The sequence below is a fragment of the Lycium ferocissimum genome, chromosome 10 (genome assembly GCF_029784015.1).
Source record: "Lycium ferocissimum isolate CSIRO_LF1 chromosome 10, AGI_CSIRO_Lferr_CH_V1, whole genome shotgun sequence".
In the NCBI taxonomy this organism is placed as follows: domain Eukaryota; kingdom Viridiplantae; phylum Streptophyta; class Magnoliopsida; order Solanales; family Solanaceae; genus Lycium; species Lycium ferocissimum.
In genome coordinates, this window is record NC_081351.1 from 39,207,495 (window position 1) to 39,279,583 (window position 72,089).

Sequence of the window (72,089 nt, forward strand, 5' to 3'; positions counted from 1 at the left end):
TGAAATTGTCCAAAAATCAACTGGATTGTCGAAAGCCATGACCCTAGAACTTTCTCTCATCTGATAAACCTTACAATCTTTGTCGAAATATTCTCAGTCACAAAAACATCCATCACAAATTGTTTACCTTTCGCCTTTTAGTTTAGTACAACAAACATCGTGATTTTCACTTTCTTGAATAGTTTCATTCAAATTTGAATTAGCTTAACACTAGAATCTAAGTCTCCGTGGGATCGATATCTGGACTTAACAGTCTATATTACTTGTACGACCATGTATACTTGCGTGTGCGTTTGGGAGCAACAAAATTGACCTTTTTATTATATAAAATTACATTCCATCCTGACAAAATTAGAATTACCATTGATATGTTTCTTTTTATTTTTAATACTTAAAACAATTTCATTCCTTATTGAGAAAACACTTTTCTTTTCCCATCAGAGGGATTAGTCGCCATATATATATATATATATATATATATATATATATATATATATATATATATACACACACAAAAATACAAATTGTAAAATGTAAATAATATTGGTTTGTTTAATCACAAATTTTCAAGTTCGCTGCGTCCTTGTAACGTGACATTAATAACCATGCTACAATATTAACTTATAAAAAGATATAATTTTACTATTTACTATGCACAAATTATGAAATTGTGTTACTCGCTATTTAATGTTGGAACTGTGCTTCACTTCGATATCTGTAAATTATTAAGTATTCCTCTTAAAGGATTTAATATTATTACTCAGTTATACATTTCACATAGATATTATGTTAAGGTTTAACACAATTTATCGCATGTCTCATCCTGAAATTATCAAAACTTCAAAAGACAAGGTGTACCTGAAGGAGCAAACTTCATTATTTTATGCACAAATTCTTAAATTGTACATATATACACTCCCGCCGTTTCATTTTAGTCGTCAAAGTTTCATTTTAGTTGTAAAGTTATTAAAATATCTGACTAAAAATACTTATTACTTTAAAGTAAAATATCTAACTAAAAATACTTATTAAATTTTCTCAATTATCATAATTAGCTTGAAAGTAAATAATAAGTATTAATAGAGTAAATCATATTATTAGAGTACACATTTATTAAAGAAAATCCTAAACTAATCAAAAATACGTAATTTATGATTTTTAAAGGACACACAAAAGGAAAAACAACAACAACAACAACAACAAGTTTTGAAGATAATCCCACCATGTGGGTCCGGGGAAAGAGAGGTACGCAGACCTAACCCCCACCTTGAAAGGTAAGGCGGTACATTTCGAAAGACCCCGCTCAAGAGAGGAGAAGAGAGGAAGACAAGAGGAAAACAAGACAAAAGGTCGATAAGGCCAAGCATATCGAAGACAATATGATAGCACGAATACCTAAAAGCGAGAAAGTCATGGTAGAACAAGCGGAAAGAAAGAAGCATTGAATACTATAGATAAATAAAATAATCAAAGTCCAACGTACCAACAAATATAAGCAGCAATCAAATGCATAAACCAAAAGGCAATAAACAAATGAGCAAAACTGCAACTACTATGGAGAAAGGGTAAGCCACCTAGCCTTCTATCCTAATCTGAGTCCTCCACAACCTCCTATCTAAGGTCATGTCCCTGTAGTCGGAACCGTGCCATATCCCGTCTAATCACCTCTCCCCAATACTTCTTCGGCCTCCCTTACCTCTCCCCGACACCATTCATAGCCAACCTCTCACACACCTCCGCACTGGAGCATCTATGTCTCTCCTCTTCACATGCCCAAACCATCTCAGCCTCGCTTCTCGCATCTTGTCCTCCACCGATGCCACTCCCACCTTGTCTCGGATATCTTCATTCCTAATTCTATCCCTCCTAGTGTGTCCACACATCCACCGCAGCATTCGCATTTCCGCGACTTTCATCTTCTGAATGTGACATTTCGACCGGCCAACACTCCGCTCCGTACAATAAAGTCGGTCTAACCACCACTTTGTAGAACTTGCCTTTAAGTTTTGGAGGCACTTTCTTATCACACAGCACTCCAGAGGCGAGTCTCCATTTCATCCATCCTGCACCAATACGATGTGAAACATCGTCGTCGATATCCCCATCCCCCTGTATAATAGACCCGAGATACTTGAAACTTTCTTTCTTTTGAATGGCCTGGGAACCAAGCCTCACTTCCTCATCAACCTCACACGGTACGCCATCGAACCCTCGCACTCCACGTATTCCGTCTTCGGTCCTACTCAATTTAAATCCTTTAGACTCCAACGTCCGCTCCGGCCCTCCCCTTATCGTTAACCCGTTGCGAGTCTCGTCAATCGGGACTATGTCATCGCGAACAACATACACCAAGGCACCTCCCCTTGTATTTGTCGCGTCAATTCATCTATCACCAAGGCGAATAGAAACGGGCAAGAGCCGATCCCCGACGCAACCCCATCGAACGGGGAGGTGCTCCGAGTCTCCTCCTACAGTCCTTACCCTGGTCTTGGCTCTATCATACATGTCCTTTATCGCTCTAATGTACACCATAGGTACACCTTTAGCCTCCAAGCATCTCCATAGGACCTCTCTTGGCACCTTGTCGTAGGCCTTTTCTAGGTCAATGAATACCATGTGCAAGTCCCTCTTCCGCTCCCTATACTGCTCCACCAATCTCCTTACAATATGAATGGCTTCTGTAGTCGAGCGCCCCGGCATGAATCCAAACTGGTTCTCTGAAATAGACACACCTCTCTCCTCACCCTCATTTCCACCACCCTTTCCCACACTTTCATAGTGTGACTTAGCGAACTGATACCTCTATAGTTGTTGTCATAGCCTTTGAATGTCTCCTTGTTCTCGTACACGGGAATCATTGTACTCCATCTCCATTCTTCCGCATCTTGCCGTCTTGAAAATGACATTAAACAATCCGGTCACCACTCCAAGCCTACCCTCGCCGCAATCTTCCAAAATTCTCTCCGGATCTCGTCGTCAGTCGGTCGCTCTTCCTCGCGCATCCACGAACGACAACTCCCTTAACCTCTCGACCTTTATACCCTACAATAACCAAAGTCGCGACGCCTATCGCAGTGCTCCAAGTCTCCCAACACAATGTCTCTCGTCCGCTCCTTCGTTCAAGAGTTCATGAAAGTATGACCGGCTATCTCTCGTCTAATGCAAGCCTCTCGTACCAACACTTGGCCATCCTCGTCCTTGATGTACTTCACTTGATCCAAGTCGCGTGCCTCTTCTCTCTCGCCGGCGAGCTTAAACAACTTCTTATCCCCACCTTCGTCCTCTACGGATTCCCGCATAAAGGCGTTCAAAGGCTGCCGTTTTAGCCGCCGACACCGCTAACTTCGCCTCCTTTCTCGCCATCTTATACTTTTCCCCCGTTCGTCCGCTTTCTTCATCATTTATGCCATCTACCACTTCTTCATATGCGCTTTTTTGCTTCTACCTTCCTTGAACTTCTCCATTCCACCACCAATTCGGTGCCCACCACGGCGGCCTCGTGAGACCCCCAATACCTCTCTAGTCGCTTCCCGAATCCGGTACTCGGTCGTCCTATCCCACATGCGCTCGCATCCCCCCCTACTATCCCACGCTCCCATAGCCATCAACTTCTCTCCCATCTCTAGGGCACAAGACGGAGTCAAACTCCCCCACCTAATCCCTGGCCGGTCATCCACAACCTTCTTCTTCTTCTTCCTTCTTATCTCCAAATCCATCGCCAATAGCTTATGTTGGGTCGTAAGATTCTCACTCGGTATGACCTTGCAGTCCTTACAGAGGCCTTTATCATCTTTTCTAAGAAGCAAGAAGTCTATTTGCGTCGCGACCACCGAGCTACGAAAGGTTACCAAGTGTTCCTCCTTCTTCGAAAAACACGAGTCAAGCTACCACCAATCCAAAGGCTTTTGCGAAATCTAGGAGTGAGACTCCTCCACCATTCCCCGTGTCCCGAAGCCAAATCCTCCATGCACCTCATCATGACCTAAAATATGGTTACTCTAAAATATTTATTGCTCTTTAAGATTTCAATCATATATTTTGGGTGGGTGAAAGTAAAGATTCGAATTCAGAATGCTGGGTGAAATGGGTGAAAGTAAAGATTCATTGGGACCCGTACCACAATCATATATACGAAAAAAGCTTTAACCTCGATGTTAGAATGTTCAATATTTTTAGTATTTAGATGTAAAAATTAGAAAATATAACTAATGATATATACCTTTAATAACAAAAGTTAAAAGTACTTCTCAACAATCTAGCCTTTTAACTATAGTTAAGATGCTTATTCAATCCCCAAAAAATAAAAAGATACTTGTTAAATTAAAACTTAAGTGTCTAAATAAAAAAGATGTAATAAAAATGGCATAATGTAGAAGAATCGGACGTATACACAGCCCATGGATCACTTATTATTAAAAGTAGAAGTGTATTACACAGAAGAAATGGATCACTTATTATTGAAAGTAGAAGTGTATTACACAGAAGAAAAAGAAAAGGATAATGAGCATCATTACATTTTATTTAATACGGTAGACACTTTATTATTTATATATATATAAACCAGTAGTAAAGGAAATTAGCAAGTCCTATAGCAGATGCAGCGATAATGACGAAGGCCATGGCAGCGTCCACCTTCAAATCTTTCTTCTAGGCATTTTTGGTTGCAATTGTTACCGGTTATACAAACCCCATGGAAGGTTCTGCTATGGTACTGGCATAGTTTTGCCTCTGTCTTTATTGGACCACCTATTTCTGCATAGATATTATATCACATATTAAAACATGAAAGGAAAAAAAAATTATATTTTCTGTCAAAATATTTAAAATAACAGTTTAATACATTAATAATGGTTAGGAAGTAAATGACCCCTAACAACTTGTTTAGATGGTTGTTAATAGTTTCATAATGTATCGTATAGTATTACATATTGGAAGCTGAAAACTACAAATTCCGCGTTAATGAAACTTTTCATAAGAATCTTTCTCAAAATTTCCAACTAATACTAATATTATTATTTCTGGTGTTTCTAGTTCAATTTTTCTTTTTACCGTTCCAATTAAAATTTGTATTTGGTAAATATTTGACGGAGACCAAAAGTGCTCACTTTTGAGCAAGTTAAAGGACAAAACTGTTCAATTGATAGTTGAAGGATTATTTTGAATCTATTACCAAAGATAAGAGACCATTTTTGTCATTTACTCTAGAAAAAATAATTTATTGTGAACTATGGGAATATATACCAACTGAAAAATCTTGATCTAGCGGCTCTATGGTTTCCACATAGAGTCTAATGCTTGCATATATAAACTAAAAGGGATAAGTAGTTGAGTCAATATGGAAGAAGGAAAAACCAATTATGTTCCGAAGAAAAAAAATAAATGGAATCTAATTAAATACTTATGCTAAAATGAATAAATATTACCATTTGTTGAGAGAAGAAGCACTAGGAAGAGAAGGACTGCAGTTGTAGGAAAAAGCTTCATTTTGAAAGAAGTCTAATAATAGTATTGTCGTTTTATACGAAAACTATATGAAAATGAAGGGGCAATTTATAGGGAACAAAAGGTGATGCTTACTATGTATAGGTGTAAGAATTATGAGACACCTGTCTCTCATGCCATGCAAATTCATGATGAACTAAAACTCTTGTCGATCGGTGGTCTTATCTAACATTTTCTTGAACGCATTTGTTTTTTTTTTTTTTTTTTAATATGTTTAATTGGTTATTTGGCTAGTGTTTGTGAATATTGTAGCTTTTGCTTGTGAAAGTTCTCTAAAGTACTAATAATAGTTTTTGTTGACTTAATTTGGACCTAAGTCCGACCTTTAATTCGATGGATTTGTCAATAAATATGTGTAGGAATTGAATTATCCGATTTTACTTTATTAACCTATAAATTTGTAATTTATAGATTATTTAATTTAATTATATGATTTTATTTGATTGACTTATAAATCCTTAACTAATAACCCATACAACCGATTTAACCAAATTCCAATTTAAACCAGTTAACCCAATTCTGGATTTAATCCATCTCATTAGATGGACTAAATTGAGAATTGGGTTATATGAGTTTTGAGTTAAAATTGAGAATTAGGTTAAATGAGTTTTAGGTTAAAATGGGAATTGCGTTAATGAAGTAAACTTGAGAATTGTGTTAAACGGATTAATGCAGTGAAATCAGGTAATTAAATTGAGATCAATTGGGTAAATGAGTTATGAGTAACGAGTTAATAAAGTGAAACCGGGTAATTAAATTGAGAATTGAGGGAATTCGTTAGATTTGACGGTAATAATGAAAATTTTGTCAATGATGGGGTTATTTGGTTGCATATAGTATAACAGAGGATGAATATGACTAGTATTTTAATATAAAGGGGTACATTTGGCTCTCTTCCCTTCATACATTATTTGAGCAACTCCAGCAACCCATTAAGTAGCATAACAAATATCTTCAAGGGATGTGGTTCTTTCATAGTATCTGTTTGTTAATCAATTTAAGATCAAATCAACAAATGATCAATGAAGTAGCAGAGTAAATTAAAAGCATAGCAAAAGAAAGTAAAAATACAAAATATACTCAAATGTTGTAACTCCCGGAATTGAATTGAGAGTTTCAATTGTAAGACATTTACAAAGCCAATGATATACACTGTAATTCTCTATATATACTCAAATGTCAAATGTATTGCTACAATAGTAAAGAATGGGCCTTCAAGCGAACAAAGTGTGTAAGAAAGATTGAATTTTGCTTAGTTGCTGCTCAAGCACGGAGCTCGCCAAGGAATTTTTCCGCTACAACCCTTAGGCAAGCTAATCAGTCTTGCTTTGCCAAAAAATCCCTCCTCGCTCTTCTATTTATTGATTTTTGGAGTAAATACTGCAGCTCAATAGAATTTCAAAGTTGATAGCAAACCAGATAATGAAGCCTGTCTTATATTAACATCCATTAGAATCTTTAACTTTTGGGTTGAATAGTGTTTCTCAATTAGTAGACCAGCAGTCTCCCAACACGCTAATAAAAGCTACTTAGAATAAGAAAATTCAGCATCCACAAAAGAAAAGGGAGTAACATGGTACTCTTAATTGATTAACAGAAACAAAAAACACATCACAGCTTGGAGTAAATTACATATGTTTGTGTATAGGTGCATTTACTTCCATGAAATCTCATCATGTCCCTTCAGGGACATCCGACTAAAAAGAAGAAAAAAAAAAAAACACAGACTGCCAATCAAAAAAAAAAAAAAAAAAAAAAGCTAAAAAGTACTCTCTTCTTTTTCCTTTATTCTGAAACAAATTGGTTACACTAATTTTGCTTACTCAAATGTCCTTATAACTCGATATTCAAGTTATAAAATGCTGATCCACCGAATACAATTGATCCATCAACAGTGGTTATGCATCAAATTTCTTAATATATGTTGCATGTCTATCAACAACAAGCTCAACCAATGGACACTCAACTTCAGCCCCTGCTCGAGTGCTGTCCCTGCGAACTGTGACTTTTTCCTGCTCAGTGACAACGATAACTTCCTCTTTACGTGTTGAAAGCTCGTTAGCTATCACCATATGCATCTTGTATTTTTTGAGGGCCATATCAGCCTTTGCTAAAAGGATATCTTTATCTGTTTCTAGCTGTCATATAGTAGATGTGGAAATCAGTAATGAAACCATATGATGAACTTCCTAACAAATGAAGCTGACATCCAACAGCAGAATTAGATGATAAAATCTGTCCAGAATTGCAGAAACAGGAATATCTCATCGAAAGAATGACGAGCATACTAAGTGCTTCATGGACAAGTAAAAAATTCAGAAATCATGTTTCGGCACATTGATTAAGACTCATTAACCTTATATTTTCCCAAACAAATGTTCAAATTATTCATCTAACTAAGCCTTCTAGTTTTGACTTTTAAGCATAAAAAGTTGCTAAGCAAGATTAGCCTTAGTAACTTTACAACACACTTGAGCAAATCATGTCCTCCCACCCCCAGCACCGCGCACACACACACACAAACCCCACAACCCACAATTAACCAACCTGGGAACCGCACCCGAAACAAGACTAATCCAATCCAAACCCAACAAAGACTCAATACCTCAATAGCAGAACCTGGTCAATGAAACCTTGCTTTTACCAATCACTCACGCGACATAAATAGACTCAAAATACATTGAGGAAGTACTCTGAATTTTGTACTGTATGATGTTATAAAATGTTTTACTCATTAGATTCCATAAGCACTGTGGGATTTCGCCACACTGTGGGATTTCGCTAGGTATGTTGTTGTTGTATTAGATTCCATAAGCACAGCTGGTTTGATATGAAAAGGCTTGCATTATATCGAAATATTCCTTAATGAGTTTCAACTCTTGTAACTTGTGAAAGAGGTACAATATTTAAATTTGAAAAAGTGAGTCGCATTAAAAACATCTTGGAAGTTCCATGAAGTAACATATGTCTGATTAGGCTGGATCACTTCAGGTTTTCAGTTCATGACAAGTGAAACTAAAAAAGCTATAATATACATATATATACACACACACACACACATACGCAGATGCGCACACACACCACACATACAAACACACATTTTTTTATGACGGCGGTGTTCAGGCCAACAAGTCACCAGTCAAACTTAACTGGATTCATATCAAGTGACCACTTCTTCACAAGTAGAACATTATGTTTAAGTACAGCATTACAAAATTCATAATTTTACCAAACCATACACTGATGATCACCAACCTTAAAAGATATGTGGAATGCCATCGGTGCCCACTCATTCCTAAGAACTGAGAGCATCTTTGGTACTTGGGCAAGTCGCATATCCAGAGGACCAGAAGCTGACTGGATCTTATGTAAATTCTGTGAAAAAAGAGGTAACACGAAAAAATAGCAGCAGATTTAGAGGAAACAGATCAGATACCTTTTTTTCTTTTATAAGTTGATTCAGACGACATGTTATATAACTACCATTTGCAATATAGAGAGAGGGAAATGAGAGACAAGAAAGAAGGACAAGAGTAATTCACGAAGCAGTAAAAAATGAGAAAGATAAATTCACGAACATAAAGTCAAAACAAATGCAAAAAATGAGAAAGATATATTCAAGAACATAAATGATTACCATGGTTTCCCACGGAACATAAAAATCAGAAACTGCAGCTGCAAGAAAGAAAATAGCCCTATGCCCAAGGTCCCTCAAAGACACAGAAACTAGCTGAAGAATCTGCCAGTAACAAAAATAACATTAATAAAAGCGGTACCAGCCTCCACAGAGCATACTAAAGATGTTCATCAGTTCATATGAAGCTTATTTAAAGCTGAATATAATTGGACATTGATTTTACAGTAAATGAGACTTCACTGATCTATTGAAACTAACCTGCAAATACTCGAAAATTGTCGTAAATTGAAGTTTCAACAGGATGCCCTCAGCAACTGCCTGCAATTATTAAATTCTTACAGTGACTCTTCAAATATTGAATAAGGATAACATTTAGAACAAAAAAATAGGAAGAAAATAAATAATCAGCAATAATCCGTACTGCACGATTTTCAGTAATGGCTCTCTTCACTGTTTCAGCATGCAATGCATCCACTAAAAAATAATGCAACAGAAAAATGGTCATTAGATTGGAAAGTGAAAATTGCTAAACAAATCAATTTAAATCAAAATATTCAGAACATGTAGGTAAAGATCTGCCCCAGTAAACTTAACCAGCACTGGGATGAAAACAGCATTGATATATGGGAAAAGGAGATCAAGCCAAACAATAATTAGATTTGTGAGCTCCACCAGATGATAAATATATTAAAAAGGGGACATGGAGCCTATTTCATCCCCAACGTGGGATCTCCTTCTTCTTTTTGCTTTTCCTTTATCTTATGACTCTCATAAGCTAACAGATACCTAGTAGAAGAATGACAAGTTGCATTAAGTAGCAAGTGAAGTTCTATATGTATTTAAATATATAGAACCTATAAGGCTATACCACAAGAATTGTGGTGGTGGAATGAATCCAGTTTGCTCAGATGGGGAACAGAGGTACCCTCTAGTGGACGAGGGTCAGCTCGAGTCTTGACACGTGGGCTTGCACGGAGGTGGTATTGCTACTATGGGACATGGGAGCTTGTGCATCGGTTTACTAAAATAACCTCAGCTCTCCCAGTTGATTCTACCCAAAAGGGGATGGGCCATGGAATAAAGCTATTACCTCACACCTCTCTTTCTATCTGTAGCTAGAGAGAGATAACTGTTTGACACAGGTGTCATGTTAAGTCCACACCAGTCGACGGCAATAATTGATTTCGTGTTACATAGGCCTCTAAAGTCTACGATAATAACAAGATTAATATTGCAAAAATGTAAATGTTAAGATGGATATATGGTCCTATATGACTGAACATGACAAGAAATGACCATAACAGATAGAGTGTGCAAGAAACATACACAGAGGATAAATAAGAGAAGGTTGTCTAGAATGATTTAACCAAGTCCTACTAAACCTTCAAGCACACTGGTCTGCGGCTGTAGTACTATGATGATGTAAGGTACTAAAAGAGACGATGTAAAGCTAAAATTACATGGAGGGAAGTTGTCTAAGCAGACTTTCAAATGTCTAGAAAGCATGAAGTTGGTTGATATGAATGTACCATGTGCAACATTACTGAGCATGCAATGTAGAACTACACACCTTTAATATTTGAATCATCAGCAACACTAAAGCACTCTAGCAACGGATCATCGGGCAGAGAACTACAAAATGGCTGGCATGTCCCGCTGCATATTTCATGGTCTTACTACACTTAAATCAAAATCCTAATAATCAGATAAAATAACTTGGCACTTGAAAACAAACCTTCGGTAGAGAAAGACTACAGAATAACCGGCCTTCAAAAAGTATCTGCAATTCCATTTTCATTTTTGATCATCAAATACATGTGAGTTCAAGTGTGTGTAAAGCATCTAAGAATGGTATTCGTGATATACTCTGTGGATGCAGCCCCTCTATGACCGGAACTAAAGTTGTCAATATAACGAACACATTGCTTTTCCAAAGGAACAGTTGTACCACCAGAAGTGACGCACACCAACCTATTTGCTCTTCCATTCACTATAACGGAGACACAAAAGAAAGTCTAGTGGCGTCTATATGTGCAGAAATAGAATTAAAAGGCTAAAATCTATGAGATGTTGATATATAAAGAAATAATAATTGCCTGATGATGAAGTATTGCGATCAACAAATTCCTTCAAACTTTTTTCAAATTCCGCAGCATCCTTTAGTGGTGGAGCTGACTCAAAGAAGGACATTACTTCATTTTTTGGTGTTTCTGCTAACTGATCAGCATCATCAACTGCATCCATTGCCAAAACTTGACAAAATTGCTTTATTTAGTCATTCTATTAGCTATAAGAAGACAAATCTTGAGAATCTATCATATAACTAGTCATCAGCCACAAAAGTTATCCTATAACAGGGATTTTTCCAAGACAAATCTGAGCCTTGAGATCCATATCAATAATTCAATTTACTGGTTAAAGGAAGCAATGGGATACACGACGTGTCACGGGATAACGGGCAATGAAATACACATGCTGCGTATCTAACTTCAATAAGATCAAAGAGTTGAGCTTTAACAACAATTTGATATCTTTCCTCAAAGATCACACAATTTTTTCCATTTTACAAAAAGTCCACTAGAAGCTCAAATGCTAAATAAAAAAGGGAAATCATTGCCATTTGCCACACAGCATATACATGGGGCATATCCAACAAGCCTCGCTCTCTTAACTCTGCTTGGATGGTTGTTACGTATTGTTTCATAGTGTATTGTGTTGTATTGTATGGTGTTGTATTATATCGTAATGTATTGTTTTGATGAATACAATGTTTTGATATATTGTATCATTTTCCGTCGTTACATAATCTCACACATTGCTATCAGTAACTTGAAGGATCAAAAAATAGGTTACGGGGTTAAGATATACTATAAAAAGGTAGTATAAAATAGGATTATCAGATAATAAGTAAAGACAAACGAGAAAAAAAATAAGGTAACGATGCGATTACACCAAATCGGTCGTTACACAAAATGGGACTTTTCGCTGTAACATAAAGATGGATTTAACAATACGATACATTAAAATTTAAGTAACAATTAAAGCAACCATTGTATTTAAACTAACAATAGGATACAATACAATAGGTAACGACCATCCAAAGAGTCTTGAAAAACCACCCATCAAAATTTCTAAAGGAGGAAAAATTATGAAAAATTATGGGTGAACACTACATCTAGGACTTTGACCTGATCAAGAAAGAAACTAAAATTATACAAGTTCTGTAACACATGCATAATCTGAACCGTTAGGAAACATGGAAAAAAAAAAAAACAAGATTGAGTGACAATATTAAGATTTGAATGGAGTGAGGAAGTGGGGTTGTTACCTGTTCGAAAGTTAGTTGGGAAGAATTTCTGAATATGGAAATTTCGGTGACAAAAAACAAATAAGTATTAATAAATATTCATTTTTTATTTGTAACTTTTAGATAGTTGATTGCCGCCAGTTTCCGGCAGCCGTTTTGTCAGCTTTGGCCGCCAATATGCTCTTTGTTATTGCAAGGGTGAAAATAGGTAGTATTAAACTAGTATTAATTAATAATCAGGCAATAATTTAATAATAATCAGGCAATAATTTAAATAATTTTAACCCATTTGTCAAAGTACTCCCTCTGTTTCAATTTATGTGAACCCATTTTCTTATTAGTCCGTGCCAAAAAGAACGGCGACTTTCTATATTTGAAAACAATTTACCGTTATGCAATGATTTACAGCCACACAAAATACATGTGACTCATTTTACACCACAAATTTAAAAGTCTTCTCTACTTTCTTAAACTTCATGCCCAGTCAAATGAGTTCACATAAATTGAATCGGAGGGAGTATAATAATTAGAAAGCTTAAGCAATATGTGTGCACACATATTATATTTTATATATAAATAGACATTCACTATATTTACAATTACTCGCTCTGGTCACTTTTACTTGTCCATTATATTAAAAATAAATTTTCATTTTTACTTGTCCACTTTAGCATATAAAAAGAAAGACAATTTCATTTTTCCTGTTTTACCCTTAACATTAACTTCTCATTCCTCAAATCATTTCCCAAGTTCATTGAATCTGTACATTATTAATATGGGTATTATGGTCAAATATGCACTTCATTTAATGCTTCTTAAGGGGCGTGCAGAGTCCATTGTGGATAAGCAAAAGTGATCAGAGGGAGGAGTTTGCATTTAAATACATCAACAGATATGCTTGCGTAATTAATCGTAGTAAATTGTTTTCAAACCCACGAAATAGCGCAATATATAATTAATACAGAATAATAACATTACTTCCATCTTCATGTAACGATTCTTTGAGCCAACCATATAACGTAATACTAGTCCAATGATGCTCGTGTTGAGCTCGGGCTCAAGATCAAGATAATAATACACTTTATAATGGTTTTAATTAAAAATAATAATTTGTGTACGTTCCTTAAGCACAACTCTTTTAAGATGGTCGCTTCTTAATAATGTATTATTCATTAGTTAAACTTTTTTTAAATCACTAATTAGATAATTTATTAAAAGAATCGTTATACGAAAATAAGTTTGCTAGGGATAAACATGCATCACAGAGATAAATTGATGTTTAGTAACATAATTTAAAATGTGCAAAATGATTTAAAACTGACTATAATCATAAATTGAAAATGACGTTTTAATATTTTATGAATTTGTGAGCATATAATTTCTAATTAGAGTTAGGAATAGCATATTTTGGTATTTATTGAGTAACTACTCATAATTTCATGTGACTATGATTTATGCTAAAACAAATATGGTGAGACAGCCTAGGTTTAGATGAAATTAAAAAAAAAATGAATTCATTGAAATAAAGTTTAAGAATTAATTTAATCTGTGAATAACTCATTGATGCTTTGTCTTAAAAGAAAATTCCCTTACTCAAGTAATTAAGGATTATATGATTTCTGACAAATTAAATTGTTTGCCAGAAAAGAAGGATGCGATTATTGATATTTAATAATGGGATTGAGGAGTTGATCACTTGGTAAGCATCTTTTCCTCTTTTCTATCCCACTTAATTAAGCAAACTAAATAAAATTTAAAAGTTCGTTTTCTTTTATTTTTCAAGATTTTAATCTATTAATTGTTAAAAAGTTTTTAGTTTCTTTTCGATTGTATAATTGTGTTAAATCATTAAATCTAACTTTAAATTTTCAGAATTTTTTTTTTTTTACCAAAATAAAATCAAAAAGAATTTAATGATAATTTAAGAATTACTGAAGAAAATTTGATCGACAGAGTATTCTTCCAGTACCAAATGAGCTCTTCAAAGTTATTATCATCACTAGTTTTGATTATCTTTGTGCATTGTTAATTTTATTAGATGACAGCATCACTATTCATACCTTTTTTAGCATTTTTAAAGGGCTCAAAATTGATTATATTTACCAAATTGATTGTGTCAACTTAAGTATAAATGAAATAAAGTAGGGGCAAAAATAAGATAGAGAAAAAAAATATGCTATTAAAAAGGGTTTGAAACTATCTTGATTTATTGGAACATTCTTTGATACATGAAGTAATAAATAACAAATCCAAGGGCAATTTGAAACAACAAACCATTTTGGTTGAGCCAACCAAATAGGTACATTATAACTACGTACTACAAAACTCATTACATTGTCCCTTATATATAGTAGTAATATAGCTCACACAAGGTTGCAGGCTTGCAACCCTGTGCGTGTTGAGGTTATTATGTGGGGCAATTCGCAAGAATGCCCTTATTTTGTGGTGGTCTTTAATATTTGCCCAGCAAATTGGTGGTCTTTAATGTTTGCCCTTCGTCTAATACCATGAGGTTTGGGGTTAGAATCCCGGCTTAGTCAAAAAAAAAAATCGCAAGGCAGAATTTGGTAGCAAAGTTAGGCCTATTCGGGCAAAAGTTAGACCTCAGGCAGAATTTTGAATGCAAAACTCTACCTGCAAGCAGAGTTTGCAGGTAAAGTTTTGCAAGACAAAGTTAGGCCTCATGCATAGTTTTGCAAGCCAAAGTTAGGCCTCACGCATAATTTTGCAAGCCAAAATTTGGCTTCAGGCATAGTTTTGCAAGCCAAAGTTAGGCCTCAGGCATAGTTTTGTAAGCCAAAGTTAGACCTCAGGCCTAGTTTTACAAGCCTCAAGCATAGTTTTACAAGCCATCAGGCATAGTTTGTCTGCAAACTCTACCTTAAGCATAAGGAAAAACTCGTCTAGCTAATCTAAACCCCTGCCTTGTGCTTTTTTTTTTTTTTTTTTTTTTTTTTTTGTCTGAGCGGGAGTTTGAACCTGGAACCCATGGGTGCAAAGGGCAAAAACCAAAAATTTCAAATTTGAGGGACAAAAATTAAAGACCAGTGCTTTTGAAGGGCAATCCGCACAAAAAAAACTATTATGTTTACATAAAATAAGTGGGTTCAATGTGTGTGAAATTGCAATGACATTTCTTGTACGAGGCTAAATTCTATTTTTATTGTACTAAATGTATTTTGGATCATCCTCACAAATCAAAATTAGATTTTCTCGTGAGGTTGTGAGTTTCATGTGTAACAGATATCAATTCAGTTACATAAGTATATCTGGTGTAGCCTTATTAATTAGAGTTGTTATAATTTATCTTAAACTGAATAGCTTTTAATAGCATTTGACAATAAAAAAGAAGGCATTTAATAGCAATGGGCATAGACAAATGCTTAAAATAAAATTAAAAAAGACAAGATTTTTATACTCCATAGAGACTTCAAAAAGCAATTTATTAAAAAGAGGAAAGACCCGTTTTGGATCGGGGGATTGAACCCGACGTGAATCGAACACGCAACCTTCTGATCTGGAGTCAGACGCGCTACCATTGCGCCACGGATCCGAAGATGCTAGATCCTACCTACTTGGACTATATATTCCATAGTTATTCCCAGAAATTGTAATATTTGGCTAATTATTCTCATTAGCTAATCAAATGTCTTACTCCATTGTATATTAATGTCTACATTTATTCAAGATTTTCCATATGCTTTAATTTCTCTTTTTAAAATTCTTTTTTAAGGTTGATATTTAACGACGGTTCAAAAATGCATCACGACAATACTATATATCTGTAGCACTGTATAGTTTAAAGTTGTCAAATTGAATGGAATTTGCTGGGAAATTAATGCTCTCAAGAAACGCCATAGTCAAGCACTGTTAGCAGTACACCGCAGTGGCCATAGTCAAGCACTGTTAGCAGTACACCGCAGTGGCCATAGTCATAATTAATACTCTAGTACGTAGCATCATCATGATGCAAATAAATAAAAGTACAAAAAGCCTTGGAGACATTAAGCAAAGAGAACATTCTAATAACTTCACTGACTTAAGTTAACCTACAAAACTCTTGCAATTCCTCGTATTTACAAGGACTACCAAAATCTTTATGCCACATTACTAAAAGTAAAAGCCTCTTCTACATGGTCTACTGAACTCTCTATTCCCATGAAGCAAATTAAACTAAATCAGGCATAATCCAAACGATTGAAAAGCAACAAGGCATATCACTCACTAGCTAGTACATCATAATAAACATACACTAGAGGAAATTAAATTGAATTTTCAGTTACAACTTTTCGTGGCGACTCAGTTTTCGGGCATGATGGATCAATTGGAAGGGACATGATAATATTTTCCTCTACACATACACCTGTAGACCATAGGGCAAGACTCTGTGGAGCATGCAAAGCTCACCATTACCCTTTTACAAGGGAAACAAGGTCCACAAGCATGGGAACAATCTGGTAAACTTGATCCTGTTGGATACAGCTCCATTCCTAACACATCTCCTTTTCTTTCTTCCTGCAAATCAATTTTTAATTGTACCAACTGTTAACAGGGGAAACGATACAAATATGACAGAATTAAATGGTTTCATAATTGGGAGACGAATTAAATTACCTTAAGGTGGACATGGTTTTTGTCATCCATGTTTGTTCCTTTCCCGTGGTAGGTAACTGAAATTTTATGAGACAACAATATTTAATATCTGAGGACATGCATAACAACAGGGTATAGGTAGCTATAGTATGAAACTACCTTAATATTGTTATGTCTCAAATTGAGTGACAAAAAGCATCAATTGGTAGGAAAAGATTCAAAATGTGTTTGGTAAATTAAAGGCGAAATCATTTTCCAGAAATTCTAAAAATAAATTCCTTTCGTGTTAGAATAAAAAAAACAAGTTTCATAAGTAACATTCCACACTGATTGTCTCGTCCCCATCCCCCACACCCCCAACATCACACCCCACCTGGACCCTCTCCCCCCCGCCCCCCCGGCCAACACTCTCACCCCCGACCCTCCCCAAGATTCACCCTCCACTTTCATTTCCATATTATTTGCTTAAATTATATATAAATGCTCTTGTGATAATATTTTCTGCTTAGTCAACACCATAAAATAAGTAATAACATCACTTATTTCGCAGAATATTTTTCTATAAAAAATATTTTCCTTATAAACAAACTCACTCATAGTTATGTTAGATTGTGCCGGTTGAAAAATTGATACACACGTTGATTACTCTAGCTCACTTTGCAGACCGATGACCACGTTTGTCATTCAAAATAAGGGATGTGGGTCCGGACTCCGGAGAATATCTTTTTTCTTATATTCCAACTTCTAGCAATAATACATGAGAAGAAAACTCCTGTGTCAGAATTCAGGAATGTTATATACTGTGAAAATATACTCTCTAGTCTCTATTACTATAGGAATATGTACACAGTGATATTAGACCGACACTGCTTGAAAATAGTAAATGTGAGTATAATTTTTTTTTTTTTTAAAGTAAAATCCTAAAACCATTGTAGTTCCAGACTCGCAGGCTAAAAATAATTTAATTGAAAGTCAAATTGTGACAATAGACCGACACTACAATTAAAACGATAATAGAACGTTGTTGCAAAAGATAAGATAGGACAAAATATATATAGTGGGCACTTACAATGATATGGCCTTAGGCTTTGGCTAGAGTCAAGCAGCAGCATTAGAACAAGAGTAACTATTGACATAGTCAAAATTCCAAATGAAGGTGTGGTATTCACCATCTTCTTTGTGATGTGCCTGTTGTCTTGATTTTTCAGGACCAACCAGCTTAAGATTTTTGAAAATTGGTTCAAGAAATATATAGTAACTAAAAATAGTGGAAGATGTGTGAAGGATGAAAGTGTGCAGAAAATTTGGGACCAACATGTCTCTCATATATATAGTCCTAAGGGAAGATGGATATTTGAATTGAAGAGGTGATTTAATTTAATGTAGGATATTGTACACCTGATGAGCTTCACATGATACACGCCCATTTTTCAAACATTCACAGGTTTTCTTGAGTTCTAAAATGTAATCCCAGAGGAATGCAATTCCAAAAATAAAAAATATTATCTCAAAGCCCCAGTAAGAAAACATATGGTAATAAATAAAAGGATAAAGAGTAAGTTCTAAAGAAGATTGGAATTAAATTATACACATTACTAATATACAAGAACTTTTATGTATATTATTAAGTTATCTAAAAGATAATTACGGATAAATGTTGTATTTTGAAACATAAAGTCACTTGTTATAATCAGTTACTGATAATATATATATAAACATATATATTTTACACTAACGGCGGGTATATATACGGCCACAAAACTAGGGTGGCTTTGACACCTTTGTTTCATGTGTATCTAAGAAGAATTCGATTTATAACTTTAATTTATACCAATTGCTAGTTGGTCTTTTCTTGTCCTTTTTACTAATAGCCTTTGCATTCAAATGTTGAATTTTGCTTTCCTTTTTGTCTACGGTAAAAGATGTACACAATATTGCTTCGAAAATTTATCAACAATTTGATCAGAGTCCAAGTCTCCAAGATTTCAAAGTCCACAACTACCCCTCTGGTCATTTTTATTTGTTCATGTTTGACTTGATACACACATTAAGAAGTAATTAAAGAATGATAAGCTTACTATATCACCCTTTAAATATAATAAATTTAATGTTTAGGGAAAGCATTAGGAAATGATTGTAGTTATTATAATAAGGATAAATTAAGAACTAAGTGATAAATTACCTCTTGATTTTCTAAACTGAACAAGTAAAAGTGGACGGAAGGAGTATATATTCTACATTTGAGATTTAAATTTACTGGTAATTGTCCGCATACTACAGCTTGTAATTAAACTAATTAAGTTGAACTAGCTAGCTGTTGATGAAAGTAAAAAAGAAAAAACTCTTATTTTTGGATCAGCTGATTGTGATTTTAATTTTATTTTATTTTTAATGTAAATTAAGTCCCTTCAAACAAGGAGGAGAAGAAAACGCCAGTATTGAAACACCTAAGACAAATTAGCATGATTACATGAAGGACAATATGCATTAATGTCACTGGTTTAGTAGAACACAGTACATATGTGTGATACATTGTGCTTGGCGGGAGAAGCAGACGTTATAATTAAGAAGTGTACCATATTGCTGTTGAATTATGCAGTCAGGGGCACCTTATTTAAAATTTTATTTGTTAGATAATATGATACTTTAATGTTATGGATTTAATTTGTACATATTGATAGTGTAAGAAAATTATATTAGTGTATTTTAACACATGTTTTAGCAATATATTATCTATCTTATTTTTTATACTGTCAATTCAACTTATCATGCATGAACGATTACTTATTTTTTACGAGACATGATGTATAAAAAAGTTAAATTTTCTGCTATATCATATATAAATTATTTTAGGTTTGCATTACATACCTCATCATACGTTGGCTGGTACGAGAATGGAATTGATTTATGTGATGATATTTGATTGAGAATGGAATGTAAAAATGAAAGAGATTTTTCAAACTTATATTTTAAAACATGCATGAGATAGATATTTTGTGGTCATAAATCATTTCATTAAAGATAAATGTAAAGTCCAAACTGATTTTTTTTAAAATATAGAAAGATGTCTTTCTTTTTTATAGACCAATTAAAAATTAAAGAGTGTCACATAAAATAAGGCACAAAGAGTTTATATTGTAACTGAAACTCGTGAAGTCACTGGAGTCCGTAATCTTTGTCTATTGTGATACCATGTTACATTACTTATGGCATCATTTTATTTATAAAAAAAAATTGAATTTTTTTTTTCCTAAAGATGCAATACTTCTATTTGTATATCTTTAAGTATACAATACTAAAGTAATTTGCTAGAGGACACAAGAAGAAGTTCAATTGGGGTAGACATTAAAGAATTGAAGAGAAAATAGCATTTGGCAAAGTAAAAGTGGGGAGATAATTAAGAAGTCTATTGAAGAAGGGCTCTGCTAAAACGTGAAGTTCTGAACATTGAAATAAATGAAGTTTCAACATTAACGTTCTGCTTCTTTAGAATTAATTTCCTTCCATGACCATGCATGCCTTTAATGTATACTTTCCCTACTCCCATGTTTCATGTCTTATTAATTTACTCTACCTGCAGGAATACATTGCATGCTCTATCATAGCTCTATTTCATCTTAACCTCAATTAGCTAATAGGACTGCAAATTTTTAATTTCGGAATTTTCCTAAATGAATGGGTGTTCAATTTAAAAGCTCTTTGAATTGTTATAAGAAAAAAGGAAGTGTAAAATGAGCACTTCTACTGATTTAACTAGATAATTATGTACTAGATGCCATTAATTCAAATCCTAGCGGAGACAAAAATATTATGCGATTTTCTTTCATCTGTCCAAACTTGACGGAAAAAATTACTCGGTACCTGTCTTTGGGGAGAGGTAGCAGGTACCCGTGAAATAAATTGAGGTGCGCGCAAACTGACCCGAATGGATTAAACTGCATTTCTAAATATTTGTTGATAAAGCTCAAACTATTCATAATATGTTATAGGGACATTGATACTTGGAACGAACTTTTTTATTATTGGTATTTAGGCTTTGTCTGTAGCGTATTTGTTGTATATCCCAAGTCAGCGGGACGTAGTCCTTTGATCTCCTTATATAATTTTGGACAATCCTCACTTTTTGAGTTAACTTTTTAATTGAATTAGATTCTAACTTTCCATTTCTTATCACTATTTGAGGCTCTAAAATTTTTACTATGTGTTATTATCACCTGAAAGTACAAACTCCCTTGGATTAAAATCTGACCTTATAATAGATGGTACACTTGATGCATCGGCTAATGGCTACTATTAACATCAAAGTTTGGACATAAGCATGGATGATAAATTAAAAGCAACTTGGGCTACTTCTTCGATATATTGCTTGATTTGGATCATGCCCCATTAACTTGAACCAATATTGCTTGATTTGGATCATGCCCCATTAACTTGAACCACTATTGCTAGGTAAGGGCAAGACCAAAAATGCCAGGAAAATTACAGTTAAATACCATTTGTCCATCTAGTTTACAAAAAAAGTACATAGCATATAGGTAGTGTATAGTTTATGCTAATTATACATATATTGTACATACCTATACATATAATATACAATACGTATACATATAATATACATACCTATACACCTATGTTGCTCGGACTCTCCAGCAATGTTGCCGCACCGTGTCGGATACTCCAAAAATGCACTATTTTTGGAGAATCCCACGTGCACTCGTCGACATTTCTGAAGAGTCCAAGCACCATAACTATACACAACATCTACAGCCGAACTGTATAGGTAGTGTATACTTCGGCCATATTTGGTAAACTAGCTAGTTGGCCTAAGGGTATATTTATGTAAGTTTCCAGAGAATGATCCACGGCTTTGAAGTTTCGTGTGGGTTTCTGGCCAGTAATCCAGATGATCCACAGGTTCGAAACTTCGAGAAATATTGGCCCATTTTTTATCTTCCTCTCACCTCATACCATGATTCGTCTGCGGTATGAATCTCACTCACGACATGTACATTACATGTTCCATTCTTACCACTGAAACAAAGCTTTGGTAGCACTCTTATCCATTGTGTTACTCGATAATCCCGAGATAGATTTAAAGACAGTAATTGCACCTCTTTATATATGTATAGTTCGAGCCAGAACAGTGGGTGCTATGTTGGATCTGCTACATTTTAAAATGTTTCAAAAACCAATTTTATTCTCCTGCAATTTATCAAATCTTGTCGAGGATCTATCTTTGATTTTAAGGGCTTATATCTAAAGATATTCAATCTCTTCATATCTTTCATACTGCTCTTAGATATTTAATAATCTTACAAAACAAAATAATTGTCTTCTATCGGTTAGATTAGAATGGTCATCAACATATCTTATAATTAGGTGATTAGGATTTTGATTTAGAATAGGACATCAACTGACCATGTAGTTTGGAAAGTCCATACTTGGTTGTTTATGAATTGGTTTAGTTTGATGAAGTGCTTTTGGGTTCAGGAAAAGAAATGAAACTTTTGCTTCCAGAAAAGACACTACATGATTCCCGTTTCATATATACTTCAGCCTTGATAAGCAAAGCTATCCTGTATTTGCACAAGTTAGATGATTTATTTCCATATACTTGAGCCTAGTTGGCAGAGCTAACCCATATTTAGTAGTGACTGGTACTCGATGAAATAGTCAAAGTTCTTGCAAAGCTTGCCAAAACACCTCTAATGTAAAAAGAAGTACAATTTATTTCCCTGATTCTGATCTCCATTCCCGAAAGACATGCCTCAAACAATTCATAGTATGCAAGAGAGTATCATGTATGTATAGGGTAAGTAGGAATACAAAATCATTTCAAGGACTAGAAAGTATGACATGAAAAAAGAAAGTTCATGAAAAAAGAAAGTTCAGTTTCACAAAGATAAGATAAAGACTAAAGCTCTAAGGTAAGATATAATAACCTGCCATCAAACAGCTTATGCAAAATGTTACTGGGAAAAGTACACTTCTTTCTGTCATCCATCAGAGCGAAAATCAGACCCTTATATCATATAACCAATGCAGTAGCAGAACAAATATTTGACGTAATTGCCAAAGGGATTCAGTTTAACAGCAAGCTCTTTTGAATATGTACAGCTTCAGATGGCAAGCTTGATTTTGCATATAGCTTACAGCAGTTCAGCCTTTCAATAAACTATGTCCCAACTCCATGAATGATGTTTGGCAACACCGATCGTGTTTTTCAGAATACATACTGAAAAAAGAAAAGCAAAAATGTATTGAACTACAACTGAAAATTTTAGAAAGCTCTCAGCAGCCTTAGTGCCAAAAGTAAACTAAAACTGTTAAGGAGCCACAGTTTTCTTGAGTGGTTCATACAACTCAGGTATTTGATCCTTGTAGGGCATCACAAAATAATCTATGAACTTCAACTCTGTTAAGCTCAAAACATAATAGAGATCCAACTTTCTCCTCTCAACCTTCTTCTCGTCCAAAATTTTCAAGACTTGCAACCGAGGTATCACCCTTTTTTCCAGACTAAAGACCAAAATTGCAGGATGAGAAACCAAGTAAGCAGTTTCAAAACCGAGCTCATTCATGAAAAGATTCAGAGCTTTCTGAATTCTATCTTCTGAGAGACCAACACAAAAAGGTAGCTTCCGGAACATCTCGAGTATATCATCATCAGACCATCCAAAACTCTTGAAAATTCCAAACTTCCTATCCAACGTAGAATTCTTTTGCGAGGTTAACACTTGAAATCCATAAAGAAAACTAGGGGAGTCACGCGGAACTCGAAATTCGTTCTCCACCCTATGCAACAAACCCTTAACCCACTGAGGCTTTTGTGCAATACATCTAGGAATTCTAAGCAATAGCTTTTTTACTCTCAAATCAGGAACACCAGAGTTTTTCAACAGCAATAGATTAGTCTCCATAATATGATGAGCACCAAAAGTAAGCAACCAAGGAAATCTCTTTATAGCCTTAACTATATTTTCATCACTACCCAAAGTTCTTCTAAGCAAATCAATGGTAGGTCTTATATGTGTATCTAAACCTCTTTCAATAATTTGTGAATCTTTAGCAACTACATTCACCAGGTCCGACCCGGATAGCCCGAGATCCATAAGGCACTTGAATTTGGGTTTTAAGGTTTTGGAAACATCAGAGAATAGCAATTTGGGTACTGCAGAAACCATTTTTTTCATCTGGGTCTTGTCCAAACCAGTTTGTTTCAAGAAATCGATGACTAAATCAGGATTCTTTGGGGTTTTACATGAAGTTACCTTGGAAGATGCCAATATTGCTTCTTTTTCGGAGAATCCGAGAGAATCAACCAAGTAATTCACCAAGAAATGGGTTGGGGTTGATGAGTGGAGATACTGAGATCTTAAAGTGTAAAAGCCAAAGCCATTACAGTGAAATATGGAAGTGTTATTAGTGCATATAGCTACAGCTTTGCCTCTGAATCTGATGAGCATATCGTTTAACTAGTGTTTATTAACGTTACAAGGGTTTTGGGAGAACTCTCTCCAGAATTAGGGGTTAAGTTTTAGTGTTACCTCGAGAAAACGCAATCGGCAAAAGAATGACAGCAAATTTCAGGTATCAAGAATTGCCTCAAAATAAAACTGAAGGGAAATGCACCTATGGCCGTATAGTAGGATTCAAACTTGGAGAAACGGACCAAAATTATCCCTTATCTTTGCCTTCAGACTCAAAATAATCTTTATTCCTTCACGAGGAACGCTAGTATCATCTTTGATAAAATTGTGCACTTTCAGTCTTAACTTTAACTACAATTAGCTCGAAATACTTGGTAGACCTCGAGAGATAAAAAAGATAATAAACTTACATGCGTTTTGATGTGCAAATTATTTTTACTGTATCAATAAGTTTCAACATTCTGTAGAAATTAAAAAGTCTTATTTTTCAGGTTATTAATTTTACTTTATGTATCGATTATCTTTTAGGTGATATGAGTAGTGGCACAACCACATTTGTTTAATTGACACTCATTTGCTAGAACATTTAGATACGTAAATTTTTGTAATGAATATATATTCATGTAGAGTTGCACTTTGAGATTTGTTTTATGGACTTAACAAACAAATTATTTTTACTTTATCAATTAAGTTCTTTTACCTATTAGACCCTCCCAATTCCAATCAATATATCTCAATTAGGGTCTGCTAACATAGCAAAAAGAGGTTTCTCACTCAGATATGGGCATGAATCAATTAAATCCAAGAATTACTATAACTGAAGAAAAATTGGAGCAAAATCATATCACAAAACTGGTAAATATAGACAGGCATACATAAATGGGATTGGCATCTGATTTTGATGTGCTTTGGCATATTACAAGTTGGGCAATCTACAGGATTGGCCTCCGCTGGGGTGGTCTTTAATTACAAGCCCCCCCCACCCCTGTTCAAAAAATTTAAAAAAAAAAAAAATTGCACATAAGTTGGGATTCGCGGGGGCATAAGTACAACTTTTGCCTTAAGGTTTACTACCTTAAGGCTTAATTTTAATTTAAAAATAAAACTTATTAACTATAAAAATTTAAAATTAATATTTAAAAATATGTGCCTTTATAAATGATATTAAATTAGATATAAAATAACACATTGGTTCTTGAAAATATGTTAATTAATAATCATATATTTGTAACTAATATTGTAAAAAATAGTTGATATATAATCGTTTTTTCAAATTAATAATATTTTTATTTTAATTGATTATAAAACTTAAAAGCATTTTTTTTTGTGAGAACATCATGGGATTTGATGTTTGAAAAAAAAAATTATAAATATAATGCCACAATATTATTCAATATGTTTAACAAAAATTCTATCAATTATAAGTCTTAAAATAAACAAATAACTAAGTGAAATGGACAAGTAAAAGCCTCATAAAATGATTATTGAAATCATACACATTAAAGCAAATATAACCTAAATTCAAAAATCCAAAAGAATTTTTTTTTAACATAATGGCAACTAATACCATTGATGCATTTCAAATTCCAACATTACACTTTTTAGGAATAAAATGCAATTTAGATGTTTATTATTTATCAGAGCAACGGAGGGAAGCAATACAAATATTCTACACTCTTCGTTTTCTTGCAGAACAAATTTTCTTTCAACCGTAGATGTTGTTTCAATATATTTCAACTGAAAATCGATTTTGGTCTAAAAATAGTAGCCTGAGGTTTAAAGAGATCTTAATCAACTACACAAATCATTATAAGATGCCAATTTGGAAATCAGTTTGTTAATGACTCATTCTTTCTAATATTAAGAGATGTTGTCCTTTCAAAAATTAGAATAATAATAGTATTATTCATGCTTTAATTTGGCTTGAAGGAGAAGAAGGCTCTTGAATAGTGATCGACTTTTTGTAGTGGATATCGACTAGAGCTCAGAAAAAATTATGTATTAATTCTGCGTTTTTTCTTCTATTTTTAATGACTGGGAACAATGAAAAGTAGAAATGTATTAATATAAATAATATAAAAAGAAAAATATATTTAAAAAAATAAAAATAATTAAAAAGTAAAAATAAAAAATTAATTAATTAATAGAAATAAAAAAATAAATTAGAAAAGCAAAGAAATTAAAATAAAATAAAAAATAAATTAAATAATATAAATTATTTTTTAATAAAGAAAAGAAAAAAAATAAAACTTTATCATTTTAAGAAATCAAGAAGAAAGATAAATGATTGAGAAATACGTATCAACTTTACCAATATAATCCCATATATAAAAGCCCGGTCATTTGTACGCTTTTACGGACAACTTTTAACATGTAATATTTTTTTAAGCATGAAAATTGTCACTAAACTATTGAAAGTGCTTTATATTTCTGATTAGCTAATTTAAACAAGTCATATTATCTATGTATTATGAATATCTCTTTTAATAAATAATAAATTATCTGTGTTATTTATCACCGCATGAAGCGCGGAAAAATTTCACTAGTATGCAAAAAAAAAAAAAAATCAACCAAACTTTGACCTCTTAAGCTTCTTCTCATTTTAAAATTTGAGGACTTCATATCTGACTCTTTTCTCCATGAATCAAACATCACAATCCAGGAACTTAAGCCACACAAACAAGCTTATTTTAAGTTACTTTTAAGCATAAGGCATAAATTAGGAATTTTAATTTTTGGTTTTTAACTTATCATATTATAAATCTGGTAAATATAGAGAGCCATACATATATACATGGGATTGGCTTTAATTTTGTTCTAAACTCGTCTGGTCTTTAATTTTTATCCTTCGCTAAAAATCCCGAGATTATGGGTTCGAACCCGGCTTATTTATAAAAAAAGGCTTTTTTTTCGCAAGACATTTTTTTATGAAAAGTTATTGCCGATCCGACATAAATTTTATGCCTTAAGGCAATTTTTAAAAAACTTTTATGCCTTAAGGAATCTGCCGAGACAACATAAGTTGTCTTAAAAAGATAACTAAAAGTGATTCAGCATTTTTCTTATAAGACAAACTTTAAGGCAAAATTTATTTTTTATCACTTCGAAAAAAAAAATCCGATAACTTTATTTATGTCTTAAGGCAACTTATGCCGACTTATTTTCTCTCAAAGCCTTAAATTATTTGACAAACAACTCACTTTTTTAAAAATAAGCACTTATTGAAAAAAATGAGTACTTTTGGAAAAAAATAGCTATTAGTAATTACATGCTTTGGCAGATTACAAGTTCCTATGGATTCTCCAAATGTATCGCTTCTTCATGACGTTAGTTTACGATTAAATTCTGAGGACTGCATTCCTAGGCACCACTCTTTTCTCCAAACCAAACATTAAAAGTTGAGGAAGGGAAGCCACATAATCTGATTTGTGTCCAAGCTCATCCAAGTAAAAACTCAATCCTCACGAACTTTTTTTTTTTTTTTTTAATGCTTCGTATTTGAACAATGCTCAATATCTTTACATCAAAATCAGAAAACTCAAAACTCCTAAAGTTCACCCTATTTGATTAAGCATGAGATGGAAATGGTGCAGGGTAGTGGAAGAAGCTTGAACAGGATTCATCACAACTTTGTAGGAAGTTAAAAGCAAGAAATTCAAGAGCAAAATGGCAGCAGGATTCGAATTGTTAGACTCTGCTGCAGCTGATAGTGATATGAATCGGAGAACTCAAAAAAAGAGAAAACAATATATGTTCATGACTGTATTTATTTCTCTTTGACTTAAGAGAATGAAAATATTTCTGCTTCTACTAACAAGCACTATTGTAACTTTTTTCTTTTTCTCAAAATAGAGCCCAATTGAAATTTGAAAAATTTATAATGGATATCAAGTTCCTAATGAGATTTCAATATGACCATTGCAACAACTCTTTATCATTGTGTTACTAAATAGTACCAAGACTGAGCTAAAGTTTAAAGATAGTGACTGACAGAACAGTGAGTGTCATATAAATTGGGACAGAGAGAATATTTTCTATCAGTTTACATTAGAATGGACGACTTAGCTTATAATTAGGTGACCAAGACATTTAATTTAGAATAGGATTTCACCTTACCTTGTAATTGGGGAAGTCATACTAGGTGGTTGAAGAATTAGTTTTCAGGAAAGAAATGAAATTGTTGGTTCCAATTACCAAAAGAAGATAAGACACGAAGTAAAACACAGGCAAAAAGAAAAGAAGGAGAGCAAAAAAGCTAGGTGATTTCTTTCCTATGCTTAAGCCTCGGTGGCATAAGGAACCGGCATTTGTGATGGTGAAAGGTAAATGGCACTTGAAGAAATAATTTAGGTTCATGCAAGCTTGTCTTGAAAATACTGTTATACAAAAGAAATTAAAAAAAAAAAAAAAAAATGATGTTTCCCTGACTCTAATCTACATTCCAGAGAGATATACCTCAAACAAATCAGGTTGTGATAACTCAAATAAATAAGAGTTTTACATACATTACAGAGTAAGTAGGACGAAATCATTTCAAGGACTAAATGTAGGAAATGACAAAAAATGTTCATCTTCACAATAAAGATTAGACAAAGGCTAAAGCTTTAAGGTAAAGGATATCTTAGTGCACTAAGCTACCGCTATGTGCAGGGTCTAGAGAAGGGCCGGAGGACATTGGGTTTTAAAAGGTAGGGCTTATGGAGCTAACCTTTTAAATGTATAGATTAGCAAACAACTCATGCAAAATGTTAATAGGATCAAATCAGACATAATATAAGAAGGTTCCAACTGGGAAAACCATACTTCCTTCTGTCATCCATATCAAAGAGAAAATCAGACCCTTACATCATATAACCAATTCCGTAGCAGAAAAAGTATTTGACATAATTGCCAAAGGGAATCAGTTTATCAACGAGATCTATTGAATCTGTACAGGTTCTGATGGTAAGCTTGATTTTGCATATAGCTTACAACAGTTCAGCCTTGTAAAAATGAGGAAGGCCTTTCATGAATGATGTTTAGCGACACCACCGTGTCGAACTGAAAAATGAAAAAGGGAAAATGCAGTGGACTACAACTGAAGATTTAGAAAGATCTCAGCACCGATAGTGCCAAAAGTAAACTAAAACTGTTAAGGAGCCACAATTTTCTTGAGTGGTTTATACAAATCAGGTATCTGATCCTTGTAGGGCAGCACAAAACACTCTATGAACTTTGACTCTGCTATGCTCAACACACTATAAAGAGCCAACTTTCTCCTCTCAAGCTTCTTTTCGTCCAAAATTTTCAAGACTTGCATCCGAGGTACCACCCTTTTTTCCAGACTATAGCCCAAAATTGCAGGATGAGAAACCAAGTAAGCAGGTTCAAAACCAAGCTCCTTCATGAAAAGATTTAGAGCTTTTTGAATTCTAACTTCTGAGAGACCAACACAAAAGGGTAGCTTCCGGAACATGTCGAGTATATCATCATCAGACCATCCAAAACTCTTGAAAACTCCAAACTTCCTATCCAACATAGACTTCTTTTGCGAGGTTAGCACTTGAAATCCATAAAGAAAACTAGAGGAGTCACGCGGAACTCGAAATTCGTTCTCCACCCTATGCAACAAACCCTTAAACCGCTGAGGCACAATTTTTGCAATACATCTAGGATTTCGAAGCACAAGTTTTTTTATTCTCACATCAGGAACACCAGAGTTTTTCAACAACAATAGATTAGTCTCCATAATATGACGAGCACCAAAAGTAAGCAACCAAGGAAATCTCTTTATAGCCTTAACTATATTTTCATCACTACCCAAATTTCTCCTAAGCAAATCAATGGTAGGTCTCATATGAGTATCTAAACCGCTTTCAATAATTTTTGTATCCTTAGCAACTACATTCACTAGGTCCGACCCAGATAGCCCGAGATCCATAAGGCACTGGAATTTGGGTTTTAAGGTCTTGGAAACATCAGAGAATAGCAATTTGGGTACTGTAGAAACCATTTTCTTCATCTGGGTCTTGTCCAAACCAGTTTGTATCAAGAAATCGATGACTAAATCTGGATTCTTTGAGGCTTTACATGAAGATGCCAATATTGCTTCTTTTTCGGAGAAACCGAGAGAATCAACGAGGTATTTCACCAAGAAATGGGTCGGGGCAGGGGTTGAGGTTGTTGAATAGAGATATTGAGACCTGAAACTGTACAAAGAAACGAAGTCTCCAAAGCCATTGCAGTGAAATCTTGAATTGTGGGGGGATACAGCTAGACCTTTGAATGTGATGAGCCTTAAGCAGGTTTTCATCACTACCAAAGATTCTCCTAAATATTACAGTATATAATCAAAGTTGGGTCTCATATGAGAATGTAATCCTCTAAACAAAACAGGGAGTTGGACCAAGTCGGATTTAGGGTTTAAGGATTTAGTTAACATGAGGAAATAACAACCTGGGAGAAATACAAACGACAATCTTGATTCGAAATAAAGGACTCAAATCAGGTGGACTTACGAACCAACATTACGAGTGAGCAATGGCTACTCTACTCTCTGTGGAATTGTTACTATTACGCATTTCCCTCTTTTTAAATCTTTTAATTATAAAATAGCACTATGAGCCCCTTCGGCTTAGCTTATAAGCAGGCGAGCTGTTCACGATTTTGGTTAAAATTAAAATTAAATTGAATAAAAAATTGATATTTGATTTGGTTGATTTGATTTTAAATTTTAAAAATTGATAATATTTGATTTGATTATGATTCTATTAAAAAATAACCGAACCAAATCGATAAATTAGATACATAAATTTTATAATTATTTATATGTATAATATTACTTTTTCATAAATAATTATAAATATTTTTTACCTTTTAATCATTAATTTGGTTTTTAGTTTACTTATTTCACATGATTGTTTAAGGCCTATGTTTTTAAGAATATGTCCAAGCTTATGTCTTTAAGTCTTTTAACTCTTTTAAGTATTAAGTGTAAACCTACTAACAGAAGTTCACGTTAGTGTTTAATGTCTTTTAACTTAAATTTTTAGCCTTTCTTTGTCAGCCATTTGATTTTAGATTGTTTCTTCTTTTTTTTTTTCGAATTTATACCTTTTTGTTTCTTCTTTTTTTTTCGAATTTATACCTTTCTTTTTTCTTATTTGAATGGATCCTAAACTTCTACTAATATTTTTCATATGAAAAGGACAGAGGTTGTAGATTTGGAGGTTCCTATAGAAGATACTTCAAGAACATCGACATTTGTTGCAACTCAAGCACATGGTAATGCCCTAATACTTCTTCCGTGGGTAATCCTCTAAGAAGCGAGAAAAGAACAACTCCTTGTAATCGAGACCAGCGCTTCGGGATAATGATAGAAAAACATTTGAAGTTTGGAATCATTACACAGTTTTTTTAATAAAATGGGAGAATGGAAGGCAAAATGCAATCGCCCCAAAGTTTTGGGATCATTACACAAAGTTTTTTTATTTCATATATTTTCATTTTAATTTTAGATAGTCTTTATGTTTAATTAATATGTATGTTTGTAACAACAACTAAAAGCTCATATGCTCTACTTTATTTTCAGGTATGTGTATTAAGATGACAAAATGGTGCAGCCACTACTAAGTTAGTTTTTAGCTCTATATGTAATAGTTTAGCAACTTTGGGTAACTCGAGTACTACACTATCACTAATAGTGAAAATGTTTTTATGATGTGTGTTCCACCTTAAACTATAAATAAAAGTTATCGTTTGAACAAAAAAAAAAACATGTCTTTTTCAACTTTTTAATATTTTACTGATAAGTCTCATGGTTGCTAGTCATAAACCGAAAAATCGAACCAAACCGGTGGTTATTATTTTATTTGGTTTGGTTATGGTTTTAGACATTTAAAAACCGACTAAATTGGTTTGGTTATGGTTTTAATCAATAACCGACCCAAACCGAACCATGAACACCCCTACTTATAAGTTGCTGAAATTAGCTTTTTTGAGTGTTTAGCTGGCCAGCTTATAAGCCATTTTGTGCTTAACATAAGCCCAAAAAAATAAGTTTGTACGTTTGGAAAAATATTTTAAGTCGCTTTTTTTAAGCCAATCCAAACAGGCTCTATGTCTATGAGTTGATCTTTTTTTCTTTTTGGGTTAAAAGGATGATTCCTATTAGTATATTAAAGTAGTTACTTCCTCCCATTCATAGTTCACTTACCTTTTTTATTTTGGTTAAAAAAAAAATTCACTTACAGAATAATCAAGAAGATTAATTTTATTTTTTGAGATTTTTCATTAGTAAGTGCTAAGTGATCAAATCTCAATGTGTCAAATTACTTAATTTTTTTAGGAGTTACTCCCTTCGTCCCATAATAAGTGTCACCTTAGGAAAAAACACGCATATTAAAAAATTAATAATGTCATGTGAAGTTTACTAAATTACTCCACATAATAAAAATTAATTATTTTTCCTCTTGATTAGAGCATGCACAAATAGTAAACCTTTTGACATTGAAAATCCAATAATATCAAGTTACTATGTGACTTTTCCAACATCATTTAGACATTACTTTAACTTGTCACTTTTTATCTAAAGGTAGAGTTGGAAAAACTGGTCAATTTATGTCTTGGTTTTCTAAGGTGACACTTATTATGAGACAAATTTTTTGATTAAGGTGACACTTATTATGAAACGGAGGGAGTAATATTTTCTTAAGGGGTGTGTTATAGTGTTATAGGCTAAATAGACACTTATTTTAAAATGGTGAGAGTAACATCATATAGGGAGGATCATGCTCATACTACATGCTGGTTTCAAGGACACAAACATACCCATTATCCTATTACTACAGATTTGGCTCCTGATGTGTGTGGTTTTTTTTTTTTTTTTTTTTTTTTGTGGGGGGAGGGAGGGGAGGGGAGGGGGGGGTGGGAACAAAAGGGAGATGCATCATGGGATGAGGATGGATGATTATACAAAAAAAACTTGCTTGGTCTCCCTATGCTCTTTCTCTATATCCTACTATTTGTTGTATATTCAATGTTAGTGGGGATGTGGTCTTTTGGTCAGGGGCGGAGCCAGGTAGAGCCCAAGGTGTTCATCTGAACCGCTTTGGGCTAAAAATTACACTGTTTATATATGGTTAAAATTATTTTTTATGTATATATAGTAGATGTTGAACCCCCTTTCACTTGTTATGTGTTTACTTTTTTAAATTTTGAACCCCCTAAGTAAAATTTCTGGCTCCGCCACTGCTTTTGGTCTCTTTACATAATTTTGGTAATTCCCATCTTGAGTAAACTTTGAGATTAAATTAGACTCGAAGTCCATTTTCTGTACTTAGAAGGGCTACTATGTTTTATTATCAATTGAAAGTACAAACTCCCTCGGATTAAAAACTGAACTTATAATAGATTGTACACTTGATGCATTGACTAATGGCTACTATTAACATCAAAGTTTGGACTTAAGCCTGGATTCAAAGTATAACTTGGGCTACTTCTTCAATTGTGACCCTCAAATTGCTGGTCATTAATTTTTGTCTTCGCTTAAAATACCATACAGTTCTTGATTCGAAACCCCGGCTCAATAAAAAAAAAAATTGCAAGGCAGAGTTTCTTAACAAAATTAGGCCTGTTAGGGAAAAAACTAGGACTTAGAATTCCAGCAGAATTAAAAAAAAAAAAATCTCAAGGGAAACTTTTGCCTTAAGGCATAACTAAATTCTGATTGAAATTTTCGCGAAGCCTTGCCTTGCCTTGCAATTTTTTTTTTAAAGGTTACCGCAATTTCGAGATATTTTCGACTACTTTTTAAACAAAGGACAAAATTAAAGACCAACGCCTTGGAAGGACGATCCGTGCAAAAAAAATGAACTGCTATAGCGTAAGGGCCTAGACCAAAAATGATCCACAACTTTGGAATTTCATGTGGGCTTCTGGCCAAGACTCCAGACATTTTTTTGCGCGGAGTGCCCTTTTTTTTTTTTTTTTTTTTTTTTTACTGACTTGAGGTTCGAACCCAAAATTTCGAGATATTTTCGACTACTTTTTAAACAAAGGACAAAATTAAAGACCAACAATTTGAGGGAAACAATTAAAGACCAACGCCTTGGAAGGACGATCCGTGCAAAAAAATGAACTGCTATAGCGTAAGGGCCTAGACCAAAAATGATCCACAACTTTGGAATTTCATGTGGGCTTCTGGCCAAGACTCCAGATGATCCACAGGTTCGAAACTTCGAGAAATATTGGGCCCTTCTTTATCTTCCTCTCAACTTGCCTGTTTGGCCATGAAATTTTTTCACTTTTTTCCGGAAAATATTTTCACTTTATTTGAAAATTAACATTTGGCCATAGAAATTTCAAATACAACTTGCAATTTGAAAAACAACAAAAAATTTGTTTTCACTTTCTTTCTTTTTTAATTTACTTTTTTCACTTTCAATACATTCAAACAATCAAATATTCTTTGAAAAATCTATAACCAAACACAACTCCATCTTCAACTCCAACTCCAAAATACCAAATAAAGTGAAAAATATTTGGTTTTCATGACAAAACGCCTACTAAATATCAGGATTTGCATGAGGTGTGATTCTCACTCTTGACATGTGAATTACATTTTCTATTTTTTGTTCTTACCACTAAGCAAAGCTTTGGCATAATAGATGTAACAGCTTAAAGCTAAGCCTATCAGAAGCGGCCTCGCACCTTAATCGACTTGAAGCAGCAAAACAAGTGCACAAACTTCAACTTTATAACAAATCACTTAGGAATTGGGAAAGAATGATGGTTGATTGAAATTCCTTTCATTCATCTCATACCAAAATTTCATCTACTTACCATCTCAAAAGAAGTCTTCAGTAGAAATAGAAAGGTTTTTTTTGTGTTGGCCTTCAAGTCTCTAATGAAGGCTCTATGAAAATACAATATATAAGGGACAAAACCAGTCAACACTATCTAAGATAAAACAGTAACTCCGCGTCAAGTAGCAATGAACAAGAGTTGCTCGGAGTTCTAAATTATGTATTGATAAGTAATCAATCACAGAATATCCTGAGGTATCCTATGGATATTTTTCATTCACTACTTTTGGTACGTTAGATGTGTTATTTTCTACTGGTTAGTCGTCATGAGGGGCTTAATAGGCATATGTTTATCGAGTTTAAAATGTGTGTACTAGGTATAAAAAGACTAAACTATGACCTTTTAAGCTTCTTCTCATTAAAAATTTTGAGGACCTCATTCCTAGGCACCACTCTTTTCACCAAACCAAACATTAAAAGTTGAGTAAGGGAAGCCACATAATCTGGTTTGTGTCCAAGCTCATCCAAGTAAAAGCGTGTTGAAATGAAGAAACAAAGAAGACTGAAAGGGCAGCTTTGTCATTTCGTCATTCCTGTCCAGAAGTTAGTTAGGCTTAGTTAAGTTAGTTAGGAGGCAGTAGTCTTCTATTTAACTATTAAGAAGGATTAAACTTGTGTAATTAGTGTAACTTCGTGTCAAAACACACTACTTAGATTTGATTTGATTCAATAAGATATACAAGAAATTCTCTCTACATTTTCTCTTGTTCTTCATAAACAAAGTTAGGGTTCTGCATACACATCACATGATGATTGATAACAAAGCGTAATCCTTCACGAATTTTTATGCTTCATGAACAATGTCTTTACATCAAAATCGGAAAACTCAAAAACTCCTAAAGATTGCGATATTTGAGTAAGCATCATGAGATGGATGCAGGGTAGTCGAAGAAGCTTGAACAGGATTCATCACAACTTTGTAAGAAGTTAAAAGCGAGAAATTCAAGAGCAAAATGACAGCAGGATCGGAATTGTTGGACTCTGTTGCTGCTGATAGTGGATATGAATCGGAGAACTCCAAAAAAGAGTAAAAACAATATATGTACATGATCGTATCTATTTCTCTAGAGAATGAAATATTTCCGCTTCTAGTAACAAGCACTAAGCACTATTATATTATAACTTTTTTCTTCTATTTTAAAGTAGAGCGCAATTGAAATTTGAAAATTTAGGCTGAATGCATATGTAGCCCTTTAAATTTTAGAGGTAATCGATATTTGTCTTTGGTGAGAGGTAATTGGTATTCGTGCAAGCTTGTCTTGAACTACTGTTATACAAAAGAAATTAAAAAAAAAAATGATGTTTTCACTGATTCTAATATGTATTCCAGAGAGACATACCTTAAACAATTCAGGTTGTGATTCTCCTAACTCAAATTAAACTTATCAAACCAATAGCTACCAAGACTAAATAAGAGTTTTACATACATTACAGAGTAAGTAGGACTACATCATTTCAAGGACTAGAAAGTTTGAAATGGCAAAAAATATTCAACTTCACATTAAAGATAAGACAAAGACTAAAGCTTTAAGGGCTAACGACATCCCAGTGCCTTTATGCTACCGTTATGCGCAGGGTTTAGAGAGGAGCCTGACCACATTGGGTTTTAAAAGGTAGGCTTATGGAGCTAACCTACAATCAAGTCCTTTCAAATGGATAGATTAGCAAAACTCATGCAAAATGTTAATAGGATCAAATTCAGACATTATATAAGAGCTTCCTACTGGGAAAACCATACTTCCCTCTGTCATCCATCAAAGAGAAACTCAGACCCTTACATTATATAACCAATGCCAGAAAAAGTATGTGACTTTGTCTTCAACAAACTTGCTGGTAACTGCCAAAGGGGATCAGTTATTAATAAGATCTGTTGAATCCTAGTATCTTCAAACGGCAGACTTGATTTTGCACATAGCTCACAGCAGTTCAGACTTGTAAATATGAGGAAGGTCTTTCAATAAACTATGCCCCAACTCCACAAGTGATTTTTGGCAACACCGACTGTGTTTTTCAGAATATAAACGGAAAACAGAAAAAGCAAAATCGTAGTGAAATACAGCTGATAATGTTAGAAATATCTCCGCACCCTAAGTGCCAAAAATAAACAAAAATCAACTAAGGAGACACACTTTTCTTGAGTGGTTTATACAGATCAGGTATCTGATCCTTGTAGGGAAGCACAAAATACTCTACGAACTTTGACTCCGTTAACATCAGAACAGAATAAAGACTCCACTTTCTCCTCTCAAGCTTCTTTTGATCCAAAATTTTCAAGACTTGCATCCGAGGTACCACCCTTTTTTCCAGACTATAGGTCAAAATTGCAGGATGAGAAGCCAAGTAAGCAGGTTCTAAACCAAGCTCCTTCATGTAGAGATTCAATATTTCCTGAATTTTGGCCTCTGAGAGAGCAATACAATAAGGTAGCTTCCTGAACATCGTGAGTACATCATCATCAGACCATCCGAAACTCTTGAAAATCTCAGTCTTCTTTTCACAGCTAGACTTCTTTTGTGAGACTTATGTATGAAATGCATAAGAAAACATAGGGGAGTCACGCGAAACTCCAAAATCGTTCTCCACCCTATGCAATGAATCCTTAACCCACTCAGGCTTGTGTGTAAGACAACCAGGATATCTAAGCACAAATTCATTTATTCTCACATCAGAAAAACCAATGCTTTTCAACAACAATACATTAGTCTCCAAAATATGATTAGCACCAAAAGAAAGCAACCAAGGAGCTCTCTTTATAGCCTTAACTACATTTTCATCACTGCCCAAAATTCTCCTAAGACAATCAATGACAGGTCTCAAGTGAGTATCTAAACCTCTTCTGACAATTGTTGTATCTTTAGCAATAACATTCACCAGGTCCGACACAGATAGTCCGAGATCCATAAGGCACTGGAATTTGGGTTGTAGGGTTTTCGAAACATCAGAGAATAGCAATCTGGGTGCTCCAGAAACCAACTTTTTCATCTGGGTGTTGTCGAAACCGGTCTGTTTCAAGAAATTGAGGACTAAATCAGGATCTTTTAAGGTTTTACCTGAAGTTGCCTTTGAAGATGCCAACATTGCTTCTTTGTTGGAGAAACCCAGAGAATCAACAAGGTATTTCACCAAGAAATGGGTTGGGGTAGAGGTTGATGAGTAGAGATATTGAGACCTGAAAGTGTACAAGCCAAAGCCAAAGCCATTGCAGTGAAATATGGAATTGTGGGGGGATACAGCTAGACCTTTGAATCTAATGAGCCTTAAGCAGGTTTTCATCACTACCAAAAATTCTCCTAAATATTACAGTATATAATCAAAGTTAGAGTCTCATATGAGAATGTAATCCTCTAAACAAAACAGGGAGTTGGACCAAGTCGGATTTAGGGGTTAAGGGTTTTGTTAACATGAGGAAATAACAACCTGGGAGAAATAGAAACGACAATCTTGATTCGGTTTTTTTTTTTTTTTTTTTTTTTTAAACAGTTTGTTGTAAGAATTAAGGACTCAAATCAGGTGAATTAATGTTACCTATTAACATTACTTCGGCTTTGGAGAATCTTATGACGATTGACAAGTAAGCAATGGCTACTCTAATCTCTGTTGAATTGTTACTATTACACATTTCCCTCTTTCTAAATTTTTAAGGGAATAACGATTTTAGTCCTTGAGTTATAGTTATATTGCAGTTTTGGTCCCTATGTAATTTGATTGAGCATATTTAACTTTCAATTGATATAAACGTGTGATTTCCGTTAAAAACATAACGGAATTAAACAAAAATAGAGATGAGAAGTTTGATAAGTGAGTCAACACGCCGATGAAGAGAGTACATTGGGAGCCAGCTTTTATGTGATCAAAATTATTGAAAAGTCGTAGGTCGGAAAGCTTTTATAAGTTCATACACAACAAAGGCAGAAAGGTGACTTTAATTAGCATTTCGGAGAGATTGTGGAACAAAGAGAATAAAATTAACTAGGGTTAACAGTGTTAGTTAATTAAACAAATCTTGACCCTTAAAATATAAATAGTACACGTGTAAGTTATTGAAGTCCCGACTGGGCGAAATGGAGGGATTTGTCACTAGAGGGGAGCCGGCTCCATAACCTTTTATATAACTCTCAGATATTTGAGATACAATTTTAGAAAGCGGCTTAAGTAATTGTTATCTCAGTTTACATTAGAATGATCATCAACTTAGCTTATGATGATTTTAATTTAGAATAGGACATTAACTTACCATGTAATTTGTAAAGTCCATACTTGGTTGTTTATGAATCGATTTAGTTCGATGAAGTGCTTTTTGGATTTAGGAAAAGAAATGAAGCTATTGCTTCTGGAAAGAAAAGTGATTTCTTTTAATATACTTAAGTTTTGATGGCAGAATTACCTTGTATTTGCACAAGTTAGACAATTTCATTCCATATACTTACGTTCTGTCTTTTAATATACGACCATGTTTTTCAGAATGCGAACTGAAAAATGAAAAGCAAAAACGTAGTGGACTACAACTGAAATTTCGAAAGATCTCAGCACCTCTATTGCCAAAAGTAAACTAAAAAATGTTAAGGAGCCACAGTTTTCTTGAGTGGTTCATACAACTCAGGTATCTGATCCTTGTAGGGCACTACAAAATAATCTTTAAACTTTGACTCGGTTAAGCTCAGAACATAACAGAAATCCAACTTTCTTTTCTCAAGCTTATTCTTGTCCAAAATTTTCAAGACTTGCAACAGAGGTACCACCCTTTTTTCCAGACTAAAGACCAAAATTGCAGGATGAGAAACCAAGTAAGCAGTTTCAAAACCAAGCTCCTTGATGAAAAGATTTAGACCTTTCTGAATTCTAACTTCTGAGAGGGAAACCAAATAAGGTAGCTTCCGAAACATCTCTGAGTATATCATCATCAGACCATCCAAAACTTGAACATTCCAAACTTCCTTTTCAGGTTAGACTTTTTGAACGAGGCTACCACATGAAATGCAGAAGAAAACATTTGGGAGTCACGTGGAACTTGAAAATCCTTCTCCACCCTATGCAATGAATCTTTGACCCACCCAGACTTGTGTGTAAGACAACCAGGATATCTAACCACAAGTTCTTTTATTCTCACATCAGAAAAACCAGAGTCTCTGAACAACAATAGATTAGTCTCCATAGTATGATGAGCACCAAAAGTAAGCAACTAAGGAGCTCTCTTTATCGCCTTAACTACATTATCATCACTACCCAAAATTCGCTGGTTGCCTCAGAATCTGGTGAGCATTTCGTTTAACTAATGCTTATTAACGTTGCAAGAGCAGCTAAAACCTTTTCGCTGGTTGAATGACACCTTGGTTTATGTCCTTGCGCTTAAAAGGAATCTCTCTCTCTCTGTCTTTTACTATTATTTTTATTGTTGAAGAGTTTTAACCATTTCCAAAATTTTAAGTAGGCATTTGGCCATAAAAATCAAATATTTTTCACTTTATTTGGAATTTTGAAGTTGGAGTTGAACATTGTGTTCGGTTATAGTTTCTGCGAAGAATATTTGGTTGTTTGAATGTATTGAAAATGAAAAAAAGTGAAAGCTTTTCAAATTCCAAATACAACTTTTGTATTTGGAATTTTCGTGCCCAAACAATGATTTTCAAATAAAGTAAAATAATTTTCAAAAATAAAATAATTTAAAAAAAAAAAAGGTGAAAAATTCTCATGGCCAAACAGGTCCTAAGTCTTTTCGACATAAAAAGAATGACAATTTGCAAGTTTGAAACGTAAAAGAGTTTACACGTCAACTTTTTAATGTAATATGAATTGTTGGATTATTTAAATATTCTAGAGATATAATTTTACATGTAGATAAACTAATAGTACTACTATAAATCACTTTTGTATAGTTAAAATATTAAAATAATTTAGTAAATTATTTGGCGAGAAATAGTAATATTTTTTTAAAAGAATGAATAGTATAAATGTAGCAAGAATGAAAAGAGTTGTCCAGATGTGGATTGAATTTCAAACTTGTAAAATGTAAATAAGAGTTGATTCGTCAATTATAGGAATGTAGGGTATGTTCGTTATAAAGGAAAGTTTTTTCCATGAAAAATAATTTCTTGCAAAATGTTTTCCAAGAAAATAAGTGATTTCTTACTTATTTTCATGAGTATATAAGTAAGCAAATAATATTATCCTAAAAGCATTTGTATATAATCTAAACACATAGTATGATAGGTGAATGTGAGAGCGGGAGCTAAGGTGTGTGTGGTGGTGGTTTGGGGGGGGGCGGGGGGGGATGAGGGTATGTTAGAGGGTGAGAGTGAGAAGAACACAGACAAATGTGAAATCATTTGTGGAATTTATTTTCCCTACTACCACACTATGAAAGTCATTTTCCTCGATTTTAAGAAACTTGTTTTCCAAAAAATTTGACCAACTGAACATGAAAAAATTTAAAACATTTTCTGGAAAATATTTTCCTCCATTCCGAACACACCCCGAACCAACATTACATTTTCTCACGCAAACTAACTTGCCATATCTAGTTCCCATTTTCCAGTTATGCGATTCTTCAATAGCAATGCCAATTATCGCTCTTACATGACTTGGTTGAACAAATAAATGCTAATCCAAACAGAAACAAGAGAGATGAAGGTGGGTGATTTGGAGGGTGGGTTGTTCCGCAAAGCATAGGCCTACTTGCAGTGAAGTAACCAAACAAGATTTCCAATTTCAATAACAATTAGAAGAGACAATACACATGTTGGCTTCTGCCTAGGCCTTGTTAGGCAAAGTTCACTAATACATCTGTTAATGGGAGGTGTGTATCCGGTAAAATAATTGCATTGCATGCAAACTTAACAACCCATGAGTACCATATTGGCCGCACCATCGGGCCATTGGCATCTAAAATAGGAATAATAGTTGTAGCAGCTTAAAGCGCATTTCAGAAGCGGCCTCGCACCTTAATCGACAGGGAGCAGCAAAACAAGTGCACAAACTTCAACTATATAACAAATCAGTTAGGAACTGGGAAAGAACAATGGTGGTTCAAGTTGCTTTCAGTCATCCCATACCAAAATTTCATCTACTAACCATCTCAAAAGAAGTCTCTACGGAAATACAATATATAAGGGACCAAACCAGTCAACACAATCTGAACTAAGACCAACAGGAGGTAAGATAAAACAGTAACTCCCGCCAAGTAGCTACAGTGCATAGTAAAATTCAATTAAAGAGCTATCTTATGATCAAGTGAAGCTGATTAAATATTGTGAAAATAGAAAGGCTTCCCATTGACTTGATTAACGATGTCCAAAGAGTTACTCAAAGTCTTAAACTATGTATAATATGGTAGGTAATCAATCCCAGATTATCAACAACAACATACCCAGTGTATTCCCACAAGTGAGATCTGGGGAGGGTAGAATGTACCCAGACCTTACCTCTACCTCGTGGAGATAGAGAGGCTATTTCCGGAAGACCCTTGACTCGAGTAACAAAATCCCAGAATATCCATAAATATAATGAATATAGACGTATGTGAACCTAGACACATATTCACTTGATATTCTAACAAGTATACTGCTCACGAATCCTGGTAAATTTGGTACGACTTTAAGTTATCATGAACTACAAGATATTGGAGAACTTGTACCGCAGTATACTTTTGAAAGAAATTTATAGTGATGGAATTTCATCAATAACCAAGAGAAAAAAGTGTAGCACCAGTAGGAATATTACCGAGACAGCTACTTAAAAAATTCTATTTACAGTATGCAAGCTCTGATTAGTACCTTTAAATGTAACAAATGAACATAGATCAACTACTTAAGGGTACTTCCAGCCTACCTCCTACCATTAGAGCCATTTCATCACAACACCCCCCCTCTCCCCCGGTCAGCACCCCCACATACCCAGAAAAAGGAAAAGAGTGTGACAGTTCCAGGAAGAACAAGCTAATTGACTATCATTTGCAGAAACATAATGCAAATGCTAAGCACCAACACTATGATGCAGATTAACTTGCCAAGCAGTCTTTTTTTCCACAATGGTAACATAACTTGCCAAGCATTTGACTATGACTAAAGTTTATTGCCACATAAGAAGTAATTTTAGGTACCCAATACTTACTACAGTACAAGCTATAGCCCACAATGTTATGGTATAATGTGTTGAAAGCAATATATCCTCATGGTGTATAACAGAAATTTCTAGTGTAGATAATTCACTTGCTTTTCTACTTAATGGAAAATATAGAACCTGCTACTTTGTGGTTCATCATTTTCCAGAAAGCAAATAGACATAAAGTGAGACATTTATTAGCTAGCTAGATGTTTATCAAATACTAGAGATACTTCAATCGAATGCTTGGTGCCTTTTTGTGGAAAATTTAGGTCACTAGAAAGCAAATTAAGTTTGAAACTAAAAAAAGCACTCCGATGGCATTATTGCTTTATCAGGACAAGAAACAATTTTTGGCAACACCATACTATATTTTTCGAAATACCAACTGAAAAAAGAAATGCAAAAATATATCGGACTACAAATGATAATTTTAAAAGGTTGCAGCACCCTTAGTGCCAAAAGTAAACTAAAACTGTTAAGGAGCCACAGTTTTCTTATGTGATTCATACAGATCAGGTATCTGATCTTTGTAGGGCAGCACAAAAATACTCTATGAACTTTGACTTTATTAAGCACAGAACAGTACAAAGACTTTTTTTTGATGAAGCAGAACAGTACAAAGACTTGCATCCGAGGTACCCCCATTTTTTCCAAACTATAGACCAAAACTGAAGGATGAGAAGCTAAGTAAGCAGGTTGATAAGAAAGCTCTTGTTAGTAAATTCGAGGACGAGGAGCATTCTCAATTAATCATTTTCTCTTGAAGACAAGAGGAGGAAAGTATTCTTCAATACTTCTTCCAAATCGACATACATAAAATGGTTATAAAGCCTATAAAACTTTTCTAGCATGTACCTAGTCTATTACATGTATCTAATTTAATCCTAAATTTTTTATCTTCCTTAATTCACGAACAAAATCATCCATGCATCCTCGTTAATTTCCTAATACATGAACTAAGAAAATTCATGTACTTGAGATAGAAGGTAGTTTATTTTCTCAACAGCTCCTTCATGTACAGATTCAATGCTTTCAGCAATACAAAATGGTATCTTCCTGCACTTCTCAAGTATATCATTATCGGACCATCCAAAACTCTGGAATATTCCAATCTTCCTTTCCAACGTAGACTTCTTTTGAGAGGCTAACGTATGAAATCCATAAGGAAAAATAGGGGATCAAGCAGAACACGAAAATCCTTCACCACCCTCTGACTACAATTGCTAGAAGGTGCAAGTAGCATGCAATGAGGATAAACTTAGAAAAGGTCGCTTAAGATGGTTTGGTTATGACTTGTCGACCCACCGATGCCCCAGTCCGCAGGAGTAAAACTATGGTAAGTGAAGGTGTTAAAAAGAGACTGAATAGACCTAAAATCACATGGAAGTAAGTTATATCGAAGAACTACAATTTCTTGGAACCAATCCAAACTTAGCTAACGATAAGGCACAATGGAAGAAAAAAACTCATATAAGTGATTTTTAATTATTTACTAGTTGGGAATAGGTTTTAGTCTTGTTACTTCATTGATTTTAACCTATTGCTTGTCTAGGAGTATTTTGACCTTATCATGCCAGTAAATAATAGAGAACTTTTCATATTGTTATTATTATTATTTATGTATATTTAACTTATTTTTCACCTTAATTTTATTTGGCAAGATGATGACATCAGTTGAGCTTAAATGGAGAAACATGGTCAATGAGGATTCATGTAGCCGATCTCAACTTGTTTGGGATTGAGGCATAGTGGTTGTTGTATAGTTTCTCATACACAAGCCCAACAAAACCAGGACAACATTTCACTTACTTTAAAGTCAATATTTTTCCATATAGCATCGTGGCTATGGTCAAAATAGAAGGTAAATTAGTAGCAACCAAAGCACATAAACAAGAAAGAGAACCACAAAAGCAGTATAGTGTATTCGCACTTTGAGATGTCACTGGCAAATGCTTAAAGGCATATATATAACAGAAAAAGAGAAACAACTGCGTCATTTTTATTTGCAGAAAGCTCTATCTAAACTTAAATGTAGCAGTCTTATTTCTTTTTCTACTTACCACTGCACCAAATAGTGGATAACCAGCAACAGGTGAACTAACAGTAATGTAGATTAATTTGAAAGGTAATCTGATTAAATAAAATTCACTTTGCCTTGCTGAAAACTAAGATTACTCTGCACGTCCATCAAAAGAATAAACAAAGTTAAGTAGTATCTATTTTCCTATCCTCTTGATGTACAAATCATACAAGTCAGGCAGTTCAGCTTTGACAGGCAGCACATACTTCTCCAAAAACTTTGACTCAGACCATGTCATAACGGTGTAAAACTCCTGACTACTCTTTATCAGATTCTTTTCATTGACGAGTTTCCATATTTCATACCTGGGTATTAGTCTCTTCTCCAAACTGTATGCTAAAAGCGAAGGGCGAGAAGCGATGTAAATGGACTCGTACCCGAGTTCCTTCATCAAAAATGTCAATGCAGTTCGGATTTTTGCCTCTGATAGGCCTACACAGCAAGGTAGTTTTTGCAACATGGTGAGAGTATCCGAATCAGACCACCCAAAACTCTTGAAGATTCCAAGCTTAGTTTCTACATTCTTTTGATTACAGCAAGTAAGCACAACAACGATGTGGAGAAACCTCGCCGAGTCAGGAGAAACACCAACTTCTTTTTCCACCCTATGCAGCATTTTCTCAAGCTTCTTGGTACTAATTTTAAGAAGGTGTGTATTTCTAATCACAGTATTCTTGATCTTATCATTTGAGCAACCAAACGACCGCAATAAATTCAGATTAGCTTCCATAGTTCCATGATTATTATGACTAATCAACCAAGAAGTTTTCTTTATAACCTTAACCACATTTTCATCACTACCCAATACATTTCTAAGACGATTTAAAAGGGGTTTTATATGAGTATCTAATCCTCTATTAACAAGTGTCCAATCTCTCAAAAGGACTTTGACTAAATCAGGACCAGATAACCCAAGTTCAGAAAGACATTGTAATTTGGGTTTAAGGGTTCTTTCAACATCATAGAATAGCAAATCTGGAGACTTGGAAACCAAGATTTTGAGGTTGGTATCGTTAAAACCTGTTTGTTTCAAGAAATTGAGGGCTAAATCTGCATTCTTGAAAGAAATGTTGCGGGTTACCTTAGCAGATGAAGAGATGGCTTCTTCTTTGGAGAATCCCAATGAGTTGATGAAGTAGTTCACTAACAGATTAGAAGTACTTACCGCAGTTGTTGAGTAATGAAAGAGAAAGGGATTACCATCAAATTTGAATAATAAAGCAGATGATAGAATAGCTCGAGCTTTGACAAGCATCATTTCCTTGTATGCATATTAAGATTGGGAAGGAATATTAAAGGGTTTATGCTCTCATTCTTCCCACTTCCTTGATTCCAAAAATTACTACTTCCTCCCCTTCAAAATAATTGGAGTTTTATTAAGCTTAGATACATCAATTAAGAAATTTTCTTAAGAGGTTTCGACTAAAATACTCTTAATTACTTTCTAATTCAAAATAATATTTGTCGTCTTTACTAAAAATATTTATTGTTTTATTTACTCAAAATAAAATTAAGTAAATTTTTCACATTTTACCCTTATACTCTATTACTTACATCGATGGGCTGATTTTGTGAGTTCATAATCAACATTTAAGAGGTTTCATCATTACCTATCTACTGAGGAGAGAAAAAGTGATGAAATATGGTGAGAGGGTAAAATAGTCAAAAAGTTACCCTTATAAATGATTTCTTAAGGATATCAAAATCCGCGTAATCGAAAAAAAAAAAAAAAATTGAATGCGTATTGTGAAATAAGATTTTCTAAAACATTTTATATAGTTTTCTTGGTTATGTAAAATTCTTTTTTATTTAAATAAGGGTAAAATTGAAAAAACGTCATTTATGTCTTCTTGATTATGTGAAACATCACTTATTTTGAACCAAAATGAGAAGATAAAAACACCACTTATTGTGAAACGGAAGGAGTAGGGTCTTCTTTTCTTTTTAGATTGACATAATTGGGGATATCAAAATGTATCAAGGACAAATTTGAAAAAAAGAAAAAGAAAAAAAAGAGTAATTAGATACTTTTGTTTGTGAAATATCAATTATTCTGAACTAATCTTTAAAAGCTAAAACCTCAATTATTTTGGTATGGAGAAAGTATTATACTACTCACCCCCAACGCTAATAAAATCTCTTGACCTCTTACAATTTGAATAGAAGAAAATGACTTTTTTAGATTTCTTATGTGTTTTTTTCGGATCTCTCATGTGTAAAAAATAAATAGCTATTGTAAAAAGGTCATAAAACTTTTTTAAAAAAATGTAAAGGACCAAATAGCTATTTCTCCCCAATGAACGCAATTTTATGCGGAAGTGTTCGAGAAATTAATCAAGAATTCTTACGTATAAGTCAAATGTATGTAATGTACTCCTAATAAAATTATTATAAGAGTTGCATGTTCCATTTTCTCTCTTCTTATACTAGTCTATATATAAATATGTATGTTCTGCGCCCAATATCCATTTTCTCGTAATAATGCACTTCATAGGTTTTAACTGAAAAAATAATAATTTGTGTACGTTTTTTAGGCACAATTCTTTCAAGATGATAGCTTTTTAATCATGTATTATTCATTTTCAAGTTTTTAATCTCATAATTAGATAATTTACTGAAAGAATTGTAATAGGAAAGCAAATTTGCTAGGGAATAAACAGATATCAAAGAGACAGAGATAACTTGATGTTTAGTAATATAATTTAAAGTATGCAAAATGATTTTAAACTGACTATAATCATAAATTGAAAAGGACATTTTAATATTTTATGAATTTGTGAGCATATAGTTTCTAGTTAGAGGTAGAATAGCATATTTTGGTATTTATTGATTAATTACTCATAATTTCATGTGACAATGGTTTATACTAAAACAAATATGGTGATTAAAGTATAGGTTTAGATGAAATTAAAAAAGAATTGAATTCATTAAAACAAAGTTTAAGAATTAATTTAGTTTGTCATTAACTCATTGATGCTTTATTCTTAAAAGAAAATTCCCTTACTCAACCAATTAAGGATTACATGATTTCTGACAATTTGAATTGTTTGTAATAAAAGAAGGATGTCATTGTCAATATATTGAGGAGCTGATCACTTAGTAAGCATCTTTTCCTCTTTTCTATCCCACTTAATTAAGCAAATTGAATAAAATTTAAAGTTTTTTCTTTTATTTTCCAATTAATCTATTAATTGTTAAGAAGTTTTAAAATTTATTTTCTATTGTATAATTGTATTATATCATTAAATCTAACTTTATATTTTCATAATGATTTCTTTTCACTAAAAATAAGATCAAGAGAAATTTAGAGGTGATTAAGAATTACTAAAGAAAATTTAATCAACCGAGTACTCTTCCAATACCAAATGAGTTCTTTAAAGTTATTATCATCACCATTTTAGATTATTTTTGTGCATAGTTATTTTTATCAGATGACATCATCACTTTTCACAACTTTTTAAGCATTTTTAAAGGGCTCAAAATTGATTATATTTACCAAATTGATTATGTCAACCTAAGTAAAAATAAAATAAAGTAGGGGCAAAAATAAGACATAGAAAAAATATATGCTACCAAAAAGGGTTTGAATCTAGATTTATTGGAAATATACTTGGGTACATGAAGTAATAAATAGTAAATTCAAGGGTAATTTGAAAGAGCAAATCATTTTGGTTGGGCCAACCAAATAGTTACAATGTAACTAAGTACTACAAAACTCATTACATTGTCCCTTATATATAGTAGTAATAAAATGAATAACTTTTTGGATTAAATGGAGCTGGATGAGCAATAACACAATATCATTTCGATAAATTGAGAATGCTAAGTTTAAATTGTTTTTGAATAAAAAATACGGAAAAGGGCCAAAATTACCCTTGAACTTTGAAAAATAGTTCATTCATAAATTGAGAATGCTAAGTTTAAATTGTTTTTGAATCAAATAAAAATATAACTCTCCAAGATTTTTTTTTTTTAGATCAAAAAAATATAAAAATAAAGAATTGAAAAAAAAAAAGAACATGTGAATCAGATTTTTATAATAAATTTAGGGAAAATTTGACCTCCTCACGTATTTATTTTTCGTTATCTAAAAAAATATAATACTCCTTTTTAGATAAATTGAAAAGAACGTTTGCAATATTCCGGCTACCTCCCCTATTTTAGCTTTTTTGTAACAATTATTTTATTCTATTTATTACTAATGAAAAATAATACCTAGACTGATTTGCCCTCCCTAAGATCATGCTCTTTTGATTAATTATTATTTTATCAATATCACCTTTAAAACATGAGCTCCAAATACTCAGCCATCTCTTCAATCCAATTTCATTTATTTTACCGGCAAAACCATGCGTTTATTTATGATTTCACCATTAGCTAAGGCATGAATTATCCCAGCACGGCGAGTACTGTAATCTTTGAAGATTTCTGCTACAGTCCGAGGACTTGAAGAAATTGAAGCCATATCTCCCAAATAAAAGAAATAATTAAAAAAAAAAAAGAGAGATCTTTAACAACGAATAGTAAAGTAACTGTGACCTCTCAATTTACATAAAAGGATTGAAATAAAAAAAATAAAGGAAACATAAATAAAATTGAATTGAAGAGAGGGCAAATTAGTCCAAGTATATTATTTTTCATTAGTAATAAATAGAATAAAATTGTTGTTACAAAAAAGCTAAAATTGGGGAGGTAGCCGAAATATTGCAAACGTGAGGTGAGGTCAGTGAAACGAAGCAAAACGTGAAGGGAGGTCTCTGAAATTTTCCCATAAATTTATCACTATCTGTTGGTAAGCACTTAAAATAAAATTAACATAATCTCCACAAACAACCACAATAATGATAATTAACAAATGTAAACTGAAGAAAAATAAACTCCTATAATACATTAATACAACATAATAATAAATTTAGATGGGCACCCTTCGAACTTGTATCATCTTTTCGCTAGTGTGGTTATTTAATGGGAAAATAACCATCGATGACTATTTAGGAAAAATAATTACTCGAAATAGTCCACGTTTGTAAAATTATTCGAAATGGCCCAATTTGTACCCCTCACTTCAAAAGCCTGTTGTATGTTAGTACCTTCACTACAATTGAAAAAATATTGTATATTGTTGTATACAATTGAATTTTATTGGATATAAACACCTCTTATACATTATTACACACTCTATGCATTATTATACACTCTTATACAAGGTTGATGTATTATCTACTCCAGATATATAAAATTATATATTGTTGTATAATGTTGTATATTGTGAAAAAGTGACTACGTGGGGTGTAATTTAAAAATATGACTATGCAAATATAATTTTGTATGCTAAATTGTACATTATTGAAATTTCCTCTATTTTAAAGGGATTCGACGTTGCATCAGAAACTTTATTGACAGAGATATCTTGTTTGAGTATTCGGGTATACTAAATTTTAGTGATTATTTCACATGTTTGAATTTATGAAAGACAAATTTATCGTCCTTTATTGTCATTCAAAGGCAATTAGGACTATAACTCTTTGCTTTTCATTATTTTTTTTGCTAAAGAAGAGAATTTACTGAGATTTAACACTTGATCAAAGTAAACAATATAATAGCTTAGTCTCAAGAAAAAGAAATTAGGTGTACAGGCTAAAATGTTTTCTCTGTCCCATCAATCCATACACTTTGAAGTAGTGGTGATAAAGTTGATGGAGTTTTCCCCCCTTCTAATTCTCTAAATGATTTTGCATTCAGGGTGAATTGATTAAATGACCCTCTACACAATATAACAGATCGCCTATGTATTATGTCAGAATCGTCCATATATACAGAGGATCGTATGAGGCTCATATACCTCTATTCATTTTTGTAAAGATCCCTTTTAACTAATTTCTTCGTTTACTATTACTTCACTATGGACATCATATATTTACACGAGAGAGAATTAGAAGGGAAAAACAAAAAAAAGCCAGAGCATGTCAAATTGAGATTTCTTGTTTTGACTGAGAATTTTTCCTAGTAAAAGTATTACAAATTAAACAAAGCTTTAATTAGCTTTCCCAAGAACACAGCAAGAAACACCACATAAGCAACTATCATGTGAGAAACACTCTCCAAAAAGAGTGTGTTCATAAGTCTTTGCACAGTTGACCATGCATTCTCCGATTTGGCAATTCTCCATTTTTATTCCCACATAGCATACCATTTCAGTGCATTTCCTTTCCAAATTCCCCCCTTTTTCAAAAAAATAAAAAATAAATTAAAAAGAAATTGAAATTCAACTAATTGAAAGGAAACAAGAAATAAGAAAAAATGTTGAATCTTGTTCTTTTCTTGCTCCGGATTTGCATCTTTGGCCAAGAGGCAATTAGAACTCGTTGATCCCAACTTTTTTGAAATTGAGGTACAATTGTTTGTAGAAAGTTATGCTTCATAAGAATCATCCCACAACTTCTAAGTAAATCAAGAAAAATTATACTTTATCCAAGCTAAGTAGGAAAATCTCAGAATTATTTTAGATTTGTAATCTAATGATTATAGTTCAAGTTTTCAATTACCTACACTACTTAATAATTAGAGTTAATAATAAAAACACACCTAAACTATCATCTTTTCGCGAGTTTCATACTCGACTATCCATTATTCCATTTACCTACCTAAACTATCACTCCCTTTATATTAAAACACACCCCGATGCCGAGTTGAGCTCCACACACTTGCTGTCTATTGATTTCAAATATTTGGCCAACTTAGCATCGAGGTGTTGGTTTAAGACAAAGGGAGTAATAATTTAGGTAGTAAAGAGAATAATAGATAGTTAAGGTATAAAATTTGCAAAAAAAAAGAAAGTGATAGTTTAGGCATGTTTTTTACCATTCACTCTAATTATTAAGAATGCAGTTTGTATCCTACTTAAGTGATTTTGGGATCAATGGTACATACCAGAGGATGCAGAACTGCAGAGAAGAAAGCATAGAAGAGCAAGGATGGGAATCAACTTCATTGTTTGTTGAGCTTGGATTGGATAAAATGATAAAGAATTTTGTTAGAATTTGGACGACCCTTATTGGTTTTTATATTGTGCATTTTAGACACTTAGAACCACTTTGAAAATTGCAAAAAGTTGAGTACTCTCTCCGTCTCATATTACTTGTCCACTTTCCTTTTTACACGCCTTTTAAAAAATTATAAATAAAAGATTATTGTTACTACATTATCTTTATCTCTCTTCAATAAGTTGCACTCTAATCAATATTGGTTAATTTAAAAAATAATTAATGTTAAAGACAAAATAGGAAACATTTAATAAATTATATCTTGATTTTATAAATTGACAAGTATTTTAGGAAGACTATTTTTAATCATGTGGACAAATAATATGGGACAGAGGGAGTACTAAAATTTTGTTAGAAATATTTCTAAAAAATGCATTAGGACCATACAATTTAACTTAATTAAATCTGTATGAATAAGGAGATACTTACATAATAAAGAAAAGGGAAAAGGGCCAAAAATACCCTTGAAAGGTTGAACTATCCGAAATAGGTCAAAATTACCCTTCGTCGTGTTTTTGGCTTAAAAATGTCCTTGCCGTTATGTTTTTTACTCAAAAATGCCATCCAACTAGCCAAATAACTATAAAAAAAAAAAAAAAAAAAAATACATACCAAATTGTAGCCAAATAAAAATTAGTACAATCCTAGCAATCCCTTGCCGAACGGAACCCCGATTTTAAGCCTAAATTCCGCAATAACAACTTAATGATCTGGTCTTAAATTCCGTAAAAAACTTTTAAGTTAATTAATGCTTCACTAGCTGATTTAGAGGGAAAATGATCCCACGCCACCGTTAGACCACATTAATGTTCATATCCTATTGCGAAATCTCTCTCTTTTTTTTTTTTTTTTTTTTTTTGGTTTTTCCCCTTTATTTTATTTTATTTTTGGTATATGGATACTTTATGCATAATGATATATATGGTTAAAGAATTATGTACCATGTATATTCAAATAATATAATATGGCACACCAGTAGTTATTTAATACTTCATAATATACTTGTTCAAATTATTATATACTCCTATTATGTATATATTAGTTAAACAAGTAGTATGCTACTCCCTCCGCTACAAAATAATTGAGGATTTAGCCTCTAAAAGTTGGTCCAAAATAATTGGTTATAGTCTATCAAGAAGATACTTTATTTTATTTTTCAAATTTACCCTTGACACATTCTTAATTAGATAAACAAATTTAATGCTTGTTATAGTTTCAAAACCCCTCTTAATTAGGGGTATTTTAGTGAATACACCTCTTAATTTTTAGGTGTAAGTGAATTTCTTAATTCATGTGCCAAAATCTGAAACCCCAATTATTTTATACCGGAGAGAATATATATGTATATGTTATTTATACAACATTAGTATACTAATTATGCTATATATGTTATTTATACACTATTTTTCAGTAGAACTTGGAAACATTTAAATGATTAGAGCAAATGGGATTTGGGTGTTATTTCAATGGGCTAAAATTATCAAGTGATTCGGGTCGGGTCAATGGAGGGAATAGGTAATTTTAAGTGAAATTGGATATTTTAGCTTGATTTGGAGTTTTTCATTCAAATAGGGGTACATGTGGGAAGTTTGAAGACGACAGAAGTATAATTAGTAGAAATGTGAAATGGAGGGTAAAGTTAGCTAATATATTTGGCCTTTTCCCCTATTATTTATGACCAAAAATAAATATAGTAACCAAACAAGGTACATAAAATAACGCTAGAATATAAATGTCGTAAGCAAATGATATCTGCGTGAATTAGTAACGGCATGATTAGGTTATTTAAAGATAAAAATAATAATTCATCTACCGGGACAGCGCACAGACATTCTTATTAAGCTATTTAGTTATTTGGTATAAAAATTCCTATTAGAGAAGAACAAAATCGGGGGCTACTCAACGGAATTGGTGGCGTAAAGCGAATCTTAAGCAAAGGCCTTAAATTTAATAAATAAATTTATTTATGTTTATTTGATTTCTTTTCTTTTTGTTTATGATGGTGTACGAACCATCTTGTACGCATCTTGACCATATTCGACCATCTGTTAGTTCTCATCATTGAAGATATCTAGTAACTTTATTTAGCAAGCTTTCCGCAATATTTTGCGAGAAGCATCACCATTTAGATAATATTTTTTATAAGTTCTCTTCATCTAATAGTCTTACTACTAAGTAGATGTTGAAATAATTTCATACATTTGAAATAGTTCACGTCTATTTTGAATTGAAAAAAATGATATGATCCACTCCTTATATAAGAAATAATCAACTATAAAAATGTTACGACAGACTTTGTTTTTAAATATCAATATCGTCATCGAATTATTCTTTATACATATCGCTTGTTTATTATGAAAATTAAGTATTTATCTACATACCATCTATTTCTTTAAATAGTCTCTTATCATATTCCCAAAAACAAGCCTGAATCTAGTATCTTTCTAATAATAACAGTAATTATATACAATATAATACCAAATAACTATAAAAATTAGGGGCCCTTAATTTGAGGTTGGGGTGGAGGCGGCGGGGAGGGGGTGGGGGGGGGGGCGCCAAAGCAACCGCTTTCATGAGCCGGCCTTGAATAAAATTGAGTAACGATTCATTTATCAGAACAACAAAAACGTCATTAACTAATATATTCATTACATAAAATGCAAGGACTCTTAGTAGTTGAATTGGTTGATTACTTGAACTTTCACCTTTGAAAGTTCAATTCCCACCCTTGTAATCCTCTCTCCTATCACCCTTCCCCAACTTTTTTTTTTTTTTACATAAAACGCATACTCAATTATCACTAATAGAGAATTAATTTTTATTTTTATTAGTACAATCAAACTTCTCTATAACAACATTGTTGGGTCCGATTTTTTTTAGCTATTATAGAGAATGATTGTTATACATCTATAACAACATTGACATTTAAATAATATTTCGCTATTATAGGCAAAAAAGATGCATATAATCTAATTTTTCATTTTTAATTGCCAAATTCTAAATTTAATCATACTTTGTATAACGAAGGCAAATCTTTTAATGATGAAAATATATATTCATACCACATTCTTTGTCATAAATAGTGTATTAAAGGATCAACTATTTGGTCAAAATATCTACACTTACTATTGGTAATCATATATATTCTATTTTTATGAAAATTAGTTAATTATTATATTATCAAAAAAGAAGAGAGTTGTTATATGAGGGGTAAGTTTACAAAGAGCGTACTGTTATAAAGTTGATTTTTCCTGTTATAGGTAAAATGCTGTTATAGAGAAGTAAAATATAACATTAAAAATCGGTTTCGAAAAAACTTGACTGTTATATAGAGGCCCTGTTATATGTGGATGCTGTGTGACTATAGTACATTATTAATAACCACATAATAATTATTTTATTTTTAATCTCAGCATAAACAACTCCTTTTTATATTTATAAATCTTGCATATTCACTATTTTAATCAAAAGATCCTTAAATCCTCACAGTAAATTATGTATTCCAATTAGTGAGGCTAGCTTTTAAAAAGACACAGAAAATAACGTTTATTCTTTAGGCCACTTTGGTCCATTTCTTTTCATCAGACTGATGCAAACTGGAAACAATGGCGGCTCGTTTATTCAAACCGAACAACCATGGCACCTTAGGGCAACTTTTCTTCATCTACAACTCCAATTTCCTTTTTCAATATTCAACTAAAACTACCCCTGACCCGACCCACGACCCGACCCGTTTCTTGATCAACTATCTCGTCAAATCTCTTGGATTTTCAAGAAAAGAAGCCATTTCAACAAACACTAAGGTATTTCGTTCAAAATCCAGTGGAAATCCTCAAGTTGTGTTAAATTTCTTTGAACAAAATGGTTTAGACAAAACCCATATTGGAAAAATTGTTTCTTTAGTACCCAAGTTGCTTTTATGTGATGTTGACAAAACCTTAAAGCCCAAACTTGACATTCTTAAAGATCTTGGTTTATCTGGAACTGACTTAGTTAAGGTTGTTACAGGAAGTGTTTCTATTTTGGGAAGTCCTGAAATTTCTGATATGAGATTTTGTGTAAGTTATCTTAGAGAAGTATTGGGTAGTGATGAGTATGTAGTGAAAGCTATCAAGAAAAAACCATGTTTGTTGTTTGTTAAATCATGTGAAAGATTGAGGATCAATATGTTGTTTTTTAAGAGTATTGGGTTTTCAGATGAGAATATCAAGAAGTTTTTAGTTCAGAATCCATATACTCTTTTGGCAAGTCCTGAGAGTGTTGAGGAAAAAGTGGAGAGACTACAAAGTGAATTTAATATTTCTCGAGGGTCGGGAATGTTTATACATGGAGTTGATGTGTTTATTTCGATGAAAGAGTCGACTATAGACACGAAACTTGGTGTCTTTAGGGATTATGGATGGTCTAAATGGGATATAACTAAATTGGTTCAGCTTTTGCCTTATTGTTTAAGGCTATCACAGAAGAGATTGCGAGCTTCGCTAAACTTTTATATGGAGGAACTTGGTTTGGAACCTGCTTACTTGGCTTCTCACCCGACACTGCTTATGTTCAGTATGAAAAAGAGGGTTTTGCCCCGGTTGGAACTCATGAAAAGTTTAGTCGAGAAGAAACTGTATGATGAAGATTACAATCTGTATACTGTTCTGTTGCCATCAGAACAAAAATTTCATCAGGTTTATGTGCTTCCTTACAAGGATAAGGTGCCTGATGTGTGCGAATTGTACAACAAAATTCAACAGCATGGAAAAGCCAAAAAGTAGTATGCTGCTCGGCAGAGCTTTGGTACTCCACTTCATTTTCCTATCTAGTCCTTTTACTAGTAATATGCTGATCGTGATTGTTTGGGATGCCTATATAGTCTTGTCAGCCTTTAGGCAATATATTAGATATGCCTCAATTCCAATCTAGTCAGGCTTAGCTATATCGTATTCATTCCATCTATTCAGGCCCATTTCATTATCAACCCCTAGGTTACACACAGAGGATAGAAGTTCAACAGTCTTGCACTTAACATAGAGCTTGATGGAGAAAGTTCAGAAGAATTCATTTTGAGTCCTTGTCAACGTAATGCTTCCGGAAAACAGTCGTCCGAAATTTTGTTTCTCTCGTTTTTCTGTCAGTTTGGTGACGATAAACTTTCCTTGCTGAGTTTATTAAGATAATATTTATTGTTTTGTTTCCCCAATTTCAAAAAAAAATTATTGTTTTGTTTCCTGCCTTACCCTATCCCTCAAAAAAGGTGAAAAAAGGAACCTTCATTTCTTTGTGCCCTCTAGGTAACAACATAGTAGGCATCTATCAAGCTTTTAGTTGCCTGAAAAGAAAGGGGGAAGAAGAATCAGTTTCGGCTTTATACAGATCAAAACAATAAGTTTGGGATTTATCTGCTGTCCAATGAGTCTTTCTTTGATATCTCTTGGGTTTCACATTCAAAAAATTGTCTATAACTAGTTAAACCTGTATGGTGCAACTAATTTAACTAGCTGCATATGTTTGGTTAATAGAGTATGGGTAGAGACATTATTTTCTAAATATGAGCTTGATGTACTGCTAGCTTGCAATGGTGCTTCTAATTTGAAAGTGCGTCCTCCCCAAATTTATTCATCTTATTTAGTCACTTGTTAGAAGTCAGTAGCTTGGAATCTTCCATCCGTTGCACTGTGATTTTTTGCTGTGATTGTCACCAGTGACTCAGGGCTGTTTTGTGAATTATCCATGCTTTGTTACGTGAATAATTTCTCTTTCCTGAGTGTATGTTTCTCTGTTAAGCGGCACTGATTCTAGCATCTCATATCGACCACTAAGTGCCATCACAAAAAAGAAAATTACTTTGAAACAAAAGAATTTTAATGTTTGATTTACTCTTCCATATTGACGACTAAGTGCCATCACAAAAAAGAAAATTACTTTGAAACAAAAGAATTTTAATGTTTGATTTACTCTTCCATACCAAGTGTCTATAAAATTTTGTTAAGTAAAGTATGAAGACCTTGTGTTGAAAGTTTCTTGTGGCTTTTCATTTGAACATAAATGGGCTCTTCGAAATAAAATGTCTTATCACTTTTAGATGCTGGAGATCTTCTCTACTTCCCTAAGGTCCCACACTGAACTAATATTTAAACAAGAATCTAATTTCCCTTTCTTTATTTGGGCAAGGAGTCACACTAGAAGATAAAGATTTTTTTCAACTTTCAACCCCCGAGCCCCTCTCTTTCCTACATTTTTATGGATATTTTTGGAGGGAGTTAATATTATACCTTTAATACGCATAAAAATGTGGTAGTAAATTCATATAATACTGGACTTCTGAAATTATTTTTTTACTAATACACTCTTCTCTGTTCGGTTTACCGGAAACAATCTCTCTACCTCCCAAGGTAGGGGTAAGGTCTGTGTACACTCTACCCTCCGCAGACCCCACTTTGTGGGATTTCACTGGGTATGCTGTTGTAGTACTCTTCTCTGTTCATTATTTTCTTAAATCAAGTAAATGTATTTCATTGAGTTCATTATGTTGTAGATAAAAGACAGAGATATTGAGACTAACAACTAAATGATAAACATTGTAACCTAGATATCTAAACCTAACAGGCGATATTAAATCTTATACAATTCAGGATGGAGAATATCAAGATTGGGTTTTCACTTTGCCACCAGAGTATGCCATATCCTTCAAGGATTGGTGGATAAGATGTGCTTTTTTGAAGTATTAGGTGATTTTTCCCAATTTATCTAACCTCTGGAAGGCGGAGTTGTCCGGTGCATATTATGGTTTGTGGTAAAATATAGCAGGTACCTGTTGAATCAGTCGAGGTGTATATAAATCACTAAATAGATACGGATAAGTTCAATTCTGACATCACTACTTAAAACACGGGTCTCTTGCTCCTTGCTGACAGAGCGGGTTCAGACACCACCATTATTATTAGTATTATTTTTTGGAAAAAGACGCAATCTTGTAATTTCATGGTCAATGCGGAAAATGTGAGTAAAGCTCACTTTAGGAACAACACCATGTTGACAAATAGATTTGCTGATTTTGTTTGGATTGTAATGAAGAGTGTGATTACAAGAGTGCTTTCTACGCAAATGTTTCCTCGAGAACAATGCCTATTACCAGTGCTTAATCGTTGAATATCCTTTGCAGTATTTTGGGTCAATAGCAACTTTCCATTTCTTCTGGATGAGGCATGGGAGAATGACCAGGTGGCTGTGGCCTAGGTCAAAATGGAGGGTGGCGCTGGAAACAGCTTGGCAGGATGAATAAATTCCGCGTGTTGGAAGCACTTGATCTGCAATTGGAAGTCGTATCACACATGCATTCATACAGATTGCAGGTAGACAAACACGCAACATTCTGTCAAAGAAACTGAAGCAGAGCCAGAGCCAGAGCTAGTGATGCATGATTTTATTCTTTACTTAATCAAGCTATTAGTACTAGTTTTAACTCTCTAAGCTGGATAAGCTTTAGTGTCAAGAGCTCTCAAGCTGGAAATTTTGTTTCTGAATCCTCAGCAATATTTAGCGTCGTAGTTAACTACAGGCTTTTGATTTTTGTCAAAATTCCAGTTAGGTAGCTGAAGCCAGCAAAAGAGGGAGTGTCACGACTTTCGGACGACAATACAAGAGGCTTATTGTCACATTGGTCTTTTTGATTTTTCATTAAATAGAAAAAAATAGTTAATCATTTCTTTGTTCAGGATGCCTGTTGAAAATTATTCATATCATTCCAAACTAAAAGCTTCTGTCTTCGGAGATTCCGTATTCAAAGATGAAGCGCAAATAAAAAAATCAGCTTATAAGTTGAAAATAGTTTATAAGCCAGAAAAAAAAATATGAGAAAAGACATCATTTAACCTCGAACTAAGATTTACGAAAAAAAGCTTTAGAACTAAACTTAACTTGTATTTATTTACCCCCTTAACAACTTTCATCCCAATTATTTACCACCCTGAAAGCCGACGTGGCAAAAAAAAAAAAAAAAAAAAAATTAAGAGAGTGAAAAGGGGGGTCGCTGATATATATATAGATATATATTATTATATAATTAAAAATAAAATAAAAATAATATATAATTAAAAAATAATTAATTATTTTTCTCTCCACCTCCACCCCACCCCACCCCACCCCGCCCCTCTCTCTCTTCACCCCACAACCCCCGCCCCCACCACCATCTTCTTCACCCTTCCTTTTTTATTTTCTCTTTCTTCTTCTTTCTCTCTCCTACCATAACCACCCATAATAACAACACCCACATCTTTAACCACACTCACTCCACCACCACCACCATCACCCCACCAAATTTCATCCCATTCCTTCTCAAAATCATCCATAATCATTATTTCATAATTTTATTTTTGAAAGAAAACAAAAATCAAAATCAAGAAACCAAAAATGGTAAGAAAAGAATGATGAGAATATAGAGAGAAAGAGGAATGATGGTGGGAGCGGGGGGGTGGGTGGGTGGGGGTGTCGAATGGGATGGAAGATGACGGGGAGGGGGGCGGGTGGGGGGAGGGCGGGGGGCGGGGCGCGGGGGGGGGGAGGGGGGGCGTGGGGGTGGGGGAGGGCGGGGGGGGTCGTGGCCGCGGCGGGGTGGGGGTTGTGAAGATGGTGGGGGAGGGGGGGGGGGGCGGGGGGGGTCGTGGTCACGGGGGTGAGGGGTTGTGAAGAAGAAGATGGTGGTGGTTATGGAATAATGATTATGGAAGAAATGGAAAACAAAATCAAAATCAAGAAACCAAAAAATGATAATAATAATAATAATAATAATAGCCAACAATAACAACCAAAATAATCAATTTGGACGAATTTGAAAAAAAATGGGGTGAAATTTGGTGGGGTGATGGTGGGTGTTGTTCTTGTGGGTGTTATTCTTATGGGTGTTTATGGTAGGATGAGGAGAAAGAAGAAGGAAGAGAAAAATAAAAATGAAGGGTTGGTAATTTTTAGTATTGATTATTTTGCTTGGCGGCGGCGGCGGTGCGGCGGCGGAAGGGCGGCGGTGGCGGAGGTGTGGCGGCGGGGCGGGGGGTGGTGTTGAGGAGAAAGAAGAAGAAAGAGAGAAGGAGGAAAGAAGAAGAAAGAGAAAAATAATAAAAGAAAAACAAAAAATGAAGGGTTAGTCATTTTTGATACATGGCAACGACGTGGCAATGCAATGATGCAAGAATGACGTGGCGAGTGTGTGCACCTCCCATTGTGAGAGTGGTATTATTTTCTTAGGGTGGTAAATAATTGGGATGAAAGTTGTTAAGGGGGGTAAATAAATACAAGTTAAGTTTAGTTGCTAAACCGAGTTTTCGTCAAGATTGAGGTTAAATGACGTTTTTCTCAAATATCCGGATAGTCTAACTTATTTTTTTGGCTTATAAGTTGTTTCACTTATAAGTTGCTTCGTATAAGCTAAAGTTAAACGGGTTTAATTAATTTTTTGAGTTTATTTTAAGACAAAACGACTTTAAACCTGGTACAAACAACATCAAGAAAATTGAAAATAACTTATAGACAACTTATAAGTCAATCCAAACGGGCTCAGATCTATCTTCTGATTAATTGATGTGAATTTTGTGAGGAGAAAGGATGCGTGTGCGCGTGCGTGTGTGTGACTTTGACGTTCTTTTTTGTCCTTTTTATTTTGGCTAATGAGTCCATAAGTTGTACAGTCATATGTGATTTGAACTATCATAAGATGGAATAGGTTATTTAAGATTTAAGGGCATTTAGGCTCGAAGATTAGTGGGCAATTTAGAGTGTCGTTTTCTGAGAGAAATTTATCAGTATCACATTTAATAATTAAAATTCATATCTTAATCAATTGCAAAACAAATAGGCCTAACTGGGGCTTTGAACAAGGTTTGACAACAAGTAAACCACCAACTAAGGCTAAGTGGTGTTTTCTGTTTACTTAAACAATTATTTTCATTACGGAAAAGGTCCATATGTGTCCTTTTACTATACGAAATTGCACGGATATGCCGGTCGTTAAAAGGTAGTCTCACATATGCCCTTAACATTATTTTTTGGGTTACTCATGCCCTTGAGTTAGCGGAAACCTGACAAAAATATTAGAGGGAAGATTTGTGCAGTTTTCCATAGTATAGGGGCATATTTGGTCCCCTGAAATTTCTAAATATTATGACAAAAAACAAAAATATGACATAAAATATCATTGCACTCTAAAACATAAAAAACATTTGCAATTACAATCCATGCATCCACCATTACATTACATCTAAATTATACAACTAAAAGATTAAATGCAACTACAACCATCTTAAAGATTGTTTTCATAATAAGAGCACCATTTTCCCTTTTCAAAAGATTTGTTTTACTATATGATGATATGATTTTTATTTTTCAAATTGTTGATGACCCGGATATTTTTCGTCTTTCCAGTCCCAATATCTACATGATAATGCATGCAACAATTGCCGCACAAAACATAATCATAAAAAAATTCATTACAGATTTGCAACAAAAAAAAAAAAAATCACAAGGAAAAAGAGATAACTTACATTAAACTTATGACACCTGAAAAAACGTCTCCCGCAGTGCTGAAACTTTGACAACAATAATAGAGAGTATTACGTTTTAAGCATTTATATGGTCTTACATAAAATTCATGTGGTCTGGCCCTTTCGTGAATTCCATGCATAAGAGATAGTAGATTTGTCATGACTTATGATTTTTTTTTTGTGATCTGTAATGACTTACATTAGACTTGTGATTTTTTTTTTTTTTTATGACAGATTTGTAATAATTTTTTTTATGTTTATGTTTTGTGCGGCAGTTGTTGCATGCATTATCGTGTAGATATTGGGACTGAAAAGACTAAAAATATCCAGAAAAAACTATCCAGATCATCAACAAATTGAAAAATAAAAATGATATTATCATTAGTAAAATAAATAATTTATATGTGAGACACCTTTTAACGACGGACATATCCGTGCAATTTCATACAGTAGAAGGATACATCTAAGCCTTTTCCGTTTTCATTATAGACAACACCTTTTGTTCTCGAAAAAGACAGATATATTTTTCTTTATTTAGAAACATTTTAAACTTATCATCCTCAAAATAGGACCTTTCAAGCTCCATTTAAATATAAAATTACTCATTTATAAGAGGCAAAAGCGCTTGGGACCCCCCTGAACTTGCAACTTTTTATACAGTGCACAGCTAAACTATGCGGAGGATTAAAAACCCCCCCCGAACTTGCAACTTTATGCGTCGCGTCCCCCTTAAGTGTCCACATGGCATGAAGGTGACTTCAAATGTTCATTGGCGCGTGAGGGGTCATTTTTGTCCACATCGACCCCCCAACGGTTAAAAACTTAAAATAACCATTTTCCTTTAATATTTTCCTTCCCCAACGTCTCTCTCTCTCTATTCTCTTCCTATTTATACACCACAACCCCTTCTCCTCCACCATATATTAGAAATTTCAAGAATTCCTCCATTAAATTTCTTCTCTTTGCCATCAATTTTCTTCCTTTCCATTAATCTTTGAACCAATGATTTATAATACTAGACTAATTATGGGTTGCATTGTATAGCGATATGTTAATTGTTAAACACACAGAGGCACGAACCCATTGTCATTAACGTGAGATACTAACTACTATTCGCTTAATTCGAACAATTTATTGTTAGGTTTTGAAGTATATATACGAGGATCCACACGAATAATCAAAAATATTGATTTGTTAATTTCTTTGGGATATAACTTAATTACCACAAACTCAACCGTCATGGACGCAAAGTTTTATGGTTACTTTAAATTTAATAGCTCGATTCGAAAAAATCTAGTACTCTATATTCCGTTAAGTTGGACATATCGCTTGGGTTGCTTGTCTCAAGCCGAATTCATACTTATGTTAATTGTTGTTAATTTGTAAACCGAGATTAAGCATGTGAGTTGGAACAATATCTGCATAAGAAGATTAAAATGCAAGCTCGATCCGAGGCATACTTTCTTAGAAATGCAAAGTGAATATCTTGGAGGCGGACTTTTAGTTATATTTAGTTATCCGGGATCAAGCAGACTTTTAGTTGTGTTTAACTAAAAGTGCCGGAGTGCGTACTTTTGTTATGTTTAGTTATCTTGCGGGTCAAATGAGACTTTTATTGTGTTTAACTAAAGTCCGCCGGAGGGCGCACTTTTAGTTATGTTTAGTTATCGGGTCCCGTGAGACTTTTAGTTGTGTTTAACTAAAATTCGGTGCAAGGGGAAACGACTTTTAGTTATGTTTAGTTATGCCCGTCGTTCTGTTCTCGTATCGTTTCTTATATTGTCGTATTGTCCGGTTATTAGTATTAGGAAAACTTAATACATTGATACGTGTGGTGATTTTCGTGTTCAAGATGAGTTGAGTATTTTGGAAAGGAAAGCATCATCGATAGGAAATAACAAAAGAAAATATGAAAATGCGGGAGTTAGCCCGATATCCTTGAATGCTTATTGTTTGGGCTCCTTCTAACGAAAGTTAATTATTTATTAGATTAGCTCATTGGTGGAGGAGAAATGAATCTACTCACTCCCCATTTATTACTTCCTAAAGAACAAATGTAATGGAAGTCGTACAATGAAACGTGCTTTCGAGAGAACATATGAAGGAGACAAACCATCGGTGAGGGTTGAAATTTTGATGATAAAGAGGTTTAAATCCCAATGTTTAGTTTAAAGTTAAAATAAATGGGTAACTTGGGTCGGGTTGTAATTATCTACGTGGATATCTACGTGGACAACCACATCAAGCATTTTTTACACCGTGTACAAATGCGTGTTTACACGCTAAGGGGTGTGGACACTTAAGGGGTGTGGGCACTTAAAGTTGCAAGTTCAGGGGGGTTTTTAATCCTCCGCATAGTTTAGGTGTGCACTATATAAAAAGTTGCAAGTTCAGGGGGTCCCAAGCGCTTTTGCCTTTATAAGAAGAGAGAAAAATGTGCACTTCTTTTACTATTCATTTCTCAAAACACTTCGACACAAATTTTGCCGGAGAAGAAATGAGAGCATAAACCCTCAATAAGAGCAATAACCCAATTTTGGCTTTCAAATCAACAAGGATGCTAGTCAAAGCTCGAGCTTTATCATCTGCTTTAATATTCAAATTTAATGGTAATGGCTTTCTCTTTCAATACTCAACAACTGCCCCAACAAACCATTTCATGGTGAAGTACCTCATCAACTCTCTTGGATTCTCCAAAGAAGAAGCTATTTCTTCATCTGCTAAGGTAAGTTACCATATAAATACCGACAAGAATCCAGATTTATTCATCAATTTCTTGAAACAAACAGGTTTTAGCAACACCCAAATCAAAATCTTGGTTTCCAAGTCTCCAGATTTGCTATTCTATGATGTTGAGAGGATCCTTAAACCCAAATTACACTGTCTTACAGAACTTGGGTTGTCTGGTTCTGATATAGTCAAAATCCTATTAAGAGATTGGACATTTTTTAGTAGAGGATTAGATACTCATATAAGACCTGTTATAAAATGTCTTAGAATTTTATTGGGTAGTGATGAAAATGTGGTTAAGGTTATAAAGAAAACTTCTTGGTTGATTAGTTACAATGGTGGTATAACTATACAAGATTGTCTGAATTTATTGCAATCAGTTGGCTGCTCAAATGATAAGATCAAGAATTTTGTGCTAACACGGCCCGGAATTCTTAAACTTGGTGCCAAGAAGCTTGAGGAAACGCTGCATAGGGTGGAAAAAGAATTTGGCGTTTCTCCTGACTCGGCAATGTTTCTCCACATTGTTAGTGTGCTTGCTAGCCACAGTAGATCTAATTTGGACAAGAAAGTTGAAATCTTTAAGAGTTTTGGGTGGTCTGATTCGGATGTCCTCACCATGTTGCAAAAGCTACCTTACTGTGTAGGCCTATCAGACGCAAAAGTTCGAACCGCATTGACATTTTTGATGAACGAACTCGGGCACGAATCTGTTTACATCGCTTCTCGCCCTTCGCTTTTAATGTGCAGTTTGGAAAAGAGAGTAAGGCCCAGGTATGAAATCTGGAAACTTGTCAATGAAAAGAAACTGACAAAGTGTAAGTGGGGTTTTTACACGGTCGTGTCATGTCCTGAATCAAGGTTTTTGGAGAAGTATGTACTGCCTTTAAAAGCTGAACTGCCTGACTTGTATGATTTGTACATCAAGAACATTGGAAAATAGATACTATTTAGCTTTGTTTATTCTTTTGATGGACACGCATAGCTATCTTAGTTTGCAGCTAGGCAAAATGAATTTTATTTAATCAGATTACCATTTCTCTTTGAGATATCATATCAACATTTAGTTCACTTGTTGCTGATTATCCACTATTTGGTGCAGTTGTAAGTAGAAAGAAAAAGGTTATCTTTTTAAGTTTAGATAGTGCTTTCAGCAAATTCAAATGAGGCAGTTATTTCTCTTTTTCTGTTACATGCCTTTGAAGATTTTCCAATGACATTGCAAAGAACGAATAAACTCTGCTGTTTTAGTAGTTCTCTTTCTTGTTTATGTGCTACATTTGCTGCGAGTTTCTTCTGCTCGTTTGACTGTTGCGAGGATGCTATATGGAAAAATATTGACTTTTCGAGCAAGTCAGTGTGTTTTTGGTTTTGTTAAGCTTCTGTATGAAGAAACTGTATAGGGTAAATTTAGAAATGGCTGGTTCAAATAGCTCTGACTTTTAAAGTAAGAGATGCATGTGTTTTAAGGCAACTGTTAAAGAGGTAGAAGTGTGCGGATTTGTAACTTTACAGATGAAAGGATAAGCATATGATCCTTTGATGCTGCTTTAAGTGAGGGTCAATGTGTTATCGAAATAAAAAGAGCTTTGTTTGCTTGGCAAATAAGAAAAAACGGAGACCAAAAAAAAAAAAAAAAAAGAAGCGCATAGGGCCTCTCGTTGTGTCTTAAATTAGTCTAGTGCAAAGTCCGGTGCAAGTTCTCCAATAGCTTGCAGTGACATAATAACTTAAACTCATACTAAACTTACCGGGGCTCATGAGCAATAAATTTAGTTCTGCTTCAAATGAATTGATCATAATGACTCTTTTTTTTTAAATTTACACCGGTAATGCTAGCTACTTGGCGGAGTTACTGTTTACTCACCTTTTGAGTTGGTCTTAGCTCAGCTTGTGTCGAGTGGCTTGATCCCTTTTATATTCTGTATTTCTGTGGAAGCTTCATTGGAGCCTTGAATGTTAAAAGATTCTACTGATGACTTCTTTCCAGATGTTAGTTGATGGATTTTGCTATGTGCTGAATGAATGCCATTTCAATCAACCAATGTCATTTCCCAATTCCTATAACTAATTTGTTTTCAAAGTTGACGTTTGTGTATTTGTTTTGCTTAAATATGGATGATCAAGGTGCAGAAAAGATGCTTGTCATGTCCTAAGCTTGAAGCTGCTACCCTATACCTATTATGTCTATTGACTAATTTTAGAGTTGATATTCTCATTTCAATATTATTTGCCTCAACTTTCATTTCTTTCTATTCTTTGCCAACCCCGTACCCTATTTCTCCTAGACGAAAATCTTCCACGTTCATCTCCCTCTTTCCTGTTTGGATTTTGGTGCTTTGTGAAAGATGTATCTATACCTCCATGTGTGAGCTTGCTCACATTGTTAGTCCCAAGCCCGGATAAAGGAGGAGAGTAGCGGTGGGCATAAAACAAACTAGTCAATCTTTGATAAATTCTCACAACCCCCAACTTGTTTTGAACTGAGGAGTCATCGTTATTGTTGCTGTTGTGAAAGATGTGCATTGGTTTTAGGGAAAAGAAAACCATATTACAGCCATTCGCAGCAGGGGCATCTATTTCAAGGTTCAAAGTTGCAACAAGTATTTAGATATGAATTAGCTTTTCCCATTTCAATTTGAATGCTCTTATATAAACTAAAATATAAAATGTTCGAATCGTTTAGGTTATTAGTTCAATTTACAATGCTATTGAAGAGTCGCATAATTCAAAGGTTATCTCTTGAGTTTAATTTGTGTAAGTCTTAATTAGATTCCTATAATTGGACAATTATGTCTCTTCAAAGATTCTCATCTGCTTTGGTTGAAGTTGAATAGGAGCTCGTGAATCAATTCTTAATTCGGAGCACAAATATGCCATTGAACTATCGGAAATGACTCATCTATGCCACTCATCAATAGTTTTGGCTCATTTATGCCATCGAACTATCGGAAATAGTTCATTTATGCCACTCATCAATAGTTTGACTCATTTATGCCATTGCCCGTTATCAGAATGACTCACGCATGCCATATTTCATTAACAAATTATAATATCAGATATGACATGTGGCCTTCTATTAGAGGTCTAGGTCGTTTAATTAAACTAGTCCAATTTTAAATACCAAATTAACAAAAAATCCGACTCATACGCCTTACCCACTCACAACCATAATCTAGTTGGAGGCCACGTGTCATATATGGTATTGTAAAACCGGCGTTAATGAAATATGGCATGATGAGTCATTTTGGTAAGGGGCGATGGCATAAATGAACCATTTCCGATAGTTCGGTGGCATAAATGAGCCAAACTATTGACGAGTGACATAAATGAGTCATTTTTGATAATTCGATGGCATATTTGAGCCTTTTCCGTAAGTAATTTGCATTAGACGTGGGAAATTCAATCCATATTTGGCCAGATCTCCTAATTCTTCCAGTACAATCTGTTCAATTTCCCTTAAAAAGTTATTCCTCGAATTCGAAATATTGTAAGTTGAGTAAGTTTTTTTAAGAGTGAAATAGGTTGAACTTCCCTAAACTATAACCATTTTACGAGCTTGATACCTAAATTATTTGGTGATCTTGTTATCCCTGAATTATAACTCCCCTTAGACATAAAACCTGTTGAATATGTGGTAAAATATTTGGGATAATTCGCTGAAAGGCGCGCGGGAGATGAAAAAAGTTGTAAAAATGAATTTACCTGGCACAATTAATTCATGGTAATTCGGGATTTGGTGAACATCCAATAATTTATATGAGAAACTCCCAAAACGATGTTTTTTTTTTTTTTTTTAATTTTAATTTTTAACTTACACTTCTTTTGTTTATAGGTACATTGCAAGGAGTGTGATATTCACGTAACATATCATATACCTCTCTGGGAGGTATCTGAATATGAGGTCATGATAGTTTATTAGGAGATTTTTAACATATTCAGTCTTTTTCAATCAAGATTTTTCTTCTATTTTCAACAGTAAAAAACTATGTTTTATACCTATCTTTAAAAATTAAATACTACTATATCAGTATCCAAAATCACATCAAAGTTAGATGATGTATTTTAAATTTCGGCTGAGTCGAAAAGAATAAAAAAAAGTTCAAATTAATAGACAAACCCAGACATTGATACTATACAGTGAAGTAACATTTCTCTACAAGTGTTTTTCTCATGTACTCTTGCAAAATCAATAGCAATAGCTAAACAATATGCTAGTACGATTCAAAGGCAAATTTCACGGTTTTACAGCCCTCTTTTCCTTGTATAATTTCAAATCTCAATATCTCTACTCAACAACCACAACCCCCGACCCGACCCGGACCCGGACCCCTTTTTTGGTGAAATACTTGGTTGATTCTCTAGGATTCTCCAAAGAAGAGGCATTGTTAGCATCTTCCAAGGTAACTTCATGGAAATCCTTAAAGAATCCAGATTTAGTCCTCAATTTCTTGAAACAAACTGGTTTCGACAACACCCAGATTAAAAAACTTGTTTCTGTAGCCCCCAGACTGCTATTCTTTGATGTTTCCAAAACCCTAAAACCCAAGTTCCAGTGCCTTATGGATCTCGGGTTATCCGGGTCGGACCTGGTGAATGTAATGGTTAAAGATGCAACAATTGTTGAAAGAGGTTTAGATACTCATTTGAGACCTACCATTGATTGTCTTAGAAGAACTTTGGGTAGTGATGAAAATGTAGTTAAGGCTGTAAAGAGAGCTTCTTGGTTGCTTTCTTTTGGTGCTCATCATAATATGGAGAGTAATGTATTGTTGTTGAGAAACTCTGGTGTGCCTGATGTGAGAATAAGAAAACTTGTGCTTAGAAATCCTAGATATATTACACAAAAGAATGATTGGGTTAAGGATTTGTTGCATAGGGTGGAGAACTATTTTGGAATTCCGCTTGACTCTGCGATGTTTCCTTATGGATTTCATACGTTAGCCTCGCAAAAGAAGTCAAGGTGTGAAAAGAAAATTGGAGTTTTCAAGAGTTATGGATGGTCTGATGATGACGTTCTCACGATGTTTAGGAAGCTACCTTATTGTATTGCTTTCTCGGAGGTTAAAATTAAGAAAATATTGAATCTGTACATGAAGGAGCTTGGTTTAGAACCTGATTACTTGGCTTCTCATCCTTCAATTTTGATATATAGTTTGGAGAAAAGGGTGTTACCTCGGATGCAAGTATTGAAAATTTTGGATGAAAAGAAGCTTGAGAGGAGAAAGTTGGCTCTTTATAGTGTGGTGAGCATAGCAGAGTCAAAGTTCATAGAGTATTTTGTGCTGCCCTACAAGGATCAGATTCCTGATTTGTATGAACCACTCAAGAAAATTGTGGCTCCTTAACAGTTTTAGTTTACTTTTGGCACCATGGGTGCTGAAATCTTTCTCAATTTTCAGTTGTAGTATTCTGAAATAAAAATCATTTTTGTCCTGATAAAGCAAAAATATCATTGAAGTACTCTTTTTATTTCTAACTTATTTTTCTTTCTAGTGAACTAATTACCTGTTTTCAGGTGTTGGCAAAAAGTATTTCTCTCTTTATGTCTTATTGCTTTCAGTACACATTTGGATAACTCGATAGCATACCACAGATACCTGACGTCCTATATTCTCTATTAAGTAGAAAAGCAAGTCTACAGGAATTACTATTTTACCATGATTATATATGCAGGTTTTGGACTAGTGCGTAGAGTGGTGAATGATTTTGGCATTTCTTGATTGTATCTCGGGCATGTTCTTGTATGGAGTTTATGTCTTTGCTTAGTTCAGTCAGCCGCTTTTAGAGAAGAAATTTGCAATTTTCAGGAGTTAACTAGGAAATCTCTCTCTCCATTTTGATAAATCTAATCTAAAGAAATCTTGATAATTCTTCCTATTCTTTTGTGATCTTGATTTTTCATTTTAAGTAACTCAATTCTAGTTTACTGTGGTCTTTTAAGTGGGGGAAACTGGAGCGTCTGTAATGCATTGTCCTGCTTATCTTACCGAAATAAGAGGAAGCTAAACTAGGCTATATCTGCTCTCTTATAATGCTGTCTTATTTTTGTTTTTCCTTGGGTTTATCTTGTTATTTACTATACTAAACATGTTATAAATATGTTTTTCTAATTGATTTGATTGCGAAAGAACTATATTGTCTCTAACAAATACAGGTTTTTCAAATGACCAAATTGAGAAGCTCATCCTCAAGGAGGGTACAATTGTGTAAAATTCAGGGCAGCTCCAAGAAAATGGTTCAGAGAGTGAAAAGGAGTCGATATTTCTCCCCAGTTGGAATAGTGGTCTATGGAATGGAACT

The 72,089-nt window shown here is 33.9% G+C and overlaps 8 protein-coding genes and 1 non-coding gene across 9 annotated transcripts; 3 read left to right on the forward strand and 6 right to left on the reverse strand.

The window, feature by feature from the left end:
• Positions 1-7,069: 7,069 nt before the first annotated feature.
• On the reverse strand, positions 7,070-12,624 carry LOC132033793 (phosphopantothenate--cysteine ligase 2-like). The gene is made up of 10 exons (XM_059423883.1): positions 12,468-12,624; positions 11,236-11,391; positions 11,006-11,129; positions 10,875-10,919; positions 10,710-10,795; positions 9,561-9,613; positions 9,398-9,457; positions 9,140-9,241; positions 8,758-8,877; positions 7,070-7,640 (listed from the first exon to the last, which is right to left on the reverse strand). The coding sequence occupies exons 2-10, from the start codon at positions 11,381-11,383 to the stop codon at positions 7,401-7,403; spliced, it is 978 nt and encodes a 325-aa protein (XP_059279866.1). The 5' UTR covers positions 11,384-11,391; positions 12,468-12,624; the 3' UTR covers positions 7,070-7,400.
• Positions 12,625-15,927: 3,303 nt separating this feature from the next.
• Positions 15,928-15,999, reverse strand: TRNAW-CCA (transfer RNA tryptophan (anticodon CCA)). The gene has a single exon. It is a non-coding gene; the product is annotated as a tRNA-Trp (tRNA).
• A 372-nt stretch (positions 16,000-16,371) lies between these two features.
• On the reverse strand, positions 16,372-18,339 carry LOC132035417 (protein EPIDERMAL PATTERNING FACTOR 2). Its single transcript, XM_059425688.1, has 3 exons — positions 18,109-18,339; positions 17,061-17,116; positions 16,372-16,961 (listed from the first exon to the last, which is right to left on the reverse strand). Exons 1-3 carry the CDS (start codon positions 18,209-18,211, stop codon positions 16,767-16,769), a joined length of 354 nt encoding a protein of 117 aa, XP_059281671.1. The 5' UTR covers positions 18,212-18,339; the 3' UTR covers positions 16,372-16,766.
• A 4,476-nt stretch (positions 18,340-22,815) lies between these two features.
• Positions 22,816-24,809, reverse strand: LOC132033795 (uncharacterized). Its single transcript, XM_059423885.1, has one exon. The coding sequence runs from the start codon at positions 24,503-24,505 to the stop codon at positions 23,366-23,368; it is 1,140 nt and encodes a 379-aa protein (XP_059279868.1). The 5' UTR covers positions 24,506-24,809; the 3' UTR covers positions 22,816-23,365.
• A 4,562-nt stretch (positions 24,810-29,371) lies between these two features.
• LOC132033794 (transcription termination factor MTERF5, chloroplastic-like) lies at positions 29,372-31,017 on the reverse strand. Its single transcript, XM_059423884.1, has one exon. It carries the CDS (start codon positions 30,759-30,761, stop codon positions 29,601-29,603), a length of 1,161 nt encoding a protein of 386 aa, XP_059279867.1. The 5' UTR covers positions 30,762-31,017; the 3' UTR covers positions 29,372-29,600.
• Positions 31,018-45,629: 14,612 nt separating this feature from the next.
• LOC132034888 (transcription termination factor MTERF5, chloroplastic-like) lies at positions 45,630-46,751 on the reverse strand. The gene has a single exon (XM_059425226.1). The coding sequence runs from the start codon at positions 46,749-46,751 to the stop codon at positions 45,630-45,632; it is 1,122 nt and encodes a 373-aa protein (XP_059281209.1).
• A 9,267-nt stretch (positions 46,752-56,018) lies between these two features.
• On the forward strand, positions 56,019-60,292 carry LOC132033796 (transcription termination factor MTERF15, mitochondrial-like). Its single transcript, XM_059423886.1, has 2 exons — positions 56,019-57,321; positions 59,687-60,292. Exon 1 carries the CDS (start codon positions 56,142-56,144, stop codon positions 57,297-57,299), a length of 1,158 nt encoding a protein of 385 aa, XP_059279869.1. The 5' UTR covers positions 56,019-56,141; the 3' UTR covers positions 57,300-57,321; positions 59,687-60,292.
• A 5,258-nt stretch (positions 60,293-65,550) lies between these two features.
• LOC132033797 (transcription termination factor MTERF9, chloroplastic-like) lies at positions 65,551-66,835 on the forward strand. The gene has a single exon (XM_059423887.1). It carries the CDS (start codon positions 65,614-65,616, stop codon positions 66,727-66,729), a length of 1,116 nt encoding a protein of 371 aa, XP_059279870.1. The 5' UTR covers positions 65,551-65,613; the 3' UTR covers positions 66,730-66,835.
• A 3,042-nt stretch (positions 66,836-69,877) lies between these two features.
• Positions 69,878-71,236, forward strand: LOC132033798 (transcription termination factor MTERF5, chloroplastic-like). Its single transcript, XM_059423889.1, has one exon. The coding sequence runs from the start codon at positions 69,998-70,000 to the stop codon at positions 71,132-71,134; it is 1,137 nt and encodes a 378-aa protein (XP_059279872.1). The 5' UTR covers positions 69,878-69,997; the 3' UTR covers positions 71,135-71,236.
• Positions 71,237-72,089: the final 853 nt, after the last annotated feature.

Bases quoted from the DNA above. Each gene is read 5' to 3' on its own strand.
- LOC132033797 (XM_059423887.1), top strand. From the start codon at position 65,614: ATGCTAGTCAAAGCTCGAGCTTTATCATCTGCTTTAATATTCAAATTT.
- LOC132035417 (XM_059425688.1), bottom strand. From the start codon at position 18,211: ATGGTGAATACCACACCTTCATTTGGAATTTTGACTATGTCAATAGTT. The intron at 17,117-18,108 runs GTAAGTGCCCAC...ATAAAATTTCAG, and splicing joins AAGCCTAAGGCCATATCATT to TTACCTACCACGGGAAAGGA. The intron at 16,962-17,060 runs GTAATTTAATTC...ATTGATTTGCAG, and splicing joins AAAACCATGTCCACCTTAAG to GAAGAAAGAAAAGGAGATGT.
- LOC132033795 (XM_059423885.1), bottom strand. From the start codon at position 24,505: ATGCTCATCAGATTCAGAGGCAAAGCTGTAGCTATATGCACTAATAAC.
- LOC132033793 (XM_059423883.1), bottom strand. From the start codon at position 11,383: ATGGATGCAGTTGATGATGCTGATCAGTTAGCAGAAACACCAAAAAAT. The intron at 9,614-10,709 runs GTGTGTAGTTCT...ATTATTTTTTAG, and splicing joins TGATGATTCAAATATTAAAG to TGGATGCATTGCATGCTGAA. The intron at 9,242-9,397 runs GTTAGTTTCAAT...TGTTACTGGCAG, and splicing joins CAATTTTCGAGTATTTGCAG to ATTCTTCAGCTAGTTTCTGT.
- LOC132034888 (XM_059425226.1), bottom strand. From the start codon at position 46,751: ATGATGCTTGTCAAAGCTCGAGCTATTCTATCATCTGCTTTATTATTC.
- LOC132033794 (XM_059423884.1), bottom strand. From the start codon at position 30,761: ATGAAAACCTGCTTAAGGCTCATCACATTCAAAGGTCTAGCTGTATCC.
- LOC132033798 (XM_059423889.1), top strand. From the start codon at position 69,998: ATGCTAGTACGATTCAAAGGCAAATTTCACGGTTTTACAGCCCTCTTT.
- LOC132033796 (XM_059423886.1), top strand. From the start codon at position 56,142: ATGGCGGCTCGTTTATTCAAACCGAACAACCATGGCACCTTAGGGCAA.